This window comes from Megascapheus bottae, unplaced genomic scaffold (assembly GCF_031878675.1).
Source record: "Megascapheus bottae isolate mThoBot1 unplaced genomic scaffold, mThoBot2.hap1 HAP1_SCAFFOLD_43, whole genome shotgun sequence".
NCBI lineage: Eukaryota > Metazoa > Chordata > Mammalia > Rodentia > Geomyidae > Megascapheus > Megascapheus bottae.
The window spans coordinates 1,016,366-1,086,514 of NW_028327392.1; the positions used below are offsets into that span (position 1 = coordinate 1,016,366).

The 70,149-nt window shown below is 40.6% G+C and overlaps 1 long non-coding RNA gene and 2 pseudogenes across 1 annotated transcript; 1 reads left to right on the plus strand and 2 right to left on the minus strand.

Annotated features, from left to right (window-relative positions):
- Positions 1-17,761: 17,761 nt before the first annotated feature.
- On the minus strand, positions 17,762-19,523 carry LOC150039954 (uncharacterized). The gene is made up of 3 exons (XR_016534176.1): positions 19,472-19,523; positions 18,562-18,615; positions 17,762-17,812 (listed from the first exon to the last, which is right to left on the minus strand). It is a non-coding gene; the product is annotated as an uncharacterized LOC150039954 (long non-coding RNA).
- Positions 19,524-36,971: 17,448 nt separating this feature from the next.
- Positions 36,972-37,716, plus strand: LOC150039955 (glucose-induced degradation protein 8 homolog pseudogene; annotated as a pseudogene).
- A 28,817-nt stretch (positions 37,717-66,533) lies between these two features.
- The window catches only part of LOC150039956 (pre-mRNA-splicing factor ATP-dependent RNA helicase DHX16 pseudogene), a 6,064-nt pseudogene continuing 2,448 nt past the window's right edge, over positions 66,534-70,149 (minus strand).

The following is a 70,149-nucleotide window of genomic DNA, read 5'->3' on the forward strand; positions in this document are numbered from 1 at the left end:
TTGATGTCATATTCTAGTGCTGGAAAACTCTCCCTGAACATCAGAAATCTGTCTCCACATTTCTCTACTTATTAGGTATCTTCAGTATCCACACATGCAAAGAAACTGAAGTGAGGCTTTTTGCAGAAATTAAACTTTTACACCTGCAAAAGATGATTTTTATCCAAGGTTTAATAACACTATAAACAAATAAATCTTCCTAACCTGGTGGATAACAGCCTCATCTATTTGCACCCAACTCAATTCAAAGGGACTCAAGAGTTATATCTAATTTCCGCATGCCACTTGCCTTCCACTCCCAGCTGTATTTCCTGCCCCTCAGTTAGGGACAAGGAAGAGCAGTCTAAAATCAGGACTCCCATTCAGTATGAATGTGCTTCTTCCTCTTGTGCCCTTCAGACACCTGGGACTACCTTTAGGTTTCAGAAAGGGATTGCCAGGTCCCTGGGCTTCTGGTGAGTAGCTCATAGGCTCTGAGATAATCTCAGGATTCTGGGTTCTAGTTCTTGACTTCACAGCACTCCGTGAGCCACTGTCTTATGATCTGCTCTATCATTTCTCCTTAGCTTCAAAACATATCATGATTCCATGCGATATGGATAGGTGGTCCGGTGTACTGTGAAAATTCATCATTGTCCAAAATGGTTTATCATTTAGATGACCAAAAACTCAACTCACACTAAATGAAAGGAACTCTAGGATGTGGAAACAAGAGCTTTATCTTGTGTGATTGCTGTTCTTAATGTACTATGTTATTTCTCTTCTCTTTTTTTCCCCTTATGCTTAATCTCATATTGTTACTGTATCTGGCTTTGTAACCTGGCACACAGTATATACGTTTATTTCCTTGTTTGAAATAGAAAAAGGAAGTAGAAAAAACAAGATGATTGGGAGGGGGAAGGCACATGGGCACAATAACATGAGAAGGGGTATCATTGTGTGAGAAGTAATGCATCTACTATCTGGCAGATGTAATTGTTACCCCTCTATGCATTACCCCAACAATCAAAAATAAAATAAAATTTAAAATTAGTCAACTCACCCCCTCTTGATGTCTTCATCTGAATGAACAACAACTTTGGTTAAGCTGCTGTCCTCACTGTGGATATATTGAAACATACAGAAATTAAATCGGACAACGTAGGAAGAAGTGATGCATTTTTCTGACGCTTCTTGTGGCCTTGTGTGTGCTACACAGGTCATCTGTCAAATGTACTATGTCTCTAGCTCTTCTGTCTCTGCCAAACCTTCATCCAGTACTGAAGTCTCAACTCAGAGCCCTGTCCTTGCTACACCTTTAGTCATGGCCTGGTCAGCCTTCATGCCTAGGCTTGCCTGTTTAATGACACTTTCACTTAAGTCTTTCACCAGAACTCGAGATAGATGTGCAAGCCTTTTGTTCACAGATGTGATTCTGTTTTCCAGGGGTGTGGTGGATGTGGGGGGAAGACCACCAGAGGATGGCAAGATGACGCCATCCAGGGTAGAAAATCCTTTTTGTGGTAATCCATCTCCAATGAATCAGCAAAATGGTGTGCTGCACGTGTGTATCAAGAAGCAGAGCCTCAGTGATAAGTAAGAAAGGAAAACATTCCTGGAGCCCTGACTTGAAGGGATATCAGAGTACCGTCCTTCAGCCACATACGTATGGACTCTCTCTAACTCTCTGTCTCGTAGCTCTTTCATTGAAAATGTACATTTATTCATGAACCATGTATTCACAGATGTGAGTTGTAAGGACCTTGTCATAATGTCACCGAGTCATCTGATTATCCAATATAAATGGTACAGAGACAGTATTTATAGTTACACAAAACTTAGAACCACAGTTTTTAGAAGTTGGCATTAAGTGCACAATGAAAGGTATATGTAAAAATTAAGGTCCAGACCTAGGGAAAGGGAATACCCATCAAAGAATCAGACATAGCCAAAAAACTACGGAAAAGATCAAACAAAGTTGTATAGCCACTTTAAACTGACACTTGTATTTCTTCACCTGTGAAGAAATTGTTATGGCAGGAAATAAATACATAGAATTGTATGTCATTGCCGTCAGAAAAAAGGAACATAACCAATTGTAGTAGGTTGTCATACATTGGCAATGTGCAGGGTTTGGGGGGTTTTCCTGCACTGCTCCCTAAAATAGCAAAACACTTTGTGCACCTCCTTTCTCATTTACTCATCAAAATGAAAAGGAGTAATATGACAGACAGAAGGTACACTGAAAGTATTTGGAAACTACCCAGAAATGATCAGTCTGTTTCATAACATATATATTTATGTACGTTTTCTATTGATAGATATCTGACCTTTGCTTGAATTCTTCTGTCCCAAATTCTGTTGAATCATTTTTATCCAAGCTAGAGAATTAAATTATATACAGTCAAATACCATGTACATTCATAGTCTTACTCAAGGTAGCAAGTTACCCAAACACTAGTGAATTTGTAGAATTTAAATTTTTCCATACTTAGCTAAATAAACAGAGGAATTCTACTATTACCCAGAAAGGAAATTAATTTCTGTGGAAACTTACATTTTTATCTCTTCAAAAGAAAGCTTTAGTGCACAAGTAAAGAAATTTCCTTTCTTAGTAAACCTAACAGAATGTTTATTGGTATCATGTATTTTCATTGTACATACAACTCACTACAGAGGAACTCAATCCTTTATGCAATCTGATTTTCAACTTTCCAAGTCTGCTCTACCCCCTCCATACTTACATTAACTTGTTGTTTTCTTAACTGCTTCTCACCAAAAGAGAGTCCAAAAGCTGGACTGTCATCAGAACTGAGAGTCCAAATATCACATTTCTGAAGTATGAAAGAGGCCCACCGGCTCTTTTCACCTCAGAAACACTGAGACTACCTCATTGCTCCTGATTGGGATTCTTACCTCCATTGGCTCAGTGCAAGTGGCATGAAGGCCCTGATAATAGGTAAATAAAGATATGCTTGCTACTTTTCACTTCATAGCAGACCATGACCAAGTATGTGCTAACTGACTCTATCATTTTCTTTTACTTTCAATACAAACAAAATGATTACAGGAGGACACTAAGAAGCTGTCATATAGATTGTGTAATAAATTCACACTACAAATGAATTTACACTCAGATGAGAGATAATACAACTTACCAAATGTTAATGGTTGGGTCACAAACTGCAATTGCAGTTAACGTTGCTTCATCTCTAAAAAATAAAGTAAGACACAAACAATTGATTTGCAACATACAGAGGAAATGAAACTTTTCTACAAGGCTCGATACTAAAACCATGACTCTGTTCATGTAGGATCATGTTTGCCATTTGAGCTCCAGCTCCAGCTCCAGCTCTTCTGTTCCCTCTAGCTCTTTGCTCTGGTACTCCGGTGCGAACTAAGAGACCAGAACCAAATGAAAAGCAGTATTTTCATTTTACCCAGAAATACAGTTGAATCTGTTCAGGAAATTAAATATGGAACAGTTTCATGCAAGGTAGAAGAATTTTTCCCAGTACCCCTACCACAGTACCTCTTGATATCTTGTATGAATTCCAATAAAATACTCTTCAAGGGAACTCAACCTGAGGTCATAGCTAATATTCTGCTTCCTCTGTTCCTTCTATTCCCTCCTTACTTTCAGTAATCCTAGATGTCTTTACTGACTTACTCTCACATTGGACCAATGGGTGGCAGGCCAGAAGCAGAGAACTCTTCACTGCTCAGCAGGACAAGGAGAACTCCCTCTCCATACTGGAGTCTCAATCCTTCACTCAATTTGCAAAAAAAGACGGAATGGCACAGACAAAATTACACTTCCCTGACCTTCTAAATTGTTCCCACAAATACGGTGCTTGTTCTCTGTACAGCTTAGTACACTACTCTGTCTGTACTTGGGTATCTGACCACATATGGCTGTCCTCTGTCAATCTATGTATGTTCTGCTCCTCATTATCAACATGAACCATTAAATTATGCACAGTCAAATACTATGGAAGTTTCTAAAGAGACCTTTTCTTCCCAAATTGCTATAATACCCGGAAAACAAACTCTACATATACTATATATGGAAGGGGGTATTTCCTGTGCTTTCCTGGAAATGAGGCCTCTCTCTCCAATGAAATGATTACCTGTGCTAAATAAAAACTTATGCAAGATTCACAAGGAGTTCTTTTCCTATGACCCTAAAGCACTGTTTACACTGTTTTCGTGGGTTTCCTGATGTTCCGTTTCCCTTGCTATGAAGGAAATTGAGCTGATCAACCATTTACATTTCTGCTTCCTCTCTCCCCTCCTTGCTGGCACTACTGTCCTCTGTCTCTCCAGCCTCTCTAATTCATAAAAGGATTTCTAGTTCATGACTTATTCACCTTAACCTACAGAATATATGTGGAAACAAAAACACAGACATGCTTTGGCTGTTTAGGAATATTTGATTTTCACATATTTCAACCCTAACTTGATGATAAAAAAACTTCTCATTCACTAAATACATCACAAATGGTATGAGGAGGTTTCTTCAGCTGCCACTTCTCCCATGAACAACTGAAATCCTAGGCAAGTCATTCTATATTAGACAGTCTCCTTCCCACAGCAATGAAATAAGACACATCAGGGATGAACATGGGCATGAACAGATTCGCTGGTCTTTTTATCATCATCATCATCTCTTGAGATAGACATCCAGCACATAATTAGGCAAATTTTTGTTTGGGGCAGAAAACGCACCTTAGCAGTAAGGCATTTTAGGAAAATACACATCAAATTAAAAATCCCCTAATAATCAGCCTTTTCTCATTCATGGAGAAAAAGAGACAAGGAGACATACAGAGAGAGAGAGAGAGAGAGAGAGAGAGAGAGAGAGAGAGAGAGAGAGAGAGAGAGAGAGAGAGAGAGAGAGAGAGGGAGGGGGAGACAGAGAGAGAGAGAGAGGGAGAGAGAGAGAGACAGAGAGAAAGAGAGAGAGAGAGGAGACACAGAGAGAGAGACAAGGAGACATACAGAGAGACAGAGAGACAGAGAGACAGAGAGAAAGAGAGAGAGAGAGGAGACACAGAGAGAGAGAGAGAGCTCGCAACTGTAACTTGTTTTATCCTCTATTTATCAGAGAGAAGTTTTTAAATTGCTGAGCCTTACAACAAAACACTAAATTGCCTTTGAACACCACAATAGATTAAGAACAATAACTCTTGACATTTCTTCTTGGAAACACCTAAGATTTTAGAAAGTTATCTACTGATATTACAGCCCAAAAATCTTAGAAAGATATCAAAGGCCCTGCAGTGTCATCAATACCTAAAATAAAGTTCAATAATCCTAATCACTTTCTTTTCAGTGACTATCCTTTTATGTATGATTGTACTTACATACATTTTATTATGCATAGTTGCACATAGATGAGAGTGTATATATATATATATATATATATATATATATATATATATATATTTAGACTTTACCCTTCATTGTTGTTTGTTTCGTCAAGTTTGGTTGTGGTATAGGATGAGGTGTCCCTATAGGATGAAATCAAATGTCACAGTCAGACTCTCTAATGGTTTTTATAGACTTGAACACATATCTATCCTTTCTTTCTTCAATAATCAATTAACCATTCAAAGCGTTTTGTTCCATTTCTATGTATTTCAATATTTTCTGTCTTTTATCGTTTGTCTGTTTCCAATTGAATTCCATCATAGTATGATAGCAAACAGTAACATTGTCTTTTCTTATATGTAATTGTTAAAACTTACTTTATACTCTGCCAAGAAACCTCTTTGAATAATTACTGTAGAGGAATATTAGAGGAAGGGAAAGGGAAAAAGAATAACGCTGCCTCTAGGCTCTAAATATTATTTCCTTTGGAGAAAGCTTGGGGGTTGCTAGGATGATACTTATTCTGGGACTGTTGTGTGGAATATTCTGCAGATATATGCTGCCTTTGGCTCTTGGCCTTCAGTTGAATCTGGTTTCTTGTGGATTCTTTGGAAAGGATCTAACATGGTTGGGATCCATCTACTCATTTATGTTCAGCGATGTCTGTTGTGTCAAATTGGGTGCATTGAGGATTAGTTGCATTTTTTTGTTAATCATTGCAGTGTCTTTAGCAAAATGAAATGACTTTCATGTTGTAATACTTTCAAGTTTCCTTTGCCAGATAGGAGTACATTTACATTTGCTTTCTTTTGGGTGCCATATTGGAATATCTCTTTCCATCCATTCACATCAGGCCTGTGACTGTCTCTGACAGGGAGGTAGACTTCCTTCTTTCTCTTTCTTACTGTGTTTATGTGCAGGTACTATTGGGCTTCCTCTTAGGGCCTGGGTGCTCTCCCTTAGCTTTCTCTGTGAAGAAGGTACTCTACCACTTGAGCCATACTTCTGGCTTTCAGGAAGTTAACTGGATAAGAATTCCAGAGTTTCCCACCGATATTACTAATTAGATCTCCACTGCTTCGTCCAGAAAGGATTGTATCACTTGGTTGATATTCAAGGGGCTTGAACTCTGAGCCTGGGCATTGTCCCTGAGCTCTTCAGCTCAGAGCTACCACTCTACTTCTTGAGCCCCAGCACCGCCTCGGGGTTTTTTTGGTTGTTAATGGGAGGTAGGAATCTCTAGGTCTTTAGTGCCAGGGCTGTGTCTGATCCACGATACACAGTTCTCAGACTCTTCAGTAGCTAGGATAGAGGCTCTATGTATCTTTTATTTTTATAAAGACAAAGCTACAAATATCCCAAAGACTTTAGGGATTTTGATAAGACATGAAAGTAAATTGATAAGTACTTGATCAATCAGAGGTCTGATAAACCAAGAAAGAAAGTAAAAATTACGTCAAGCAAATAGAAAAATAAATGATTCTATTGCAAAACACACTAATTTTTATGTGGTAGCTCAAGTTGATATTTCAGATGTGTAAGACAGAAGTGTAGTCAACAGTGGGGATTTGGTAGTGTGTGTCCAAGGATTGTGAAATGCCCTTTAGATTGTGCTAGTGTTTTTGCAGTATCTCAATCACAGCAGGGACATGAAACATATCTTTTATATATTTCTGTTTTTCCAAACAAAGTTAGAAAGATTCCCAGGCACACAATATCGAGATGATATAGAAACTTAGTTAATGTCATTTCCCTGAACATCAGAAATCTGTCTCCACATTTCCCTAGAAAGGAAATTAATTTCTTTGGGAATTTACACTCTTATCTCTTCAAAGGAAAGTTTCTATGCACAAGTAAAGAAATTTTCTTTCTTAAAATTAACAAAATGTTTATTGGTATCATGTAGTTTAATTGTACATGCAACTCACTACAGAGAAACTCAATCCTTTATGCAATCTGATTTTCAGCTGTCTAAGTCTGCTCTACTCCCTTCTTATTTTCACTAACTTAGCTCTTTTCTTAACTGCTTATCAACAAAATACAAGGAACAACAGCCGAGAAATTGTACTCTCATCAGAACTGACAGTGGGCCTGTCTAAGAAACAGATTTCTGGAGAAGGAAAGAGGCCCAACAACTCTTTTCACCTCAGAACCACTGAGACAACCTAATTGTTCCTGACTGGGATTCATATCTCTATTAGCTCAGTGCAAGTTGCACGTAGGCACTGGTAATAGGTCAATAAGGATATGATTGCTAATTTCACTTCATGGCAGACCATGACCAAGTATGTACTAATTGACTCTATCAATTTCTACTTAGTTTCAGTACAAAAATAACTATTACATGAGGATACTGATAAGCTGTCACATAGATTGTACACTAAACTCACACTACAAATGAATTTACACTCAGATGACAGATAACACAACTTACCAAATGTTAATTCTTGAGTCACAAACTGCAATTGCAGTTAACGTTGTGTCATCTCTAAACAATAAAATAAAATAAGACACAGAAAACTCATTTGGAACATACTGCAGAAATCAAACTTTTCTACGAGGCTGGGAACTTAAACCATGTCTGTGTTCATGCTAGGATCATGTTTGCCACTTGAGCTGCAGCTCCATCTCCAGCTCTTTTGTTCCATCTAGCACTGTGCTCAAGTACTCTGGTGTGAACTAAGAGACCAGAACCAAATGAAAAGCAGTATTTTCATTTTACCACAGAAATGCAGTTGAATCTCTTCAGGAAATTAAATATGGACCGTTTTAATCCAAGGTAGAAGAATTTTTCCCAGTAGCCTAACACTGGACCTAATGCTATCTTGTATGACTTTCAATATGATGTTGTTCAAGGGAACTCAACCCTGAGGTCATACCTAATATTCTGCTTCCTCTATTCCTTCTATTCCCTCCTTACTTTCAGGAATCCTGGATGTCTTTACTGACTTACTCTCACATTGCACCAATGGGTGGCAGGCCAGAAGCAGAGAACTCTTCACTGCTCATCAGGACAGTGATAACTCCCTCTCCTTACTGGAGTCTCAGTCCTTCACCCAATTTGCAAAATGATGGAATGGCACAGACAAAATTGCACTTCCCTGACCTCCAAATGGTTCCCACTAACATGTTCCTTCATCTCAGTACAGCTTTCTACACAAGTGTGACTGTATTTGGGTATCTGAGCTCTTATGGCTGTCCTCTGTAGATCTCTGAGTGTTCTGCTCTTCATTACCAACATGAACCATTAAGTTGTGCGCAGTCAAATACTATGGAAATTCCTAAAACTACTTTTTCTCTCCAAACAGCTATAACTAGCTGAATACTAACTCTAAATACTCTTTATATGCTAGGGGTTATTTCCTGTGTTTTCCTAGAAATGAGGCCTCTCTCTCCAATGAAATGTGATTCACAAAGATTTATGCAAGGAGTTTTTTTCACATGACCCTAAACCACTTTTTGCAGTGATTTTGTGGGTTTCCTTATGTTCCATATCCCTTGCTATGAAGAAAATGGAGCTGATCAACCATCTACATTTCTGCTTCCTCTCTCTCCTCCTTGCTAGCACTACTGTCCTCTGTCTGTCCAGCCTCTCTGATTCATAAAAGGATTTGTAGTTCATGAGTTATTTACCTTAATCTACAGAATATATGTGCAAACAAACGTACAGACATGCTTTGGGTATTACCTTTCACATAAAATTCCAACCATCACTTGATGGTAAAAGACTTCTCATCCACTAAAAATATCACAAATGGTATGAGGGAGCTGTCTTCAGCTGTCTGTTTTCCCCAGAACATGTGAAATCCTAGGCAAGTCATTCTATTTTAGCCAGCCTCCTTCCCACAGCAATGAAATGAGACATATCAGGGATGATCATGGGCATGAAAAGATTCTCTGGTCTTTTCATCATCATCTCTTGAGATAGACATCCAGCACATAATTAGGCAAATTTTTGTTTGGGGCTGAAAACACACCTTAACAGTAAGGCATTTCTGGAACATACACATCAAATTTAAAAACCCCTAATGACCAACCTTTTCTCAGTCATTGAGACATAGAGAGAGACAGGGCGAGACACACAGAGACACAGAGAATAGACAGAGAGAGAGAAACAGAGACAGTCAGTCAGACAGACAAGACAGAACCCCTGTAACTTGTTTTATCCTCTAGCTAGACAAAATGGAGTCACCAGAGAGAAATTTCTTAACCTGCTGAGTCTTACAGCATAACACTGAATTGGTTTTGGCCACTACAATAGATTAGGAACAAGAAGAATTCATGGTATTTCTTCTTGGAAATACCTAAGATTTTAGAAAGGTCTCTACTGATACTAGAGCCCAAGGATCTTAGAAAAATATCAAAGGCTCTGCAGTGTCATCAATACTTAAAATTAAATTCTCTAATCTCTATCACTTTCTTTTCTGTAACTATCCATTCACGTGTGTCTGGACTTACCAACATGCAAATATGCATAGATACACATAGGTGAGAGTGTATGTATATTTAGACCCTACCCTTCATTTTTGTTTCTTTCAGGAAGTTCAGTTGTAGTATCAGATGACAGTTCTTCATTTTGGGGCAAAATCTCTTACCTCTCATACATTTCCCATAGAGTTTCCTTCACTGCTTAGGTTTGACAGCAGACTATAGTATTCCTACCTATGTCTCACAGCTGGGATCTCATGCCTATACCATATTGCTCAGCTACTTCTTGTTTAAAATGTTGACATCTGTTTGTGTATGCACATATTTCTTGCCCTCATTCTGACATTAGGAATACACATAGATATGTATATATGTAAATACCATCAGATCATTGAGAGCCTTCAAGGATATTAACTCACATTTCCATCCTAGATCACACATTATGTCCTACAGCCAATTTTCAGGATAGAAGTGTATTGGAATACATAGGCAGGCATGACACATAACTTTAGCATACATGTTCAGTCAAAGAACAATCTACTTTATACAAATGATCAATTTTCACTACTCATAGCAAATTGCTACCTCATAGGATACCATATATATTGATAGATAAAATCAGAAGATAGATGAAATTAGGTCATCATTTTGATTATAATAAAAATGATATATTAACATTTACTGATTGTATAACTATCCTTCACTTAACAATAGATTGTTAATATTACCACAGACCCCACAAAAGCATTTATTTCAAGCTGAAATAAATATGTACTTTGATGATAATCAAGTATTTTACTCATATCTTTACTGACACTAAGTCAACTTACTGCCAGTCATACAGGGTACAATTTTAGGCTAATACACAAAGAAGAAGAGAATCAATCCTTCTCTGGGTTGGCAGCCACCAAATAACAAAGAAGCAATGAAAAAAGGATATATGACAGAAATAAATGAGAATGGGAGCAATATGTCTCTTCTGATCAATCAGAAACTTAGGGGAATATGCATTATTGTATCCAATGAAAGTGCCAATGGTAGTAGAGTAAGTTTGAAAACCCCTGCCCCAATGATATGCTTGCTGCTGAATACCCATTTTTAAGAGTGAGGATGGAAAGGAAGAGTGTATGTCTAGAAAAAATCAAATGAAAGTAATAACAAGCAGTTCTTGATATGTAAAAAAAACCCAGACTACAGCAATCACTGGAAAAAGATGTCAAGAAGAGCAGGAAATTATGGCAAATACATCAAATAAACAACCAGGAATAGTTATTGTAAAAATAGAGGTATATAGTGCAGGAAAATGCTTTTCTATAAAACCAACATCATGAGACCTACAAGGAGACATATACTTGAAGAGTATATTACATGCATTCATATACATTGCTAGAAAGGAAGGATCATTCAGACAAAAATGTCAATCACAAAACATCAAAGTTTACCACATTTCAAATTTGTCTAGAAGACACTTCAAAACATTTCATTTTCTAACTGAAGAATATACATTCTACCAGAAAATCACATGTTAAGCTAATAACCAGGTTAGAAGAAACTGAAACAAAAATTGGATATACCAATGTATCTTATTTTTACAAAGCAATAGAGATACAAAAAGAGAGAGGACAAAACAACGCATGAAAGTTAACTGATAGACACTTGAATGATCGGGGGACTGATAAACCAAGAAAGAAATTTAAAGTGTCTTGAAGCAAATGAAAACAAAGTGATGATATTGAAAAACATACTAACTTTAATGTGACAGCTCAACATGATAGTCAAGAAGTGTGAGGTAGAATAGTAGTCACAGGGTGGGGAGTTTTGGAGGTGGGTACAGAGTCAGTGGTGTATTAGCACAGAAGGAGTCACACCTAATGTTTTACAGAGCCCAGTAGGAGCTTGTTGGAAAGTCACTGAATGCTTTCCCTTTTTGTCACACTGGAGTGTGATGACAGGGCATTCTGTTTGCCTGCTAGGCAAACACTCGACCACCTGAGTAATGGTCTAAGTCATTTGGTGCTGTAGATGTCTTTCCAGGAAGGTCTTCCTTCTGTCTAGGTCTGGAAGTGGTCTCAGATCATCACCTGGTTATCTGTGCTCCTGGGAGAAGGGAATACAGCTGTGAGCTCCTAGGACAGGCTCACTGCTTGAGATAAGGGTCTCAATAACTTGTTTTCCATGCTGGCTTCTACATAGGATCACCTCCAATTTCCACACACCACACAGTCAGTGTGACAGGCAGACCCTTCCTGATGCATATTTCTTTCATTTTCCTAGCAGCACTGGTGATCCAACACAGAATCTTTCACTTTCTGAATTGCACTGCATCACACATGTCACCGCCCCTTTCATGCTGTTTGTATTTCTTCAAATAAAAGGGCTCAGCTCCAGCCTTATGAATGTGGATACTTATGTGTCCATGTGTCTGTACATACATTCATATAAAATATGTGCATAAACTTCTACATATACATTTGTCTAGCACTCTATTATACGGCTTGGATTATAGCTTACCTTTCAGTCACACTGTCATCATCGTGTGCTGAACAAAATTCAAATGCAGATGTGCTATAGGAACAAAAAATACATATAGTCAGATATCACATGAATAATTAAACTTCATATTCTGGGTCAAATTATTTTGCAAGTCACAAAACAGTGGACTATGCTTCTTCCCTATAACTGAGATATTCTTCTCACACTTGATTTCAAATCAGCACAACATTACAGTTTAAGATTATCAAAGAAATATACTTGGTGATAAAATATTAACAATAAGCGTTCTGAAGTAATTGTGTATCTAGCTCACTGGGTCAGAAAAGAAGACAGGTGCAAGGTCATCTCCAAAGGTAAAGAGAACACATTACTCATTGAGTCACCAAGACACTAGGCCACAACTTCCTAAGGAGAAGGCAGGGTAGTCATCTATCCATGATCTTCACATGTAATCAAAACCTCCAGTTTTCCCAAGTAACTGAAGGCAGAGGAGAGAAAGTAACCATGGAGTCATTACTTGCTCTGAACGATACTGCAATATCCTCCATTCACATGTTGGGATAATCTTCAGAGTATGTGGTGCCAAGATTGAATATTATTACCATATCAATCCAGTCACTTTGAGACTTGGCAACAACCTTTCCATATAAAGAAGAGAGAGTAGTTTGGGAAGGGACATATTTGGTCTGGGACAATTCCATACAAGAAAGCCATATCCATACAACAAAACTTTTATGCTCATTGTAAGTGTCTTTTCAGTTTGTTAGAGATTAGGATCAGAACAAGCTGGCAGAGGGGCACAGCTAGACCCAGGGGCATTGTAAACACTAGCTTCAAATAATGACAGGGCTGTATATTATAAGGGATACTTACATGACCTTGATCTTTCATACAAATAGTTCTGCTGCTCACTAGCCTCTATGTCTGTTTCTTTCTGCAATCTACTGCAGACCTGTGGGGACTTGTAGCTAGTGGTTTAGGAGCCATGCTGCTTGCCACCTGTGCTTCAGCATGTACACTCTCAGTGATGCAAGCAGTCCAGAATCAGAGAGTGCCTGGTCCCTCCCACCTGGAAGGATACTCCAGGCAAGTGGGGCCTGTCTCAGGACACCATTGGCTGATGGTCGCATTCAGGGAGGTCCCTATTTGATGACATGACAACCACCGCTTGATCTGTATTTAGCCATCGCGTTTTCTAAAATAAACTTAGATCTGCACTGAGAGTCTGGTGTCCAGACTCTGTGTTCCTGGGATTATTCGTGGGCTCTGTCACCATCTTACCCCTCCTAGAAGTCTGCGAAAGACCCCAAAAACTGGTGCCCAGACGTGGGGCACAACTAGTAGGTAAGTGGACCTCTATAAGCAATTATGTGGAAAGGGATCTTGGAGAGCAGGCACCTTCACTTTTCTGATAGACAGCTTGAGCAAGTTTATGAAATTGTTCTGTCTCTCTCCCTGTGAGGGATTGGAGGTAGGATATGGGATGAATCCATGTGGAAAAGGGTAGTCCGGCAGGTCAGAAAGGGGAGCACATTGGTGATTTGCCTCATTTCTTCCCCATCGTGGTCGCTATTCTGAGTTGCCTCCGGGGTTCAGTCACCTTAGCTCCGGCGCCAGTCGGGAGACCAGCACATCCCTGGAAGAAGGCTGCCAGCCACAGCCAGCTGACCTGAGTTCTGCCTCCACCTTTGCGACCTCACCAGTATGACCTAGGACACCGACCTATCCAGAAAAACCACCCTGGATGACTGCTCTGCTGGCTGTGGATGCCACAGACTCTGCCTCCACACTCTCCTCAAAGCTACCTCATCCTATGTCTACCCTGGCATGGGACCGTGATATGATTATGAACAATACAATCAGAGGAACTGCAACCCTATTGTCTTCCCTCAAAGCATGCTGGGGAGTACATGGGGGCTGTGACTCCCGTTAACGCCAGTCCCATCTTAAACCCACCTAGCCCTAGTTCTCTCTGGCCCACCACACTCATTTCCACAGCAGCAGGACCCATGTTTGCTTTAGATAAGTTGGTTGAGTTTATCCAGGCTTGCCTGGATGCCATCTAGCTAATATCTTTGCACAAGGTTTGGGCCCCATCCTACATTCCGTTATGAGTGTCCACAAATAAAGAAAAAGGGGAAACTGCGGGGACTCCTAGCTAGTGATTTAGGAGCCCCGCTGCTTGCCACCTGTGCTTCAGCATGTACACACTCAGTGACCCAAGCAGTCCAGAGCCAGAGGGCACCTGGCCCCTCCCACCAGAAATAGGAGTTCCCGGGTACTCCTAGCAAGTGGTGCGTGTCTCAGGACATCATTGGCTGACGGTCATACACAGGGAGGTCCCCATTTGCTGATGTGGCAGCCACCACTCGATCTGTATTGAGCAAACTGCACCAAGAGTCTGGAGCCTGGTCTCCAGAGACTGTGTTCCCGGGATTATTTGTGGGCTCCGTCGCCATCTTACCCCCCTCCTAGATGTCCAAGAAGGACTCCAACACTTCCTCTGCCTTTCTTCTCAGATGCAAAAAGGATACAGCATTTGGTGATGGTTTCTGTTACCTCCCGATTCAGTTTGTTCTCCTAGTATACATGTCTTGTATACTATTTAAGTTCTTCATCCCAGTGTCTGTCACTAACACCGAAAGTTCACCATCATAAGAGACTTCATGCTGTAACCCAAGGGTCATAAACTAGAGACCTGCAACTGGGCCTCTGAACAATGTACACTGGGATTGAGGTGTCTGCTATCAATATGGACAAAAGTACATAGATACTGTTATTAAATATAACTTTGGAAAAGCCAATCACTGCATTTCTTTGATGAGTCTGGTAATAACTGACCTTGAATGTTCATCTATATCGTCCTAATTCATATCTAACATCTTTAACTAGAAATGAGTTTTCCTGTGATAGTGACCTGAACATTAGACTTCTGCAAAGGAAAAGCTGATGGATTCATATTGAAGGACCTATCATCTTAATACCAATGCCTAGTCCCCTTTTTTAAGTACAATTACACTCTAGAGGGACACATCTTCATTGCAACCAAGAAATTCCTGATTAAGTCCCTAGACTAACTTCTTACATCCATCCATATCCACCAGAATAAACATGAAACACGTATAAATGTGAGGCAGGTTCCATCAACAGTGATGATGAGTGGGTACTTGTAGAACCAGCTTCACCTGCTGTTGAAGGTTCCTCTACGCCCTGCCAACTGCAGCCTGTTCCTGGCTCTTTCCAAATTCTTTGTTTCTTGCTCTTTCAGGATTCTTTTGTCCTTCACCCAATCTGAAAAATCTCATACCAAAGCATTTTGAATGAAATGTTCTTTTAGATTGTGTGGGTGTTTTTACAGTGTCTTAAACACAACAGGGCATACATGAAACATTGCTTTCCTGACATGTTCCTCTTTTATCCAAATAAGTTTCTATTTTACCCAAAGAAACAAAGTTAGAAAGATTCCTATACACACTGTATTCAAATCAGATAGAAACTAGGTTAATGGTGTTCTCTAGTGCTGGAAACTTCCATGAACATCACAATTCTCAGTCTGCACATTTGTCTACTTGGATAGGTATGTTCAGTATCCATACATGCTAGGAAACTCAATTGGAGGCGTCTTAGAGAAATTAAACTCTTCTACTTGCAAAAGGTAAGACTTTTCCCTAAAAGTTAAGAATACTGTGGCCCAATAAATCTACCTGATCTGATGGAGAATAACCTCTTCTGGTTTCAGTTCAACTGATTTCAATGGAAATCAAGACTTAGATATCATCTAAATATCAGCATTCTAGGTGTCCTCTATTCCCTGGTGACTTTCCTGCCTCTAAGATAGGGACAAGGAACAGAAGTCTAGAAGCAGGGCTACCATTGATTGTGGTTGCGGGCATCTATAGAAGGAAGGATATAGTCTTCCTTTATGGGCCATATAGACCGCTGGGATTACTTTTTTGTTTCAGAAAGGGATTCCCAGCTGCCTGGGCTCATGTGACTAGCTGACAGGCACTGTGGTGATCTAAGGATTTGAGATGCTAGTACTTGACTTCATAGCACCCCATGAGCCAGTGTATTTTGATCTACTCTATCATTTTCTAATAAGTTTCAAACCAGATCATGATTACCTGCAGATATGGACAGGCAGTCCTGTGTAGTCTGAAGACACATTATCCTCCAAAATGATATATTACTAAAAAAATCAACTCACCAATTACTGTTGTCTTCATTAGAATGAAAAACAACCGTTGTTAAGTCGTTGTCTTCACTGTGGACATATTAAACATATACAAAAATCAGGTTGCACCATGTTGGAAAAAAATCACACATTTTTTTCTGACACTACTAGGTATAGAAATTATGACCTTGAGTATGCCACCCAAGTATCTGCCAATGGAGCTGTATCTCTAGCTTTTCTGTCCCTAACACCCCTTATCTCCAGTACTCAGGTCTCAACTCAGAGCACTATCTGTGATACTCTCTGTTCATGGTATGTGAATCTTTGTGCCTAGGCTTGCTTGATCAATGATCTTTCCACTTGGGCTTTCACCAGAATCTATGATGGATGTGCATGCTTTTGGTTCATATGTATAATTGTATCTACACAGGTGACAAAGATCAGAGTACAGCAATATGAAAACATCCAGGGTAGAAATTTATTTTTGTAATTGTCCATCTCCAAGGATCCAGTAAAATGTTGCACTGTATGTGTGGTTCCAGAAGCAGAGCCTCAGGTATAAGCAAGAAAGCAAAATATTCCTGAAGCCCTGACTAGAAGCCATAGTATCAGAGTACCCCCATCCCACATGCTGGTGGACCCAATCTGTCTCCAAACTCTTTTATTTGAAATGTGAATTTTTCATGATCCCTGTATTCACGTGTGAGCAGTAAGAAGTAAAATAAAATCATAATGCCATGGATTCATTTCTTTCACCAGTATAAATGTTGTCTATAAAGTGTTCATAGCTTCACCAACCTTAGAACCACAGTGTTTAAAATGTGGCATAAAGTGGACAATGAAAATATTATGCATAAATTAAGTTTTGGATCTAGAGAAAGAGCACACACATGAGAGAACTGGGCAAAAATATGGGAAAGAGTTGTATAAGAGGTTATTTACCCCTTTCACAATGAAACAAACTTGTAGTCTCTTTGGTATGACATTTTATTTCTTCACCTTGAAAAAATTCATTTGGTCAGAACAAATGCATGGAATTGTGTGTCACTGCTGTAACACCAAAGGAACAAATTTAATTCTAGTAGGATCTAATATATCAGCAAGGTGTGGATTGTCTAGGAATTTTGCTTCACTGCTTACTAAAATAGCAAAACACTTTTGTGAGACTCGTTTCTCATTTATTCAACAACCATGGAAAAGGAGTAATTTTACAGAAAAAGCTGCACTGAGAACATTTTGAAAATAATACCCAGAAACACTCTGATTAACAACCATGTATATTTACATATGTTTATCTACATATACATATCTGACCTTTTTGTCAATTCTTCGGTCCCAACTTCTGTTGGATCTTTTCCATCCGTGCTAGAGGATTAAACGATAGAGTCAAATGCCATGTGAACTCATAGTCTTAGTTTTTTATTCAAATTGGCTACAGTTTACCTAACACAAATAAATTCATAGGAATAGAAATAATACATAACTTAGCAAAAGGAACAAAGGTATTTCCATTTTTCCCTGGAAAGGAAAATTAATTTCTTTTGTAAAAGAAAACTTTTATGCATGATTAAAGTCATTTTCTTTCCTAGTAAACTTAGCACAATGCTATTGATATTATGCAGTTTAATGCTAGTTGGAACTCACTTCAGAGGAACTCAGTGCTTTAGAACTTCTAATTTTCTGCATTCTAAGTCTGCTCTACTCCCTCTGTCCTTTCATTTATTTGGTTGTTTTTTTAACTGCCTCTCACAAACGTACAAGGAACGGTAGCCTAAGAAGAAGGATTCTCATCAGTTCTGATAGTGGGTATCAGAATTCTGGAGAATGAAAAATATCTGTTGTTCGTTTCATTGAGAAACCACTAAGACCATTCTCACTGTTTCTAACTGTTGGCTCTGTGAAAGTTGCATGCAGGCACTGATATGTAAATAAGGATTTGGTTGCTAGGTTTCACTTCAAAGCAGACCATGATCAAGTGTGTGTTCATTTATGCTATCATTCTCTATTTCAATACACATAAGGATTACATGAGAACTCTCTGATAAGCTGCCATATTGATTGGGCATTGTACTTACATTGAAATCAGTTTAACTATCAAATGATAGACAACTCACCAAATGTCAATGTTTGAGTCACAAACCGCAGTGGCTGGAAACGTCGTGACATCACTAGAAATGAAATAAAATTAGAAACAGATAATTGAGTTGGACCATGTAGAGGAACTCAAACATGTTTTATACAAGCTGGATATCGAAATCATGGCCTTGCTCATGCTAGGAAAATGTTCTGCCACTTGAGCTACATCTACATCTTGTGTTCCCTCGAGTGATTTTCTCTGGTACTGCAGTACAAAACTGAGAGGCATGTTATTAAATGAAAAGCAGTATTCCATTTTGCCATACAAATGGAATTGTATCTCTTGGGGATATTAAATATGGACCTCAGAAAATTAAAGGTTTCATCCAAGATGGAAGAATTTTTCTCAGTACATCTACCACAATGCCTAATTCCATCTTGTGTAACTTTCTATGCAAGTCAAAGGAACTCAACCCTGAATTCCCTAATTTTCTGCTTCCTTCATTCCTTCAATAATCTGGGATATCTTTACTGATTTCAACTCTCAGATAGGAACAATGGACAGTAGGCCAGAAGCAGGAATTCCATCAATATAATGGTGGGCTTTTCAGTATCACCATTCTGGAGAATGCAGGGTCAATCCACACTCAATAAGAACTTTAATACTAGGCTCTACACACCATTTCACCACAGGGTTACTTCTGAGTAGGACTGTCAACTCCGTTGGCTAATAGAAAGCAACATACAAGCACTGACATTATGAAAAATTTGGTTGCTTCCTAGACTACAGAGCAGCCAATCCACCAGTGTTTTTTGACCAACTCAATCATCCTCTATTTGTGTCAATATTCAAAATGACTTCATAAAGATATTCCTAGGTTGTCTGTATAATCTGTATTGTCCTCAGACTCCAAAACGGTTGTACACTGAGATGTCAAATCAACTCACCAAACATTTGCGCTCGGTTCAGATATGAGGACCTCTAATGTGTGGTGCTCACTATAACAAAATACAAAACATAGAGACAATTAAGTGGGACACTGGGAGAAGAAACAATGCATTCCCCTAAAAGGTTGGGGGTTTAAACTATGGTTTTCGCTAGATATGCATTTGAGTTGTGTATCTAACTGTTCTATAGCTTCAATTCCTGTCTCTGAAACTGCAGCTTAAAGTTTGGGCCCAGTGCTGAATGAAGCTTCTGAGGACAGAAGATTGCTTTTGTCAATCATCCTTTGCTGGCTGTGCTCTCAGGATGATCTGGCATGGGTAGATGAACCACTGTCAGACCTCTGTGATCTACTGGATCATGTACTGAGAGAACTGAAGACAGATGACAAAAACAAAGTCACTAAGGAAAAGAATGTGTCTGAAAGGCTAATTAGGTTCAGCAGCAAAATGCTGATGAGGGAATGTACAGATCAAGAGTGGAAGCAACACCCTGGCACAAGAACAAAAGGAGCACAAGGCCAAATACCACAGCAACTGCACAGGAACACACACACACACACACACACACACACACACACAATTGGTAATTTCCTTGATGAAGAATGTGATCTTGTGAGAAAACCCAGCAACTGTTCATTTCAACAATTACAATCATGTCTTGATGCCAAGACTTTAAGGCTTTACCCAAATAAATGACGTCTGTGCACTATTCATGGAGTCAGAAACCTTCGATTCACATTTATGAAAAAGGTTGCATTAACTGTACAGAAGAGCGTGGCATCTGCCAAATAGGATAGAAATCTAAAGGAGGAGTGGATGGACCAAACAATTGTCCAAGCCAAAAGGGAGACTTTGTGGAGACATTCCCTTCTACTGTCTCAAACAAGAGACAAATGTTCACAGCCACTTTCAGACCTATAATCCCCAGTCGTGGGAGGTAAATTGTTAGTGCACAAGTTCTTCCTTTGTGATCCTTTGTTACTGCAGTCCTAGAAAATGTGCACAAACCCTTCGATCTGTGTCTCATGCCCAGGTGGTCTGATCAGAGTTTTCTAAGAGTTCCCTTCACGGCTCACAAGGACCGGGAGAATTCACTTTCTTCTACAGTCTGAGTCCTTCACCCAATTTTCAGAAGGATGGAATGGCACAGACAAAATCGCACTGCGTGACACTCCAATAGTTCTCCACATTCTATGTGCTCAGTCTCTGAATATCATTGTACACATGTATATCCATATTCTGGTATCTGTCCTTTTATGCTATCCTCTCTAGATATACGTGTGATCTGCTTTGAATCATTAAATTATACACAGTAAAACACTGTGGAAATTCCTAAAACTATTTTTCACCCAAATTTGGTACAATTCATCAAAAACAATCACAAAATATACTATTTTTGGAAGGGGGAATTTCCTAGAAATGAGGTTCTTGGTCCAAAGAAATGTTGACCTCTGATAAAGAAATCTTTTATAAAATGATTGACAAAAAATTCTTCCCTTATGGACATATATTGTGGATTTGTGTCTTTCCTTATTTTCCATTTCACTTGCTATGCAGAAAATCAAGCTGATATACCATCTACACTGCTGCTTCCATGACTCCCTCAGTTCCCACTTGCTGGTGCTACTGTTGGCTGTCTTTCTAGCCTCCTTGATTGATAGAAAGATCTGTAGGCTCCCATCCAATGTGATAGTATGCCTTTCAAGGTAACAGAGGAGTGGAGTATGAAGAAGTGATTCAGGTTCCATTAGTGGTTTTTTTTATGTGAAATCTGTTTCCAATACATTCAATTGGTGTGAGTTTTATACATGAACTGTGACCATCTTCATTTCCCTTTATAGATCCTACTACTTGACTTTCAAAGAAAACAGGAACAATTGTCTTTTGACCTTTTCTATTCTTATTTATGTCAAAACTTAAAACAAGGATGTACTGATACTGATCGACTGTCATATATATTGTCTACGGTTACAACACTTTACATTGTTTATCACTCAGTTGACAAGTACATGGACTCACCATATGTTGAGGGCCGACCAGGACCGGGATACATTTCCCCTCTGGGTGTCAGATTCCACACTGTGAAGAAATTAAACACATACACAAAAATTGAGCCAGAACAGTACAGAAAAATATCTACATTGCTGGGTATTGAAACCATGGCCTTCTCCAGCCAAGCATGGGATCTGATATTAGAGCTCCACCTCCACCTCTGCTATCCCTGCCAGGCCTCTCTGCATTACTGAGGTTTGACTTCAGAACCTTGGGTTAGATGAAGCTGCATAGGAGTGATTCGAGTTTTGGCAATTCTGCCTCATCATTTGAACCTCTGTTTTCTCTTAGCATGGCCAGGAATGGACTGGTGAACCACTGGCTCAACTCAATAATAACATTTCCTAGAAGATCTGATGATAGCAAGTAGAAGGCACTCAGAGTAGAAATGGCTTTGAATGGCTATTTCCAATCCTGCAGCAAAACATTGGACTACAAATATGAAATTTGAGTGATAATGCATTATATTAGAGCACAAGAGCAGAGGGGCATGTCATAATACCAGTGCATAATCATATGAATACACACACACACACACACACACACACACACACACACACACACACACAAACACATAGGTTACACAGTCCATAATTTCTTTGGTTGAGTATGTGATTTCTTTGGAACACCCAGTCACTCTTCACTTCAGCAATTAAAATCATGTCTTGATCCCAAGACTTTAATGATTCGCCCAAGATAAATGATGTCTATACTCTATGCATCAACTCATAAACCCTGGATTCATATTTGTCAAAAAATTAGCATTGGGATGGGAGTTTGGCCTAGTGGTGGAGTGCTTGCCTAGAATGCATGAAGATCTGGCTTCAATTCCTCAGTACCACACACATAGAAAAAAAAGCCAGAAATGGTGCTGAGGCTCAAGTGGTAGAGCTCTAGACTTGAGAAAATCCAAGGACAGGATTCAGGCCCTGACCTCAAGCCCAGGACTGGACAAAAAAATGTTAGTATCTACTGTACAGAAAGAATGGCATGTGCCAAGTAGGTCAGAAAACTAGAGGATGAATCCATGGGCAAGAAAACTATCACAACAAAATGGGACTTTGTGCTTCAATTATTTTCTTCATCCTTGAGTCAGAGCCAAGTGTTCATAGGCCCTTGGAGAACTGAATCCCCTCAGTGCTCTCAAATACATTGTTAGTGCAGAAGCTACTTCATTGTGATTTGTCACTGAGCTCTAGAAAACATACACAATCCATTGGAATAAAGTCTCATGGAGGTGATCTGATTATAGATTTTTCTAAGAGTTCTCTTTATGGCTCACTAGAACAACAGGAACTCCATTCTCCTCATTCATCTTAGTCATTCACCCAACTCATGAAAGGATGGAATGGCACAGATAAAAGTGCACTACTGTGACATTCAAAATACTGCCCACAAACTTGATGCATACTCTCTGTACAACTTTATACACATACCTATCTATATTCCAGTAACTGACCCTCATGGCTGACTTCTCTAGACATACATTTCCTTCCCCTTATGATCACTACTTTATCTTTAAATTATACACAGTCAAATACTATGTTAATTCTCACACCTACTATTTTCCCAAAGTATCTATAATTCATCAAAAACTATCTATATATTGTATATGCAAGAGAGTACTTCCTGAATTTTCCTGGAAAATAATGCTTCTTACTGTAATAAATGTTCACCTCTGCCAAACAAAGTTTTTATGCAACATTGGCCAAGAGATCTTGCCTTATGAATCTACACAGTGTTGACTGTGGCTTTGTGGCTTCCCTTATTTTCCATTTCACTTGCTATGTAGGAAATCAAGATGACATATCCTCTCCATTTCTGCTTCCGTAGCTCCTCTGTTCCCTACTTGGTTGCAGTATTAGTGGCTGTCTGTCCTACCTCTCTGATTGATAAAAGGGTCTGCAGGACCTCTATCTGATGTGATGCTGAGTCTTTCAAAGTAACATAAGTGTGGGGTATAAAGAACTGATTCAGGCTCCATTAGCTACTTTGTATGTGAAATCTGATTCCACTCCATTCAATTAGTGTGAGTTTCATATATTCACTGTGACCATCTTCATTTATCTTCGTAGATCCGGCAACTTGACTTCCAAAGAGAATAGGAACAGTTGTTTATTGGTGTGTTCCATTGTGGCCTGTTTATTTTCAAAACTGAAAACAAGGTTGTACTGACACTGTGTGCCTGCCATGGGTATTGTCTATGGTTACAACACTGCATATTGGTTAGCACTGTGATGAGAAGTACACGGGGGACTCGCCAGATGTTCAGGGTCGGCCAGGACTGTGACAACTTTCCCCTCTGGGTGTAAGTGTCCACACTGTGAAGAAAGTAAACACATACGCAAAAATTGAGTCTAAACAGTAAAGAAAACTATCATTTTCTATCTACAATGCTGGGTATTGAAACCATGGACTTCTCCATGCCAAGCATGGGATCTGCTACAGGAGCCACCCCTCCACCTCTGCTATCCCTACCAGGCCTCTTTGCAGTACTGAGATTTGACTTCCGAAGCCTGTACTAGATGAAGCTGCAGGGGATGAGACTAGCATTTGGCAACGCAGTCTCATCACATGAACCACTGTTGTGCCCTCAGCATGGCCAGGAATGGATTGGTGAACCACTGCTCAACTCAATAATGACATTTACTGAGAGGACTGATGATGTTAAATGGAAGGAAATCAGAGTAGAAATGGCTTTGAAAGGACATTTCCAATTCAAAATACTGGCAACAAAATATTGGACTGGAAAGGAAAAGATGAAAATAAAATATCAGACTTAAGCACAAGAGCAGAGGGGCAGATGTCATAACACCAGAGTACCAGCACACAAACACACATATAAACACACTCTCTCTCTCTCTCTCTCTCTCTCTCTCTCTCTCTCTCTCTCTCTCTCTCTCTCTCTCTCTCTCTCTCTCTCTCTCTCTCTCACACACACACACACACACTCCCTAATTTCTTTGAGAATATGATTTCTTTGGAACACCCAGTCACTGTTCATTTCCACAATTAAAATCATTCTTGATGCCTAGACTTCAATGCTTTACCCAAGGTTATTGATATCTACACACTAATCATTGAGTCATAAACCTTGGATTTAGATTTTGAAAAAGTATTCACTGTACCGAAAGAATGTGGTATTTGTACACAATGGAATTCTATGCTGCTGTCAGAAGGAATGACATTGCCCCATTTGTTAGGAAATGGAAAGACTTAGAAAAAATCATATTAACTAAAGTAAGCCAGACTCAAAGGACCTTAGGCTCAGTGGTTTCCCTCATTTGTCATAATCAGTGGAAACCTTGGGCTGTCCTAGCAGAGATTTGCAATAGGGCAAAACCTTGATACAAAAGGCCATATAGTAGGACGCTAAATGAAAGGATCTCTAGGATATAGAAACATAAGCCATATAATGAATGATTGTTGTTCTTAAGGTGCTATGTTATCTCTTATCTCTTTTGCTGTCCCTTGGTTATCTCACATTGTTACAGTATCTCACTTTGTTACCTGATATATCGGATATATTTGTTTTTGGTTATTTGAAATTGGATAGGGAAGGGGGGAAACAAATGAGGGGTGGGGGTGAGGGGGAGGGAAATGGGGACCAAGACATATGAAAGGTTATCAATGTATATGAAGTGATGCACCATCTATCTGGCAAATATCGTGTAATCCTTCTATTAATTACAATAAAAAATATATGAAAAAATAAGAATGGCATGTGCCAAGTAGGGCAGCAATCTAGAGGAGGAATCATGGACCTGACAATTGTCCACAACCAGGAAAACAGGGAAAAGGGATCTACAAGGAACTTCCTTTTCCTCAGCCCTGAGTAGGGGCCAAGTAGCTGTGGGCCCTTTGATTTGAGCCCTATATCCCCCAGTGTTGTGATGTAAATTGTTACTGCGGAAGCTACTTTTTCTGTGATCATTTGTCATTGCAGTCTACAAAATGTGTACAGCCCCTCAGAATAGGGTCTTATAAACAAGCTATCCTATCAGAGTTTTCTAAAAGTTCTCTTTACTGTTCACTGCAATATCAAGAACCCCATCTCCTCACTGGTGTCTCAATCATTCACCCAATTTTAAAAGGACAGTATGGCGCAGATAGAGCTGCACAGCTGTGACATTCAAAATAGTTTCCATAATGCAGGGGTCAAGTGACTAAAGTCCTAGCTACTCAGGAGGTTGAAATCTGAGGATCATATTTCAAAGCCAGCCTTGCCACTGTAATTTCCAATGAGACTGGAATCTCCAGTTAGCCACCAGAAACTCAGAAGTAGTGCTATGGCTCAAGTGGTATAGCCCCTGCCTTGTGCTGAAGAGCTCAGGGTCAATAGCACACAGGCCCAGAGTTCAAGTCCCCATCCTACAAAATAAAATCAAAGAAAATAATTGGTCCTACATACTTATTTAGTCTCTGTATATCTTCATACATATGCCTATCTATGTTCATTATTTGACCTATCATAGCTGACCTCTCTAGGTAGAGATGGGATCTGCTTTGAATCATTAAATTAAGCACAGTCAAATACTATGTAAAATCCTATATATACTTTTTAATTTTTGCTAATTCTGGAGCCTGAACTCAGGGCCTGGGCACTGTCCTTGAGCTTTCTCAAGGCTAGCGCTATATCACTTGAAACACAGCAACATTTCCAACTTTTCCTGTGTATGTGTTACCAAGAAATAGAACCGAGGGCTTCCTGCATGCTAAGCAAACACTCTACCACTAGGCCATACACCTGGCCCTTCCTATATGTACTTTTTCACACAAATTAGCTGCAATTCATTGAAGACTAACTATACATTATATATATATAAACATATATATATTCAAGAGGGTATTTCTTGTGTTTTCCTAAAAAAGAGACTTTGGGATCTAACTAAATGTTCATCTCTAAAAAACAAAGCTTTTAGACAAGACTGATGAAGAATTCTTTCTTTGTGAACCTACACCAATGTTTTCTGTGGTTTTGTTGTTTCCTAGATTTTCTTTCCCTTGCTATGTAGAAGCTGAATCTGATATATCACTCAGATTCTGCTTCCAGGTCTCCTCTTTTCCCTTTCGCTCGTTATGTAGAAACTCCAGCTGATATGGCTTTTAAATTTTGTATCCGTGTTCACTGTTTTCCACTTCACGCATTATAAAAAAAATTCCAGCTGATATATCATCTAAATGTTTGATTCTGTTTCCCCTTTACTCCTTGCTTCCACCAATACTAGCTTTCTTTCCTGCCTGTCTTATGGAGAAAAAGATCTGCACAGCGGAAGCAAGATTCCTATCCATCATAATGGTGGATATTTCAGGTGAAATAGTCCTGGCTTTTGACACATTTATCCTGATTCCTTTAGCTACTTCATATCTGAATTCCTCCTCACTTCAAACTAGTCATTGTGACTTGAGTGCCTGACCTGTGATACTCTTTTAGCTCCTCATACTTAACTTTAGAACAGCCTATGAGAAAGTTTCTTTTGACATCTTTCCTTTGGTATTTATTTTCAAAACAGATAATAGTTACATGATATGGTTGGGCAGTAATATCAACTTTGTCTTGGTACCATACTTCAAAATGATTTTACTTTCAGATGACAGGTAAATCCACTCACCAATTGCTCATGCTGGATCAACAGCTGCTGCCAGAGCCCAGATTACATGGACTCAGGCATGCCTATCACAGCATCCTCCTCACATTATCCAACAAGCCCTCCCTCAAAAAACTCATTCTTTTTACTTTAATCCCTATGGAAAGGATGGGAAGAAAGTCCAATGGCATAGAGAGCAAACCCTATGATAGACAGACTGCCCTTGCTCAGACCCTTACCTTGTAGAGCAAACTCTACTCATATAGTTGCTCCTATGGCAACCCCAAACAGAATGCACTGGTCATCTTAACATCACTGCAGAATGAGGAATGGAATGTTCGAGAATTAAAGGCATACCAGTTCTCCTTAAAGACAGTGGACTGAAATTGGAAAGGACATAAGACCAAAGTCGAACACTACAGTAAAATAGTTTCAACACATAAAATACCTCACCTTTTCTTTTGCCTCTGTATTTAATGTGGAGAATTTTTCTGTTAACCCAAACTTGAAAAATGATTTCTGAAATAAGAGTCTGGGAGTTTGGCCTAGTGGTACAGCATTTGCCTAGCATGCATGAAGACCTGGATTTGATTACTTGGTTCATACTAGAAAAAATCCAGAATTGGGGTGTTACAAAACCATTTATTAGCTCAAAATTCAGCCAAAAATTAGATATGTTTTTAATTTGGCAAAACTAGTGGAGCTTGTTCCCATGGAATACGCTGGCATACCAGAATGCATAAAACAAGTTGATCAAGAACTAAATGGAAAACAAGATGAACTGAAGAGTGAACAGTAAGTTTGGCCTCTCGTCCAGACAGAAGTGAAGAATGTGCTGATGAAGCAGTGCCCTTTTTACTTTTATTTTTATGTAAAATGTTACAAAATTGACTTTTTCTTAATGGACTTCTGTATTAGGAACTGTTCACTGCTGTATTGGTTTGCAGATATTTACCAAAATGCTTCCATATCACTTAGTTGAACTAAGGACTTTGAGCTAGTCACATAAGGTGTGCTATAAAGTTTTTGTGGAATTCTGTTTGGCAATACTGTAAATTACATTATGTTTCCAAGTCATAGAACACCATTACATTGTTGTTTGGGATGACACATTTAATAGAAACATGAAAAATTTGTTTTGCATTGAAATAAATTTTATTTTTGCCTCCAAACCCAGTTTAATTACATAGAATAATCCTATTATGAGTAGCATACTATATGTCATATACTACACATAGATTTATTTAGTAAACTTAATATCCAATATATTTGAAGGCCATACTTCAGAGCCCTTCATATGAGGTCTTTTTTCAAAAGTGGCCTAGATTAGTAAAATTAAACCAGAAGTGAGCTAAGCTTTTAAGATTCATTCTCTCTCCTGTACTGAACACATTATATCTATGGTTCTTTGTTTTTTAGAATTTTTTTGTATAAACTTTCTTTTACAAAGGGAGTCTTTTTTAAAAAATTTATTCCTGCTAAGTCAAATCCAGTTATAAGAGATATTGAAGCATTCCAGGGGTTCCCCAGTAGCCTCTTATCTTTGATCCAAGATGTCCATTCTGTATTAATGTCACTACAGTGAGTTAAACCAAAGACTTTTACTTAGGCATTCCTTCTGAGTTCAACACATCAGAATTATGGATAAAAAAATCATGTTGGGTTTCATTGTAATTGCATACGGTATATGGAGGACATCTCAAACTGTCACTCATCTATATGTCTTCATCATCTTAAAATGGACTGAGCTTTTGGGAGGTGGTTTTCTACTACATTTAGGACTTGGCTCTTCAAAGAGTTTCAAAAATACAAAAAATAATTTCAAAAAAAAAGAAAAAGCCAGGAGTGGTACTGTGGTTTAAGTGGTAGAGCTCTAGCCTTTAGAAAGTCCAAAGACAGTGCTCAAGCCCTGAGCTCAATCCCAGGACTGGCAAAAAAGAGATTTCTAAAATAAAAAGCTTTACTAAACTCTTACAAACTCTAATTAAAAATAAGTGTTAATACTAGTTCCAATTCCCTACTGAGAATAGGTAAAAGGAAAATTGCCCACCTAGTGAAGAGAACCAGGGTATTTCATTAATACAAAGAATATCTGGAAAGAATACTAAAATATTATACTGCATCAAATGAAAAGGAAAGCACAACACAAAGGGAGGAAAGTCTTGAGCTGATAGAAATTTGCTCTTCCTTGATTGGTTCTTAAGGAGAAGTACAAAGTTCTTGCTTGGTGACTAACCTTAAGAATACAGGGACTCAGTTGAAGCATTGTCCCCTTTTCTCTAGTTTAATGTTGTTGATGTACTCTGTTTTTCTCTTTCCTCCTCCATCCTACAGTCAGTAACAAGTTGAGAAGTCTCAGAATCCTCTTATCACCTATTATGTATTCTGATAAATATATTACATTGATCTGTGTCTTCCACTGTCGGTTGGATAGAATGACTAGAAGGCTGGATATTTTCTGACCCATATTCAATTGGGGTCCACTAGGCAAGAGCGATAGTGAGGACTTGGGGAGGAATAGTTGAATCGCTCACGCTCTCATTTCAGAGAATTGAGAATTTATATGGCTGGGTATGGTGGCTGTAGTTTGCCATCTTATCTATTGAGAAGCAGAGACTGGAGACTGTGGTTCAAGGTCAGCCAAGGAATACTAGTTCTTGAAAGCACATCTGAACTAACTGTTGTTATCCTAGCTCCAAGGGAGACACAATGGCTGGGATCCGTGTTGCATGCCTATCCTACCCAGCAAGGTGAGTGCACAAAGCTCATCTGGACCAGACACAAAGCAAGAGCTGCCTCCCTCAAAAAGAAATGAAAAGAAATAAATCACTGCAAATTAACATTTTTTACACTATACATCATAGTTATGGCTGAATACAGTAACAGAGGAAAATTAAATGAAATAAAGCTAAAATGCCCTGGATATGACTCCTTGGAGAATTCTATGAAAAACAATTACCACAAAGGCGGACTCAGTAACCCAACAAATGGGCAAACACACGGAAGAGACATATCTTGAAAGAATACAATCAGGAAGAAGTCTTCAAAAATTCCTTGCCCTTAGAGAAATACAAACCAAACGTGAGAACTTCTCCAACATCAGTCAGAATTGGCAATCACTCACAACACAAACAACAACAAATGGTAAGGAAACAGAAATCAGTATAAGCACTATGGAAACTGATATGGAGGTTCCTCACAAACCTGAAAATACATTTACCACACATTACAGTGATAACATTTTGGGTCATGTATCTGAAAGAATGTAAATCAGGATATGATAGAAGCACAAGCAAACACACAATCTTTGTAGCACTGTTTAAAATAGCCAACATATGGAAACAGTTGACCCAAAACTGTCAAATGAATTGATAAATGGGGTATAGCTACATAATATGTATTATTCATCCATAAAGATGAAGTTATATTGTTTTCAGGTCAGTTTCACAAGGGAAAAATCACATGTTTCCTCTCATATGTGCAAAAACATATGTAAAAGGATTCATGGGATCATATACAAAAATACAGGAGTATCTTCATTATTATGGGAATGTTTTATTAGATTAGAAGGAGGAAAAGAGAATGATAGATGTTGAAAACTACTGCAATAGAATGTATCTGTGAATGGAGACAGTATCACAATCTTACTAATGAAAATGCTGCTGAATAATACCAGATATAGGGAGAGTAAGAAAACGTGGGTCCATCTAATTCAAGAATACTAGGTGCAGGTTTGAAACACCCTGGTGAAGGATGTAGGTTCTACAAATAGATTTAGCTTGGGACCCTGCCATAATGCTATTGGGGATATATCTCAAGGAATCTAATGAATATACAAGAAAACCCATGCATACCCATGTTTATTTCAATTCGATTACCACAAGCATATGATGGATTCAGCTAAAGTGCCTAGGAACTAAAGATTAAATAAAGAATTGTAGTACATATATACGATGGAATATGACTCAGTTATTTTTTCTCTCATATATTTTTATTGTAATTAATAGAAGAGTTACATTATATTCACCAGATAGAAGGTACATTACTTCATATATATTTATACACTTTTTCATGTCATGGTCCCCATTCCACTCCCCCCTCCCACTGCACAACTTGATTTCACCTCTTCCCTCTCCTATTCCAAATAAGCAATGAAGCATATATAAAATACATCAGACAACAAGGTGAAATATTGTAATAATATGAGATAACCAAGGGACAGTAAAAGAGATGAGAGATAACATGGTACGTTAAGGACAGCAATCACTCATTATATGGCTTTTGTTTCTTTATCCTGGACGTCCTTACATTTAGCATCATACTATATGGCCTTATGAATCTAGATTTGGTTCTATTGTGAATCTCTGCTAGGAGAGCCCAAGGTTTCTACTGATTATGACAAATGAGGGAAATCATTGAGCCTGTGTTCCTTTGAGTCTGGCTTACTTCACTTAATATGGTTTCTTCCAAAGTTTTCCATTTCCTTACAAATGGGCAGTGTCATTCTTTCTGAAAGCAGCATAGAATTCCATTGTGTACAAATACCACATCTTGTTGATCCACTCATCAACTGAGGGACATCTGGATTGGTTCCATATCTTTGTTATGGTAAATAGTGCTGCAATGAACATTGTTGTGCTGGTGGATTTGGTATGTACTTTTTTCTGCATGACTGGGTAAATGGCAAGTAGTGGAATTGCTGGGTCATAGGGGAGTTCTATATTTAGTCTTTTGAGGGACTGCCTTGCTTTCCATAGTGGTTGAACGAGTTTGTACTCCCACCAATAGTGTAGTAATGATCCCTCCTTGTCCATATCCCCTCCAGCACCTGCTGGTAATAGATTTTTTGATCCTGGCCATTCTAACTGGAGTGAGGTGGAATCTTAGAGTTGTTTAGATCTGCATTTCTTTTATGACTAGAGATGTCGAGCATTTCTTCATGTGTCTATAGGCCATTCTTATTTCTTCTTCAGAGAAGTCTCTCTTTAAGTCTTTGGCCCATCTTTTAATGGGATGGTTTTTTCTTTGGAGATTACTTTTGGAGTGATTCAATTTTTTGAGCAGTTCGTATATTTTAGATATGAGGCCTTTGTCTATTCTATGGTTAGTGACGATCTTCTCCCACTCTGTAGGCTTTCTAGTTAATTTGCTAGCTATGTCCTTTGCCATACAGAAGTTCTGCAGTTTAATGCGGTCCCAATTATCCAGTGTTTCTTGGTCCTTATTAAGAAAGTTTCAACCTGTGCCAAGGAGAACTAGAGTATCTCCAATTCCTTCTTGTAAAGTTTTCAGTGTATCAGCTTTTACTTTGAGGTCTTTGGTCCATTTGGAATTAATCCTAGTGCAGGTGCTGAACCAGTTCTGCCAGCAACATTTGTTGAAGAGGCTTTCTTTCTTCCATTTTATTTTTTTGGCTCCCTTATCAAAGATTAGGTGACCATAGGTCTGTGGGTTAATGTCTGGGTCCTCAATTCCATGCCGTCTTCCGTAAATCCTCAGTTATTTGTTTTCCTTAATGTACTATGTTGTCTCTCATCTCCTTTGATGTCCCTTGGTTATCTCATGTTGGTATAGTATCTCACTTTGTTATCTGATATATTGAACTTATTTGTATTTGGATATTTGAAATTTGATAGGGAAGGGGGGAAAACCAAGACGGGTGGGGGGTGTGGGGGGGAGGGAAACGGGTACCAAGACATGTGAAAGGGTATCAATGTATGTGAATTAATGCATCTTCTATCTGGCAAATATCATGTAACCCTTTTACTAATTACAATAGAAAAATAATAAAATTAAAAAAACCCTAACATCCTGTGATTTACAGTAAAGTGGACAGTCCTGGAGATGATCATGTGATTGAGATGAACCAAGCTCAAAAAGAAAATATCACATTTTCAATTATTGCTGGAATCCAAACTTTAAAGGCATACCAGTACATGTATATTATATATATATATATGTCTGTACACACACATATACACAGAAACACCAACATGGAGGCTAAACATAATCAAACTATAGTAAATAAAAAGGCTGTTAATGAACAGAGGAATGGGAGATGGAAAGAGAAATAGGATGAGATTCTTCCTATTAAAATGCAGTGTATACACATGGCAAATTCTATGGATACACTGCTTTATGTAGTAAATATACACTAAAAATTAAGCTCTTCAATTAATACCAGCCTTTATTAAAACAATACCTAGCAGGAGCCCTAAATAATAACTAGAGGGGCATACTCTATCAATCCTTCAAAAAATGGATAAAGGCATTAAAACATGGAAAACTGAATTGTCAGAATTTATATTAATAGTACTTCATCATTATAATTAAGGGATAGTTACAGTAAAGCCTTAACATGTATCATTATTTCATGTTAATTATTTACTAATATCAGTTTTAAACCTTTCTGAAAGTAATCTTCACATCTCTGGAAAATTTCACCCAAACTTCACAGTGATTTTTTTTCCTGAAATCATCAGAGCAATAAATCATTAAATTCATAGGGAAACATAAAATATCCCAAGTAGTAAAAATAATCCTGGGTAAAAAGATCAAAACACTAAAGGTTTTATACTACCAGACTTTAAAAGATTGTAAAGCTACATGGATAAAAACAACATGGTCCTTAGAAAACTAAGAAAACAAAATAGAAAACTCAAAATTAAATGCACACAGCCATCCTCATACAATTATTGGAAAAAGGAATCAAAAGTATGGTTTAACAATTTTGAACAACTGCTTATCTACATGTAGAAGAGTGAACCTACAATCATAGTCTCTCTATACAGTTCAAAAATCAACTCAAAATGGATCAAAGCTATTTATATTAAGATTTGAAACTTTGACATCACTACAGAACAACACAGGGTAGCAGTGAACAAGAGAGACAGGAAATTATCTCCTGGATAGGACTCAAGAAAATAAGAACGAGAATTAGTTGACAAATAGGATTCCAATCAATTAAAAAGTCTCTGCACATCAAATGACACCATAAATTCATGCAACAATTTACACAATAGGAGAAAATCTTGGTCCTCTATAAAACACATAAGTGTTAATATGAAGAATACACAATTCTACAAACAAAAACCAATTAATAAATTAGCAAATGACTTTTTCAGGTTGCAGAAGTACAAACGGTTTCCACCTCATTTGCAAAGTGACCCTGAGACTGCAATCTCACCACAGTGAGAATAGCAATTATTATAAAAGGAAACAACAAATGCTGATGATGAGGTTGTGAGAGTAGACATGGGGAAAATATCCTTTATACAATACACTACAGTGGGTGGGCATGTAATTTCGTGTGTCCACTGTGGAAATCACATACATATAGGATGCTATAAATATATACATACCTGTATGTAAATATATATACAAATATATATACACAAACTCACATATAAGTGTGTATGTATATATGTGTATGTATCAGTATATATGTGTGTATATACATAAATGTATTTATACATATATATTTATTTATTTATGTTGGCTAGTTCCATTAACCCTAGCTAATCAGTAGAGTGAAACCTGATAGATGACAGTTCCCCCCCGGCCCTGGAGGAAAGACCATGGTACTTCATCTTCCAAAGTGACCAGCAACAAGCCACGCTGGAGTATGGTTTAAGTGGCTGAGTACCAGCAAGCAACTCTAGGGCTTGACCTAAAATTCTCCTACTTAGGGGCACTTGGGATAGGCTAAAATAGAGCAACCTTATAATCCTGCTGTGTGACCTTTGCATAAAGAGTCAAAGGATTGATTAGACATAAAACTCAGATGCTGCTATATGACCTTTGGACATACATCCGGAGAAGTGTAAGTTGTTAAAACAGTTAAACATTTATAATACCCATTTTTATTGTAGTGCTCTTCCCAACAGTTAGGCTGTGCCTCAGCCAAGGTAAACAACAACCAATGAATGCGTAAAGAAAATGTAACACTCGGGCCCAGAGGATTGCCTAGGGGTAGTGTGCCTGCCTAGTATGCACGAAGCCCAGTGTTACATTCCTTGGTACTACCTACACAAAAGCCCGAAAAAGCCAGAAGTGGTAGTACCCTAGCCCTGAGAAATCCCAAGGATAGTGCTCAGGCCTTGAGTTCAAGTGCTAGGATTGGCAAAAGGAAAAAATGTAATACTTACAAGCAATGGAGTTTGATTCACATGAAGAAGAGTCAAATATCATTGTCTCTAGGCAAATGAATGCAACTGGGATCATCATGTTGACTGACATAAACCAAGCTCAAGATGTCAAATAGCGCAGGTTTCCATTCATGTGGAAACTAGATCTAAAGTAATGATAATAAACAATATTAAAAATGGGATATGTGTAATAAAAAAAACAAAACAAAGTGAAACAAAAACACAACAAAGGGAAACCTGCTGATTAAATAAGTCAGAGAGGGAGATGGAAACCAGGTATCAGGAAGATGTTTCATACAGACACTCACCTATATATGGAGAGAGTCTGCAGAAACCTATTAAATGCTTTATGAACAAATGGGTTAAAAAGGAATAGGACAGGAGAAACTCATTCAAAGTTCAATGTACATATGTATAGGAATATCATAATTAAACCCCATGGTACTATTCATAAATGCTAATCAATTAATCATTACAAAATGATAAGTATGCAAACAAAATTAGTAATTCTCATTATACCAAAATGCTGAAACCAATGTCAATACCAAGGAAAATTGAAACAGTTAAGTCAATACGATCTATCCACTTCAGAATTTGCCCTAGTTATAGAAAGTAATGTGTAGGAAGAGGAGACATAAACATGACTTCTTATTTTTATAAAGACTGTTGATGCGCTCAATATTAATGTCTGTATAGCTGCAATATTACACAGCCATACAAACTAAAAATGCAACAAAATGGGAGGCAATTTGAGAACATCTCATAGAACCCAACAAACTAACTTCACAAAAATTAGGTCTTCATTCATATGCGGAATCAAAAACTAAAAGGAATATATATATTCATGTTTAGGCCTATATGGATAAATATACAGCATGAATTTGACTAAAGGACTACTTAAGTATAAATGGAGAAGGGTGGGTAAAATAAAGGTAGTGGGTAAATATTGAAATAGCTAGTTTGATTGCAAAAATTCTGACAGAGCAAGGAAACCTGTTGAAAAAATTTGGGGAAAGTAATAAAGGAAGATTGATTATAATATATTGTATACATGTATGAAAAAAAGGCAATCCAATTCTCCACCTTAAAATTAATATAAGCTAATACAAGATTATTTGTAACTTATGTGTCCATATGCACAGGAATGGTGAGAAAGGAATCTCTCAACATACTGAAAAGAGTTTTTCAGAATACTTCAGATTTTCTATGCAATACTATTGAGGGGAAATAGAACTGAATGAATTTTTCCTCACAATGAAAACATTTGAAATACAGCTGGCTGTACCGAAAAACACAGACAATACCGAAGGCTGAGAAGAGACATGGGGAAGAATCGGGAACAAGACTACAAGGTGATGCAACTGCTTTGGAAAATGCATGTAATGAGGCAGATCTTCACAGTGACCACAGGACTCAATACTCCTAATGTAAGCTGTGTACATACACAAGAGAAATGAAAGCACTTATCCACAAATGTTCACTGCTGTATCACTCAAACCACCCAAAAAGTAGTAACAACCCAAATGAATGCTTGAAATATGCATGTCTATGCGATGGGGTATTGACCTTCCAAAAGAGTGCAGAGTAGATATATAGATACATACTACAACCAGGAGGAACTTCCAAAGCATACTAAGAAAAACAATCCATGAGGCTGCCGCCTGCCCCGACCCGGGAGCCGCTGCCTCGGCTGTGTCCTGAGGGAGGCGGGATTCGCACGAAATAAATCAGAATGAGTTATGCAGAAAAACCCGATGAAATAACGAAAGATGAATGGATGGAAAAGCTCAATAACTTGCATGTTCAACGAGCAGACATGAATCGTCTCATCATGAACTACCTAGTCACAGAGGGTTTCAAGGAAGCAGCAGAGAAGTTTCGAATGGAATCTGGGATTGAACCAAGTGTGGATTTGGAAACCCTTGATGAACGAGTAATTAAGATTCGGGAGATGATTCTGAAGGGTCAGATTCAGGAAGCCATCGCCCTGATCAACAGCCTCCACCCACAGCTCTTGGACTCAAACCAGTATCTTTATTTTCATCTGCAGCAACAGCATTTGATGGAGCTGATCCGCCATTGTGAGACTGAGGCAGCCCTGGAGTTCGCCCAGACACAGCTGGCCGAGCAGGGTGAGGAAAGCAGAGAGTGCCTCACAGAGATGGAGCGCATGCCGGCCCTGGTGGCCTTCGACAGCCCTGAAGAGTCTCCCTTTGGAGACCTCCTTCACATGATGCAGAGGCAAAAGGGGTGGAGTGAAGTTAACCAAGCTGCTCTAGATTATGAAAATCCTGAGTCCACACCTAAGCTGGCAAAATTACTGAAACTGCTACTTTGGGCTCAGAATGAGTTGGACCAGAAGAAAGTAAAATATCCCAAAATGACAGACCTCAGCAAAGGTGTGATTGAGGAGCCCAAGCAGAGCCTGTGCCTGGACCCCCCGCAGTCACCGGCATAGGACTCGCCTCTCTCGGGCCACGACTGACAGAGCCTCACTGCAGTAAAGAACCTTTCTCCCCTTGTACTTCATGTTGTTTTTGAGCCAGCATCTTTTGAAATGGGGAAAGCCACCCTTTTAAAATGCTGGCAAACCCACAGCGAAAGACCCCGGCTCTTGGAGTCTGATGCCGTGTGTGCACTGTGACGCGACCTGAGGATTGGACGGGCCGACCTTCCTTGTTGTGGGCTCCTGGTGTTTCTGGCTGCCCATGAGCTCCTTGGCCAGGAAGGCTGCGTTGGAAGTTTGCATTGGTGGCGGTTATCAGTCAGCCATAAAGCCTCCCACCCAAAACATTGGAAAAGCACTGATCATTCTTTGGCTTTCTGTTAGCTTGTAGACAGACTATGTTTTCTTAAATTTTTCTTAAGACTTGTCAAGCCTTCATCTTCAAGTTTTTCCTTATCATCTTGTTTTTGTTTTGTGTGTGTGTTTTTTCCCATAGGAAAGAATATAAATTTGTAAATCCTAATTCAAAGACAACTTGTGTGTGCAGGTATTGAGTTTGGTTTGTTCATGCCTTTTGGTTTCGATTGTATGGCTTTGGGGGTGATGTGTGAGTGAGGGGCAGGCTGTGTGGTTTTGTTTTTTTAAATATATATTTTGGTTCTGTATGTGATGAGAGACTGTTCATAGCAGACCAGTGGGCTATCTCTTACAGGTAATTTTGTTGAAAATAAAGGTTTCTCTTTGATTCTAAGAAAGTCCCATGAGAAGTCCTCATCATCTCAAGCAGCCCTTGTTTTTGGTGTACTTTCCTATGCTGATACAGTGGTGACAGCTGCAGAGTGACTTCGACCAGTTTGTGTGTGTGACAGCAAGACAGCCCTGGGTGCTGGTGGGGACCAGGACCGAAGCTGTCACACAAGGCCTGTCAGCCTTTCTCGTCTGCTCCTGAGCTTGGCAGAGTAGTTCTCAACTCCAGTTGTCAGCAACGCTGCAGATGTCCTGCTTTTTTCAGTTATTTGCTCCTCACTTGGTGGGAGGTGTGGCCATGAGGTGTAGCATGGCACTAGTCTCTGCTGGGCGATGGTGTGTACATATGTAGATCAGGGCAGAGATGTGTGTGGAGACCTTGCTGGAGCAGGGACCCCCTTCAGTAAGCCTGGTGGGAATGTAAGCAGTGCAGATGCCATCTTTCCCCCCTCCCCCGCCTGGCCTCAGCCTCCCAGACACTGGAACTAGGGGACTGCTTGCCTTGTTGGGCAGCTTGAGGCATACCAACGAGCTAGGTTAGAGCGGGCTATGATTGCTCATTGGCTAATACCTAACTGCTTAGTTGACAGCTGATTGGCCTCTTAGCACACTCCTTTGTATGTGCTGGCTTTCTGTTTCTAGGCAGTGCTGGGGTCAGAACTCAGGGCCTTGTGCTAGCTAACTAGGCAAGTGCTCTACTACTTGATCCATGGCTATAGCCCTTCATGCTTGTTTTGTGTGCCAGTACTAAGGCTTGAACTCAGGACCTGGATGCTGTTCCTTAGCTTTATTGTTGAAGACTCTACCACTTGAGCCACAGATCCACTTGTGGCTTTATGATGGCTAATTGGAGATCACATGCTTTCCTGCTTGGATTGGTGCTGCATGGCAATCCTCAGATCTCAGATTCCTGAGTAGCTAGGATTACAGGTGTGAGCCACAGGCATTCAGCTATCCTTTTAGGTTTTGTCATTTTTTTAAATAGTATTTCCTGTTTATGCCAGGCTGGGCTCAGTCCTCCTGTGTACCCTTTCCATATAGCTAGGGTGACAGGCACCTGTCACACTCAGCTTTTCTTGGTTAAGAGGGAGTCTCACTAGCTTTGCCTGGTCTGGTCTCAAACCATGGCCTCCCAGTCTGCTCTCCAGCGACTAGGGTCCCGGTGGAACCACTGTACCCAATGTGCCCTGCCTTCTTGAGCATGTTCCTTGAGTATCTTGTCAGCCGTTCTCCCAGAGGACTTATTTCCCACCTCCTTGGAACTGAGTGAGGTATCCTCGGCTCTTGGCTTCAGGAGGTAGGCGGTTCGGCCGTACTCATGCTTAGCTAGAGTGAATATAAAAGATGTGGAGCTGCAGCTGTTATGGCATTCTATAACCAACCCAGTCCCCAGAGGGACCCTTTGCTGCCCTGCAGGCCACAGGATGGTGTTGGTAGTCTACCCTTGGCTCCAGGCAGGGTAGGTCTCAGCAGCCATCTCTAGCTGTGATCTTTTTTTAGAGGGATTCTTTCCTTCCTTAGATTTGAGGATAAAATTAAGGTAGTTGATAAGGGAGTTTTAATCTTCAAGTAGTTAGTAGTTTAGATGTAGCAGACATTGGGGAGAGATAAAGTACCAGATAACTGACATTATCTTATTAGTGTATATAAGATTGTTTACATAGGTACTAACTATATAATCAGTTTGACTTGTTCTCACACTCAGAGGTGTGGGAGACAGAGTAACAGGATTATCCACAGACAGTGGGGTCATGAATGGGGCTCTCATGAAGTATTGGTGAGTGGTTATACGACAAAGTGTTGCTATTTTATTTACAATTCAGTCAGTGCTGAGATCCGCCAAAGTCAGAATGCCTGGACGGTTTCAGACACTGGGGTCTCTTCCCAGGATCGCCAGTGGACTGGGCGTAATTCCCTGCCGGGGGCTGCTCCGCCTGCCCTTCCTGGGCTGTAGTCTTCGACTGCAGCAAGCAAACCGTCAGTTTCAGTTTGGCTTCCTTCTTTGCCTCCTTGGGATCTCACTCTGGTGACTATTGAAACATGGTTGTATTGTACAGATTAGCTTTTTCTTTTCATTTTTATGCCTTCTGATGGAAAGTGCCTTGAAATAAATGAAACTTGAGAATTTTTTGTACTTTATTTCATATCATGACGTTGTATGTGGAATAAATCCCAGTTTGGAACATTCTGAAGCCTAGAGATTATGTGGGGAACTAATCTGTTTGCCACTTGAATTAATTGTAGGTTCTGGAAAAGGCAGGAGTTGGCTGGGACTAAGGTTTGAGACCAAAGTCTGTGTTGGTACATAGCTGAGAGCTGTTGACCTTGTGTGTGCAGAATCAACAAGCGGGTCCCCGTTGCTGTCGGGGAATGAAGACAGCCTTTGTCAAGCAGTGTGATGTCCTTATTGTCTTCTTCCTGTGTGCAGCTGGTTTGGAGAGTGGAGGCAGCAGTGCTGAGAGGAACCTTGACTAACTTGCTGATGCTGGCACTGGCATCCGGAACATAAAGGGGCAGGCATCCCTTTTGGGACTGTGCCGCTCTCATGTGAACAAAAGACGCAGTAAGAGCACCTGTGGTGGTGTGCAGGTGTGCCTCTGCCGCTGAGGCTCGGGGTGAGGATGGCGGTGGGCACCAGCCTTCACTCCTGCCACCTGGGTGGCCCCACCGTGCACATGTGGCTTACCACGGGGATATTTGTTTCAGAAACATGTATTTCTTTCTCAGATGTATAAGTTGTATTGTTAGCAGTAGTCATGTAAACTCCTGTATAAATTCACAGCCTGCTGGAGTATTGTCATGCACATTTGACTCTGTAATTCTTTACTCCGGGGCGAGATCTGTGCTTCCTGGCCTCTCATCTATCTTTTGAGAAACGCAGAATAGGTTGCCTTTGCCGCCTGTTCTTAATTTGATAGTAAACGTTTTCACATTTCCCCCCCCCCCAAAAAAAAGAAAAACAATCCATGAAAAGTCTGAAAAAGCAAATACACAGATACATTGGTAGTTGTTTATAGCTCTGATGGAGAGTCAGGAAAAGAACAGGAAATATGACTGCTATTAGGTATGGGGTTTCACTCTGGGTGATATGGAGTGATAGTTTCCTCACTCTGACAATGTAAAGAAAGTACATTAACCTGCATATATAAACGTAACTACATAGACATAAAAATCTATGATGGGCAATATACTCTATAGACATAATGTTTTATTATGTAGATTAATATTATCTATGCCATACAAAGACTCAGCTTAATTTTATTTATATTCTAAAATCTATGAGCCAGTGACAGTATATTGAGTTCCCTTTGTTAAACATGACATTTGAAATAGGATGTAAAAATCAATGTTAAAAAAAGTGAAACGCAGGGTAGATGAATTAGCTTGCAGCGAACATGAAGAAAAATCCACTTTCCCTGTCGATTCTAAGGGTGGTAACTAGTTCCCATCTGATGGTGCAAGTGATGCATGCTAGGCTCTCCATGAATGCACAGTTTACTAATACCTGAGGTTGTGAAGACTGAATGCTCTGCTTCAACACACAGACCACTCCTGGACAACTATGATGGCCTCCAGAAATCCTGTTCCTGTCCCTCATGCGTTCCCTTGTCCTTGAACCTGGCCTCCATCACCCCTTCTGCTTGCTTAATTCAGGACTCAATATTAGCATCTGCATGGCCAGGGTCAAATCTTCTGGAAGCCAGTCCAGGCAGACCACAGTCTGAATACAGGTGCTACAGGGAGACAATCTGGCATACTTGCTCTTCCTCTGGGGAAGAAGAGGAGCTGGCATCCATCCCTTCACTCACAGTCCTTCCTGCCCCTTCCCCATGTTTCCAGAACCCTGGGGCTTTGGAGCTGCAGCAATTTAGGCCAGGCCATGGAATAACTTCGGCAGGTCCGCCAGGCAAATCACCCAGTCTGGCACTGCCTAGATGCCTCTTCTCTCACTGCAGGCGGCCCACTGGGTCAGGCAGGCACCAACTCCTAGGCCTGGAGAACAGCAAGTCTGGGCCTTTGGCCCCACCACTCGGCCAGCCCGGCAGCCCCTGTAGGATGGAGGTTCCACGAGCAGCGGTCACCTCTTGTGCAGCCTGGGCTCTGACAGCCCAAGTGGACCAGCGGGCCGGGCCCCCCACGCAGGCCGCTGCCAGGTGCTCGTGGGCTCCAGGCCGCTTCAAAACTGCCGGCAGGACAGGTGACCCGGGCTGCCGGGAACCCCGAGGGTGAAAAGGAGTCCTGCCACTCCTTCCCCAGGAAGGCCATGGGGACAGAACTTAGTCCCCTAGGTGCAGCTGGAGGAAATGGCCGTCAAGAGCCGGAAGTGAATGTTCCCAGTGTCCCAGCATCCAGCTGAGGCTGCATCGGTGACATCCTGGTTGAGGCTCTGCCCCTGCCCAACCCCACGTCCAGTCGAGGTCCTGTCTTCAGGTAGACCCGCCCCAGAGCAAGTCCACGTCCAGTCCAGGTCCTGTCTTCAGGTAGACCCGCCCCAGAACAAGTCCACGTCCAGTCCAGGTCCTGTCTTCAGGAAGACCCGCCCCAGAGCAAGTCCACGTCCAGTCCAGGTCCTGTCTTCAGGTAGACCCGCCCCCAGAGCAAGTCCACGTCCAGTCCAGGTCCTGTCTTCAGGTAGACCCGCCCCAGAGCAAGTCCAGGTCCCGTACAGGTCCTGTCTTCAGGTAGACCCGCCCCCAGAGCAAGTTCACATCCAGTCCAGGTCCCGTCTTCAGGTAGACCCGCCTCCAGAGCAAGTCCACGTCCAGTACAGGTCCTGTCTTCAGGTAGACCCGCCCCAGAGCAAGTCCACGTCCAGTCCATGTCCTGTCTTCAGGTAGACCCGCCCCAGAGCAAGTCCACATCCAGTACAGGTCCTGTCTTCCTGTAGCCCCCATCCCCCCAGAACAAGTCCATGTCCAATCCAGGTCCTATCTCTCGGTAGCTCCCCTCTAGGCCCCAGCAGAAGCCCATGCCCACTTATGGGTCTTGCCTTTCTCATAGACCCCGGGCCCCCAGCGTGTGAGCAGCAAGGTCTGGTGATCCACAGGACAACTGAAGGCCCAGGAGGGTAACTTTCTTTCCTAAGTCCTGGCTGGTGTAACTCTCCTCCTGACAAGAGCCTGAGCGGCTCAGGAGCATCGCTTCATCCCATGCCTGGTCCCTTATTGGTGCATCTTCTGGACTGCTGGCCAGATGGCTTTGACTGGCTACCTCGAGGGTTCCTCACTGGTGACACCTGGGACCCCAGGAATGACTGGCAGCTTCCTGTGGTGAGTTTTGGCCACAGGTGATTTTTCTGTCACTGCATAGGGAATTTGCAGCCCTAGATGATCCTGGTTCCTCCCTGGGTGCTGAAGAGCTTGCCACCAGCCCTCCCCAGGACACGCAGCCAATGGTGGGAGTGGCAGGTTTCAAGGTGGAGCAGCACCTCCTCCCCCCAGACATGTCTCCCTCAGATGGTCTTGTGACCCACTTCCCCCATCCTCCCCTCTGCCTATCAGTGTTTCCCTCTCCATTTGGATTTGAGTCTCCTGAAATACTCATCCTTTTCTGAACACATCTGGGTTTTACTAGCACCACAAGTAAGCAAGGCTCTTGTGTTCAACAGGGTGCAGCCCTGGAGTCATCCCTACCGATGGCTCTGATTCCCATGGGAATAGTATTTGTAAATTCACTCTAGGGTGTGTTGCTGGGTGGACTCAGATGCTCAGAGAAATTCAATTCTAGGTAAAGTTGTTCTGTTATCTACTATTTCTCTCCCTTTTTTCTTTTTTCAATTTCTTTATCTCTTCTTTCCACCCCCTGCTTCTGCTCCTCCCCTCCCCCCTTCTGTCCTGCTCCTCCCCCTAGCTCTCTTACCCCCTCCTATACACCAGAACTTGTACTTTTTCTTTCTCTTTCTTTTTCTCTTATCTGGTGATCTACCTCTAGAATCACAGCTCATCTTGTAAATTTCAGTGCTTATTTCCAGAGAAGTATTTCTAATATCATTCCTCCAGCTCGCTTCAAAGCATGATCCTCATATCTCAGCCTCCTGAATATTTAGGATTACAGGTGTAAAACTCTGGTGCCAGACTCTACTCTCTTCTTGCAACATTTAATCATCACCTGTTGCATATACAAAGACAAGAGCAAAACTGCCTTGGATACTTCATTCCCTTTCCATCTTCTACTTTATTTCCCTTTTTTATTTACTATGTGGAAGAACAGAATATTAAAGCTAAATTAAACTAGTGGATAAAATGCAGAAATCAGGGAAGGAAAGAAGAAAGGAAGGAAGGAAGAGAGGGATGGAAGGAGGAAGGAAAGGGAAACAATGAGTGGTTCTTACTTTTCTTTGTCACAGTCTTCTTTACACACATTGGAATTGAACATTTAGGAACTACCAAAATTTTCTTTACCTCTGTTATGGTGCTTAATACATGTTGTAAATTTAAAGATGCCTTAATGCTAACAATAAATTATTTACAACCAATATTAGTAACATTTAATCACAATATGAATTAATAATTTAATAATAACAACTAACAGTGTACTAAGTTCCATTTCCCTTCCATTCCTTAGTATTTGTTGCCACTCATATTCTTGAATTTGTCCAATCTTACTGGAGTGAAATGCAATGTTAGTGTTGGATTGATTGTCATTTCCTTTATGACTGGAGATGTTTAGCATTTACTCGTGTGTTTATTGGCCAGTGTTAATATGTGTATCACATTTGCCCATTTCTTGAGTTGGTTTGAAGGGGGTTTAGATTCTTGAGCTCATTGTGTAATCTGTGGGCTGTCTTTTGATTAACCATGTTTGTAGTCTTGCTCAGTGTATCCAGGCCCTGCTGAGGAAAGGAAGTGTGAGCACGAGGTGTGAAGAGGGGTCAGACTAGTCATGCTGGCCCATGCTGGGCAGCTCACTCTCACTTACCTGACTCCTCTGTCTGCAGGGGGAGGACATGGGGAGATGGAGTCCCAGGCAGATGCTTCCTGGAAACAACTGCACTGCAGAGGGTTTATGGTAGCTCTGGAAAGTGCCCGACAGTGTATGAGTCAGGTTGTCCACTTTACTAAGATGAGATCAATCATGCTTTTCCTTCCCCAAATCAGGCTTCAAGGCTATGTTTATTTCCCCAAAGAAGAGTTTTCTTCACTAACTGCCCTGCTTGGGAACTCCCAGGATCTTCCTGTTGTTGCCCCAAGGCATCCCCTCCTCTGTGACCTTGATGGCCCTGTCCATTGATGAAGAATCAGTCCATCAATCAGGTAACTAGCTATGATCACAGTCTGTTCATCTTCCACACTACATAGCTTTGATGCCCACCCAGGCTCCCCAGCAGTATATGGCCTCCCCAACCCTGTTGTTCTTTTTCTTCTGTTCTTGATGGTTAGGGCTCACATACAGTTCTTCAGGTTCCTTCCTTTGGTTACTAGTTGGCTACAGGCTGCTCCTGTGAGTCCCAGCTTATGCCTCTAAACCACTTGTATTCCTAATTTTTAACCCTCCACCCTTTGGCATGGTAGACAAGGATTCTAATAGGAAGTCACACAACAGCCCTCCCACCTGCCTCACCCCTGCCTCACGTTTACATCTGTAAACCCATAGTTCAGTGGTTGCTAGTGACTCACAGCTGTAACTCTAGTTACTCAGGAAGCTGAAATTTAGGATCATTGTATGAAGCCCATCCTGGAAAGAGGATTACAAGACTGTTATTTCCAATTAATTATCTCCCCTGCTCACCCCCCAAAGAAACAATCCTTGAGCTGTAGCTAAAGTTGCAGAGTACTAGACCAAAAAAATACTCAGGGGGCGTGCCTAGGCTGTGAGTTCAACCCCTCCAACACAAGTACATGCACACACAAACACACACACACAAACACACACACACACACACACACACACACACACACACACACACACACAAAGAGTTTTCTGAGTCCTTGTGCAGGCTGGAAGGAGCGTGCACAATAGTTCATGGGCTGGACTAGGAATTTGGCCTAGTGGTAGAGTGCTTGCCTAGCATGCACGAAGACCTGGATTCAATTCCTTGGTACCACATACATAGTAAAAAGCTGGACGTGGTGCCAAGGCTCAAGTGGTAGAGCTCTAGCCTTGAGAAAGTCTAAGAACAAGGGCTTGGGCCCTGAGCTCAAGGCCAGGACTGGCAAAAAAAAAATAGTTCATGGGCACATCACCATTTGGTGGCTATGTAAGGTAATTTCAGGGGAGCCTGAAATGTTTTAGCAATTATGGCCTACTGTGGCTACTGAGGGATTTACTGGGACCCATGACCGAGTACTTTATTATTTTTGTTCTTTTTGAAAGTCCTGTAGTTTGAACTCAAGATCCAGGCACCGTCCTTGGACACTTTTTGCTCATGTCTACTGCTCTGCCATTGAGCTACAGTACCACTTCTGGCTTTTTTACGTGTATGTGGTACAGAGGGACTGAATATGGCCTATCTGTATTTTAGGCAAATACTCTACCACTAGGCCACACTACCAACCCCAGAGTATTTTCTTAAGCAATAATAACATTTTAGCCATGACTAAATGATGCATTTCTTTCTTTTTACACTTCCCCACACCACCTCCTCAGTGTCGACTATTTACTACGTACTTGCAGGCTATTTGGTTTCCCATTTCAACTCAGCTACCCAATTGTGATGATTTTTAGGCAAAATTTCCTTCTATGAGAGTCCAACAGACTGGGCAGAGCTACCCAAACCATTACATCTACTAAAGAATCATGAGGTAGAGACAGAGAAAGGACATACAGCCATTTGGCATGATCTCATTGAGAAAATGAGATAAAATGACCCCAAATAAATCTTCCAGAAGCTGACATGAACTACTTATGATTTCTACAAAAGGAAGGTAAAGTACTAGGATATATGTATTTGAGAAAACATAAACCCTGATCAGGCCAATGGGCTGTCTGATCATTAACTCAGTTGTGGCTCTCTGGATGTTTGGAGACATTCTCAATACCACCACCAACTTAAGAAGGCAATCTAGTCCCCCAAACTTAACTTGAGTAACAGAACTTCTAGGGAGGGCCAGGTGCACTTTTGCTAGGAGAGAGAACTAAGGGGAAGGAGTCTTGGTGCAGTTTGTCAAGGAGAGAAGAATCAGGGAAGGGGCCATTTTCCCAGGCCAACCTATCATCCCAGCCTTTTGATCATTATAAAGGAGCACAGACTCCCTCTGGCTACTTCCTACTAACAAGGGGCATCCACCTCAGGGGTAGAAGGCAGAAATGTTATCCCATCCAGGAAAAGACAGTAGTAACAGTTCCTCTGTGGTGAATGCACCTACTTGTCTCTGGATGAAATCGAAAGGACTTAAAAGGCAGAAGCTGTACAGATAAAAACAAAAGACCAAACATAGAGCACCCATAAATGGCAGAAGAAAGGAGAGCCATCTGTTCAGGCTAGAAAAGAAAGTATTGAATGATGTGGCTGGTACCTGTCTCCTATGTTGTAGGTGGTTCTGCATTGGTAGGTATGTCCCTAACTACTCCTGACTGACATGTGGCCACTGGCTAGAGGATAGCATGGTGGACTTGTTAAGAATAATCAGTCAGAATCTATGACTGGATTAGAATGGTAAGGGCCCGGTGGGAGGCCTTGGTCATTTTCTGGAGTAAAGAATATGGATGGTAGACTCAGTATAAATAGAACTAATAGGTAGTAGATATGTGTTCCTTCCCAGTTAAAAGACAGATAGGAATGAGTATTAGATAGGCATGCTTATGAAGTCTGTACTTTTGATATCTGGGCTCTGGTTAATTTTGAAAGGGGAAACACTAACTGACTCTGTATGGAATCCAACATCCCCTCTTACCTGACCAGTTCTCCCCAGCTTCCTTTGGGGGAAACTTGTGGCAGCAGTAGTTCTGTGGAGGGGTGTGTGGGAACCCCCTTTTTCCTCTTCTTGCATACCATCTTCACTAACTTTACTAATAAGCTCTACCTTCTCAAACCAAGACATACTCATACCAGCTGCTCCTTACTCAATCCAGCAATAGTCTTAATTTCCTCCTTTCTTCACCTGGAAACAACCATTTAAGATAATTCTTACTTCCCAAATCCTTTCTTCCTTGCTTCCTTTCCCAAGGCATCCTTTATTAACTTCCCTCCATTTCTTTACATTACTACTCTCCTTCCTGTTTTCTTTACAATGACTTTTGAACACCTTGGTTGGTGGAGAAGGAGAAAGATGGGAAGAAGAATGTTGGTCACAAGGATACCCACCACATGACCTTTCTCTTTTCCTAGGTGGGTAGCAGTCTCCAGGACCTGCAAGGAGAATTGGGGAAAGTGCCCTGAACAGATTTTTAAGGAAAGGAGGTAGCCCTTCTCTTACATTCTATTAGATTACATTTTATTTCTTTTCCTGCAGCATGAAGGTACACAGAGCTGAAAGACTGAATGTTTGGTGCTAGAGGAATATCAATACCAAACTTCAGACTCCATTACAGAGCTATACTAATCAAAACAACATGGTATTGGTACCAGAACCAGCCAGAGGACCAATGGAATAGGACTGAAGACCCACAAATTAACACACATACCCATGGCCACCTAATCTGTGATAAGGGAGCAAAAATATGAATGGAAGAAAGATAGCCTGGTCAACAAATGGTGCTGGCAGAATTGATTAAGCATCTGTACAAAGCTAAAATTGGATCCTTATATATCACCCTGCACCAGAATTAATTCCAAATGGATCAAAGACCTTGAGGTAAAGGCCGACACCCTGGAAACTTTACAGGAATAAATAAGAGACACACGAGGGCTCCTTAGCACAGGTTAATAAAGGCACAGAAACATAACATAATAAAGTTTGGACAAATGGGATTGCAATAATTGGGCAGGTTCTGTATGCAAAGCATATAGCTAGCAAGTTAAATAGAAAGCCCAGAGAGTGGGAAAACTTCACTAGCCATACAATAGACAAGGACCTCATATCAAAAATAAACTAATGGCTCAAAATATTGACTCTCTTAAAAACAAATCCTCAAAAAAAAACCACAACGATCCCATTTAAAGGTGGGCTAAAAACTTAAAGAGAAACTTCTCTGAGGAGGAAATAAGAATGGCCAGTAGAGGAGATTGAGCGCATTCAGGGTGGTATGGCAGTAGACATTGTCATAATCATTTGTCATAATCAGTAAAAACCTTGGGCTCTCCTAGCAGAGATTTACAATAGAATAAAATCCAGAGACATTAGGTCAAATAGTATGACACTAAATGTAAGGACCTCCAGAATAAGGAAGCCAAAGCCATATAATGAGTGACTGTTGTCCTTAATGTAGGGCTCAGGAGATTGGCCTACTGGTAGAGTGCCTGCCTAGCATGCATGAAGATCTTGGTTTGATTCCTTGGTACCACATACATAGAAAAAAAAAGCCGGAAGTGGTGCTGAGGCTCAAGTAGTAGAGCGCTAGACTTGAGAGAGTCCAAAGGACAGTTCTTTTCCCTGAGCTCAAGCCCAGGAGTAGGAAAAAAAAAGGAAATGTAAATTCAAACAACTTTGAGATTCCACCTCACTCCTGTTAGAATGGCCAGTATCAAGAAATTGAATAGCAACAGTTTCCAGTATGGATGTGGCCAGAAGTGATGTCTACTGCATTGTGAGTGGGAGTGTAAACTTGTTCAACCACTCTGGAAAACAGTGTGGCAATTCCTCAAAAGACTTAATGTACAGTTCCATTATCACCTAGCAATCCCACTCCTGGGCATTTTCCCAAATGTCCATAAAAAAGGACATATTAAACCTAGTACCACCACCATATTCATTGCAGCATTACTTACCATACCTAAGATATGGAACCAATCTAGATGTCCCTCAGTTGAAGATTGGATCAAGATATTGTGGTATATATACACAATGGAATTCTATGCTGCCATCAGAAAGAATGACATCACCCCATTTTTTAAGGCAATGGAAAGACTTGGAAAAAATCATATTAAGTGAAGTAAGCCAAACCCAAAGAAACCTATGCTCTAAGGTTTCCTTTATTTGTAATCATTAGTATATGTCTAGGATTTTCCTAGCAGAGAATCACATTAGCTCAAAAGTAATGAACCTACGGCCATATAGGGGGAGGCTAAGGGAAATGAGTGTGGTGAGGATGTACATGGAATCCAGTAAGGACACAGAAAGAGTCTAAAAGGACATATGGTTCTTGAGGTCAAAGAGGGAACAAGGAAGTGGATGGAAGGCATCCCAGTGTGCCCCAGCTCTCTCCAGCTGACTGTCAAGTTCCGATTCCTACATCTTCGGAAGGGGAAGAGACTAGCCAGAAGGTCTACAGTTTCCCTTGGGTGTGGCACCACGTCAAAAACAGAGACAGATGAACAGAGGGCTCATAGGAGTTACACACCAGCAAGATAAACAGGAGATGATGTGGTGCATGCATGGACAACATGGGAAAGGCTAGAGTCCTGAGGTATTGCTGTGTGTGCACATGTGTCTGTATTCTTCCACTATAACTTCTGGCCTAGGGCATTGCAGATATCCTACCTTCTACCTCATGGCTGAAGCACTAAATCAGGCACCATGCTTCCAGGCACCATTTTGCTGAAGAATAGGATTTGTATCCTGACACATGTCTACCCTGAGTTTCCTTCAAAATTGTTTCCCCTGGCCTCAGGCATAAGAGTAGAAACTATTTTACATGTCAGACAGCAGGATGCTCAAGATCAAAAGTATGGAGAAAGCACAAAGGTATCATTGAAGAAACAAGCACATGTGAAATAGTGACTCTATCTTGAGAGCTTTGTCTATTACAGGCCCCTGAATTGCCATCTCAGTACCCAACAAAAACAGTGGTGGGGAGGAGGAGCTACAGATGGATCTCAAGTGACAGTGCACATACCAAACACGCTCAAGGCCATGGGTACACTACTGTGGACAATACACTATGGACTGACATACAATTTCTTCCATAATTACTTCCAGATTCTTTTTTCATGTATGTGTTGAATTTGTTAATGGTGAAAACAGCTTGTTTGCAGCCACTGTCACTTCCTCAACTAGACATGATCATTGTTGAGTTAACTTGTCATTTGTGTTTAATCATTTTGGAATATGATAAGAATATACCGGATGCATAACAGCCCATAAATATCTGCATGAAATTTTTTCAGATGTCAAAATGAAATAAGGAGACTGGGTCTCCACACCATCACCTTGTTCTCACAGCCATCCTGGCACCAAGCTGGGTGATAAGGGTTTTTCATCCAGCTACAAAACCTTCAAAGTGAAACAAGCCATTTTTAGGAGAGCTTGTCTTCAGAGAATATGGAGATGCCATGCTGTTTGGCTTTAGGGAAGATTGGCTCCAGAGAATGACTGCTCCATACCCAAATCATGTGGTTTTTGTCTTTAAAAGCTTTGTGCAAGCTCTATGCTAGACTGCAGGTCTTTGAACAGAAGTCTCTCTGCAGTCTCTGGCTCTCCAATAAAGACTCCCAGTTCTGCCTCTCAAAATCTGCCTTCTCTGTTTTTTCACTGACTGAGTTCTCATACAACAAAAATAAACGGAAAACAATTGAAAAGGACAAAAGATAATTGCTATGGTCTGTTGTGAAATCAACTACTAGCAAACACAATGCTTAGTAAGATTGCCACAATGGATATATGGAAGTCACAAGCCACTGAAGTGAGAAGGCCCTAAGAAAGAAAGGAGCAAACAAACATAGGATCAACACTTAATACCAAAGAATTCTCCTACTCTGATTGCCCTATTTGATGAGGGTCCTGCTTCTATCCTTCAGTTCCTTTTCCCTATCAGATAGGCAGGTCAGACAGGAAGCATTAGCATATCAAGGAGTGAGAAAAGGGAACATGGAAGCAGAATTTTAGATGTGGAGTAAGGGCATAAGTTCCTACAAAGTATGTTAGCTTTAAAATTGCTTAAACAAGAGGACATTTAACATTGGGTTGGTAAACCAGGAAAGAAATTTTCATCAATGTAGCATAAAACTTTGCTTTTGTAGAGTCTTATGTCTATGAAAAAAACAGGAAATATCCTTCTTCATACGCACCATTTAAAATGGTGCTTAGATAAACTGAAGTCAAAGTGTGTGAAAAAAGTAAGTCGAATGAATTTACATGGTATTTGACTATAATTTCATTGTTTAGCATGGATAATGAGGACGATTATGTGAACAACAACTATGTCAAGAAAAATCATTGATTATAGTTTTGTGAATGGGTATTCTAGTGAAATCACATTCTCAAAGAAATTATAATGGGTGTGTGTTGTGCGCGTGTGTGTGCATGCATGCACATTGCTTTTATGGCATTATGCCCCATGACTCTGTATTCCTTGCTAATGCTTGAAGTCTTGAACTGTGCTTTTCCCGTCCAGCATTATGCTGGTGAGTTGGAAATGGCTATCAATAACAGTAAAGCCTTATATTCAATCTTGAAAATAAGCAACAGTAGACTATATGGAAAGACAATTGCTCCTGTTCTCTTTGGAAGTCAAGTAGGAGGAGCTACAAGGTCAAATGCAGATGGCCACAGTACATGTATGCAGCTCAAACTTATTGGAGGGAATGGAAACAAACTTCACATACAGAGTAGCTAATGGAGCCTGAATCAGTTTTCTGTACCCCACAACTCTGTTATATTGAAAGGCCCACCACCAGATTGGATGGGAGTTCTGCAGATCCTTTATCAATCAGATAGGCTGGACAGAGAGCCAACAGTGGTGCCAGCAGGGAGGAACAGAAGCGCCATGGAAGCAGAGATGCAGATGATAAATGAGCTTTGTATCCCACATAGCAAGTGAACTAGAAAATAAGCCACAAAACCACAGGAAACATTAGTGTATTGTCATAAGGAATGAACTGTTCATCAACCTTTCTTCTAGTTTTTTAGCTATATTATGCTTTTTGACTGTTGCAAATTAAGGTAGTGATCTAATTGTATCATTGGCATTTCTATGTGACCTTAGCCACATGTCACTGATTGCTGCTAAGGAAAGATTCAGAATTACTCCGACTTTTTGTTTCAAAATTATCTGATTAGTTCAAATAAGTTGCCTTACTTCTACATCATTATTTTGTGGAAGCTGCTTTAAAACATTAAGGGCTATTGCATCTGACCAACCTCATCTCGATAGCATTAACTAACCCCCACTCCACTCCTGTCTCTCAGGCATACTGCCCATACTCCCATGTCTTGTACCTCTTGGAAAACAACTTGTAACTTCCATATTGAAGTGAGTGTGCTGCTCAGTATTATGTTCTTCATTAACTTGAAGAAAGTTCAAATTTCCCTGTTGATTTCTAAACATCATGTTCCCTAGCCGGATCTCATGAATTATATATCAAAACATGCTTTGGGCACCAGTGTGGAAATGAGCTGAGTAGGAAGACATGGTTGAATCTCATTTTTAACACAGGCCTGTGTGACTTCTCTGTATGTCCAAACATCTAGAGAATCCCATCAGAGTTCTGAGCCAAGGCTCACTGATGGAAATGGCTACTTTAACAACTGGGACAGATAACATATTTCTCTATGTGTTCCAATAAATATTTTGCTTCTGTAATTTTTAATCTTGGTGTAGAACTATTCAAGCACTGGATAAACAGCAAAACCGTCATCAGTGTACTCTCACACACCCAGCAGTGGCTGGCATGTGTCACAGTCTGCGCATTTCCAGGTGTGCATACACGGAAACTTACCGGGTTTGTATCATAAGGTGGGATGAAATGGTTACATGACGTCTATAGATGAGAGAAGAACAGTAAGCGCAGAATCCAAATAGGAGAAACACATTGATAACTTACACTCGCCATACCTTGCCAGAGGCAGCCGGCCAAGGGTCCTCGAAGAGTAGGGCTGAGAGGTTGAAAGGAAAATAAGACAGAGACAGAGGGTTTTGGGAGGGCCAGAGCAATTGCTGCATCTGACAACTTTATTAAACAGCTTGTCTATTTTATACCGTAGTACAAGAGAACAGAAAGCAATTGCTTATGTTGGCAATCAAGCTACAGTTCCATACTTGAATAATAACAAGAATTCTCAGAAGACTTATTGTTTGTATAAAGAATCATCCAGTCTCAACTATCAAGTTATTCTCAGCAAATCTATCTCCTGGAGGGAGAGGGTAACCAAACAAGTCTGGGAATACTATCAAAGCACACTGTCATGACCCGTGAGAATTTAGGCAAAAAGGTTACTCCACCCTTGCATGAAGGCAGGCAGATTGTACTCTTCACCCTTTGTCCTCAATATAGGCCTTTCGTGTATAACTCTGTTAGACCCCAAACTCATATTGGTTTCCCACAATACCCAACATAGAAGTTATTAATATTCACTTATCCAGCAGGCATTCTAGTGATGGCAAGACAGTGAGAATTTAAAGACAAAGGTATAGAGCTCACAAGTGTGGCACAGGAAGTTTGACCTGTAGCATAGTAAAATCCAATTATTTGCTTAGAACTTAAGTGAAATCTACCATCACACCCAAAAGACTTACAGCAATAAATGTTATTTAAAAAAATTAATGTGAAAGTGTTGTCAAGAAAATTACAATTTAGAGATTTTGTGTTTGTACCTAGGATTCTCCTGGTAGAGGACTACAATCGCACAAAACCTAGATACATAAGGCCATATAGGATGAGGCTAAATGAAAGGATCTCAGAATATGGAAACAAGAGCTTTATCTTGTGTGATTATTGTTCTTAATGTACTATGTTATTTCTCTTCTCTTTTGTTGCCCTTTGGTTAATCTCATATTGTTACAATATCTGACTTTGTTGCCAGGCATAAGGTACATATGTTTATTTGTTTATTTGAAATAAGAAATGGAAGGGGATAAAACGAGATGATCAGGTGGGGAAGGGGAATGAGGACAAAAACATGAGGAGTATCAGTGTGTGAGAAGTAATGCGCCTACTATCTGGCAAATATAACTGTAAACCCACTATATATTACAATAACAAAACCACATAGAAAAAAGTTTTGTGTTTGAACAAAGGACGCAATTTTATTCATGAAACAGAGTTCATTTTTAAAGTTTACAGGTCCATAAAATTATATGAGCTCAAGCATGGAGGGTAAGCTTGAGATGGTGCAGGACAATCAGGTTTTGTGAGGTGAAATCACACAGGTGGTGAGCATGGCCAGTGATGTGTCTAGACAGCAGTGTTCATTTCCAAACCAGTTCAGATGCCGCTTCCACAGAAACTTAAAATATGCTAATTTCCATATCCTTATGGAGTCAAGTTACAGAAAACATATCTTTTCTCATCGTACTTTTGTGCCTATTTTAGTACTATTCAAAAGAGTTGAAGCTGGACACCAGTGGCTCTCGCCTGCAATCCTCACTAGTCAGGAGACGAGATCTGAGGATCACAGTTCAAAGTAGCATAGGCAGGAAATATATGGCACAGTACTCTCCAATTAATCACCAGAAAAACGGAAGTGGCATTGAAGCTCAAAGTGTTAGAGCCCTAGCCTTGAGCTGAAGCGCTCAGGGAAAGAGCCGAGGCCCAGAGTTCAGGTCTCACAACAACAACAACAAAAATGTTGAAACACAGGAATCAAAACTATTGCCTACTCATCAATGAGTATATACAAAACTGCTATATGTGGACAAAATGAGGAATGAGTCTGCTCTAAAAATGGAGTGAAATCATTATGAGGACAATGGACAGGAGAACTCATCATGCTAAGCCAAATACATCACACTGAGAGCCAAATGTCACATCTTCTCTCCATTTTGTAAATCTAGATTTTAAAGATGAATAATAGGAATGTACAAGAGGACCTTTTGCGGTAAGGGCAGCAGTGGGGAGTGAGGACATGACAAGAGAAGGTATGGGACATGTATAAAATGCTCTTCAGTATACTATCTGATAAACATTAATAAAGTCAGAGCAACTGTTGAAATTATCCCACGAATGGAGAACACAAGTATGGAGGATACTGGAAGCCCCACTGTGAACAAAAAAGACATAACAATAACAAACAAAAACAGCTGGCCATGCACCATGGCTCCTGCCTGTAATCTTAGCTACTCAGGAAGTTGAGATCTGAGGATCACGGTTCAAATCCAGCTCAGGCTCTAAAGTCAATGAGATTCTTATCTCAAATTAACAACTACAAAATAGGAAGTGGCGCTGGGGCTCCAGGGTAGGGCAAGAGCTTTAGCTTTGAGCTGAAAGGGCTCAGGGACAACACCCAGTCCCATGACCAAAAAAAAAAACAAAAACCTGTGGCAATTCAGAATGAGACCTAGAGTTTTTAAAAATGCCAAGATCTATGTTTAGCCTTTTGAGGCACTGCCACACTGCTTTCCATAGTGGTTGAATGAGTTTGCACTCCCACCAACAGTGTAGTAGTGATCCCTCCTGGCCACATCCCCTCCAGCATCTGTTATTGTTTTCCTGATCCTGGCCATTCTAACTGGAGAGAGGTGGAATCTTAGAGTTGTTTTGATTTGCATTTCTTTTATGAGCAGAGATGTTGAGCATTTCTTCATGTGTCTGTAGGCCATTTTTGTTTCATCTTCAGAGAAGACTCTCTTTAAGTCTTTGGCCCATTTTTTAATGGGATAGTTGTTACTTTGGAGATTAATTTTGGAGTGATTCAATTTTTTGAGTTGTTGATATATTTTAGATTGTACATTAGCTTTAAATACTATGTTTGAACCAGGAGTTTGACCTATTGGTAAGAGTGCTTGCCTATCCCATATCACGTATCATGTTTGATTCCTCGGTATCACATACATAGAAAAAGGTGGAAGTGGTGCTGTGGCTCAAGGGCTAGAACACTATCCTTGAGAACATAAGGACAGTATTCAGGCCCTGAGTTCAAGTCATACGCCTGGCAAAAAACAAAAAGGAAGAAAAGAGAAAGGAAGAAAGAAAGAAAGAAAGAAAGAAAGAAAGAAAGAAAGAAAGAAAGAAAGAAAGGAAGGAAGGAAGGAAGGAAGGAAGGAAGGAAGGAAGGAACTACAGCCAAGAACAGTGTCTCATGCCTGTAATCTTAGCTATTCAGGAGTCTGAGATCTGAGAATCTCTATTCAAAGCCAGATCAGGCACTAAAGACCCTGAAGACTGTGAGACTCTTATCTCCAATTAACCACTAGGAAATGGGAAATGGCACTGTGGCCAAGGGGTAGGGTGGTAGCCTTAAACTGAAATGCTAAGGGACAGCACCCAAGCCCAGAATCCAAGCCCAACAGCCAAAAACAGAAGAAAATACCATTTACAGCTTTCCTCTGTGAATAAAAAAAGTATAATAAGCTTTAAAAAAAAGGCAAAAGGACAGTTGCTTGCTTTCTCCCTTTATCTTTCTTTCTTTGGATTTCAGATTTAGCTGGTTTCAGCCTTTAAACTGAGGGCCTCTCTTACCCTTTCTCGCCTTTCTATACCACACTTGGCCTTTACCTCATGAGGTACACTGTCTGCCTCCTTTTTTTTTTTTACTACTTATTGTGGATAGGGAGTCTCCCAGACTTTTGTGATGGGTTGGCTTTGAACTTGGACCTACCAATTCCCAGCCTCTTGATTAACAAAAGTATAAGCTGTATATGGTAAGAAGAGTTACTTTTTTTTTTTTTGCTAGTCCTGGGGCATGAACTCAGGGCCTGAGCACTGTCTTTAGGCTTTTTCCTCAAGGTTAGTTCTCTACCACTTGAGGCAAAACACCACTTCGGTGTATGTGGCACCAAGGAATCAAATCCTGGTCTTCATGCATGCTAGGCAAGCACTCTACCACTAGGCCAAACTCCTAGCCCAAGAAGAGCTACTTCTTAAATGTGAGAAATCTCCTTGTCCTCCTGCTGTCATTCCTTTTCTGTTCATTATAACAATGTAGATGCCAGGATAATGGTATCTTTCTAGCTGACACCTGCTCAACCCCTGACTGTCAGGATAAAATGATGAATGTAGGCATGCTCTGCTCTGTCTCCCTGGATGATGATCCTCCTAGAGATTCACTCGTCTGTCAGCTTTCTTTCCATGGAGGATCCATGTCATATTAGGGAACCTGTTGTCTGAGTAGGGAATTTTCTTCCTTCTGGCTTCCATCTCAGGAACAAAGGAAATGTAAATCCTTCTCAACATCTTCACTGGAAGGGGTTCTAGAGCTAAGAATTCTTTGCTGACAGATTCCTTCTCTGTCATGTCAATACAATGCAAACATGCATGGCTTGTTTCCTGATGGTGTCTCCATAGGTAAATATTCAGTTTTGAATACACAACACAATTTTAACATGGCATGAAGCCATGATTTCTAAGTTTCTATTGGATATATGGATTAATGGTTTTCTTCCACTTGGTTATAGTCTATACAGGGTCTTTCATCTGTGTATACTCACAGCAGAAAGTCCAGTGTGAATCTATGCTAAGCTATATTTATATCAGTCTATAAAAATGTGGTTGTATTTTCTGATCCAATTCATTAAAATGAAATATTCTGGGTTTTTTGTAATATTCAGCACCTTTCCCAATCATCTCCTTCAGACACATGTCAGACTCTTCTCTCCCTCCATCCACACATTGAAGGTACGCATACCACATGATATATTTCTGTTCCAGTCTTTGGCATTAATGACTTTAATATGAAATTATGAATTGGGAGCCATTAAAAATTATTTCCCTTTGATAAGAAGCTAAGGGTTAATGACAAAATAGGATTCTTAATTCTGACTAATTAGTCAGTCTTTGATTTGGATTTAAATTTTTATCACATGAGGCATATTTATTATCAGAAGCACAAATCAATCACACATTTTGAGCATAACTCTAAAGATCGTACTTAATATGATGCTGATATTTCTTAAGTGTTTTAGTAAGTACTCATACTTGCAAAAATAATTATAGCAGTTGCTGATTTGACCTATTAATTGTTCAGGGTAGTCTGGGAAGTAAGTTCCTTTGGCTATATTATTGAAAATACAAAACCCACTTATACGAGAAGATAGAATATAAATAATGAACATACCAAAGGCTGGATATGATTCCTCACAACTGTCTTGCTCTTCTGATGCAATATACTGAGTCACATCCTGTAAAGTCAGATAAATCATAGTATTTACAGCAAAAGAAACACTGATCCTTAAGAAATAACAAAAGTATATTTCCTCAAGTGTTCAATGTAATTCTTATTGGAATACTTTTATTTTTCCTTCAGGTATTACTTCAATGACCTAGATCTTCATCATTTAAATATATACTGAGTATCATGTAAGATGAACACACAGAAACATTTTGGTTATTAATTTGACACAAGTAAGCTAGAAAAATAAAAAGAAACAGTAGGGCCGGAATTGGGAGCAGTAGTATTCTAATGGTCTAGTGCTCACATAGCATGTATGAAGCCCTAGGTTCAATTCCTCAGTATCCCATACACCGAAAAAAAGCTGGAAAGGGTGATGTGGCTCAGGTGATATAGTGCTAGCCTTGAGAAAGCCCAAGAACAATGCCCAAGCTGTGAGTTCTAGCCCCAGGACTGGCAAAAGACAGAGACAGAGACAGAGAGACAAAGAGAGAGAAAGACAGAGAGACAGAGAGAGAGAGGCACAAAATACCAAAATGAGGGCTGGGAGTATAGCCTCATGGTAGAGTGCTTGCCTAGCATGCAAGAAGCCCTGGGTTCAATTCCTTGGTACCATGTACATAGAAAAAGCCAGAAGTGGTGCTGTGGCGCAAGTGGTAGAACATTAGCCTTGAGAAAGTTCAAGACAGTGCCCAGGCTCTGAGTTCAAGCACCAGGACTGCCATTAAAAAAATACCAAAATGAGGGGCCGGGAGTTTGGTCTGGTGGTAGAGTGCTTGCCTAGCATGCATGAAGACCCAGGTTCAATTCCTAGTTACCACATAACAGTGCTCAGGCCCTGAGTCCACACCCTGGACTGGCAAAAAAAAAAAAAACACCAAAATGAGCAAATTTAAGGTGCACGTTATTGTGTACTTCACATGAATAACCTATAAACACCTTGTTCCAATTTCTTTCACCTCAACAATAGGTATTTTCCCAAAGTATTTCTTCTATTACTTTGGCAAGTCTTTTCCTCATTAAAGACTTAGTCTACCATTTGTAACCTTCATTAAGGATTCCTTTTCCTCCTAGATGCCCACACTAACATTCTTTGAGGTTAGCTTAATTCTTTATCAAATTTTCACTGTATCTATAACTCTCAGAATGGACAATATTTCCTTAGATGGTTTTCCCTTTCCTGCTGGTAAGGAGTTTTATACTGTCTTATTTTCCCTGACAAGATCAGAAAGGAATGGCCTTGTGAGCATGTAGAATTAAGATTGTATTTTGGTCCAGTGATCAGACTCTTTCCAAATAGCTTTCTCAACATTAAGCGTGACACCTAAGGGAATAATTTATTACATTTCTAGGAAAAAAAGGTTGTTCTTCATTTGCCCATAGCCATTTCTATACACAAACTTTGTTTTCCTGGATCTAGTACATTGTCTCTGAGTGAGCTTCATTATCATTTCCTTCCTCCTGTAAGCCCTATTGAAACTCATTATGGAACCCCATTCTGTGGCATTCATAGAATTTGATGATATAAAATGGTCAATTTACAAGGTAACTTTTGACCTATAAAGAAAAAGGCAAATTCAATATGCTATTGTAATTATTCCTTGGATCTACCTTCTAAGCTTACCTTTATTATCTATCATTTGATTGACCATTTAATGTAACAGTCAATCTGTTAAGTAGAAAATTTTATGTTTTATTTTTATTGCATTTTATCTTCAGGATAATGTATAGAAAGGTTACAGTTACATCCATCAGATAGTGGGTATATTACTTCTTCAACATTGATACCCCTTCTCATGTTTTTGTTCCCCTCTGCCTTCCCCCACCCCCCTCCCAATCATCTTGTTTTCTTCCTTCCCTTCTCTTTTTCAAATACACCAGGTATACAAACATATATGGCTCAATCAGTTAAAAAATTAATCAATCCCAAGCCAGGCACAGTGGATCATGCCTATAATCCTAGCTACTCAGGATGCTGAGATCTGAAGATCAAGGTTCACAATCAGCCCCAGCACAAAAGTACTTGAGATGCTTCTCCAATTAACATCTAGAAAATGGGAAGTGAGGCTTGGCTTAAGACAGTAGCCTTGAGCTGAAGAGCTCAGGGACGGTGCCTGGGCCGAGTTCAAGCCCCATGACTACCTCCCCCCGCCCAAAAATTAATCAATCCCAAACCTTGCCTGGCAAGCACAAGCCTCTGAGTTCAAACTCCACTGTGTATAAAAAAAAACCAAAAGAGAAAACAGGAAAAGAAAAAGAATATCCATAACAGTTACATTCATCACAAACCAAAAATTACAAATAAATCCAATGTTCATGGATAAATAAATATGGGGATAAATAAATATGGGGATAAATGGATGAATAAAATGTGATAATGGATAAACAAAATGGGGCATGTTTATGTAATAGAGTACTATTTCAAAATATAAAAAGAATGCAGAGGGTTTATTAATAATTTATAAGTATCTTGGAAGTTTTATATGAAATCATGCAGTATGCAGAGTTATATTTATAGAAGGTCCTACAAAAGGCAAAAACTAAACTACAGTAGGTAACAATAAGAACAGGTCAGGTATGGTGAAGCTTATCTGTCTTAACAACTCCCAGAGAGCTGAGACAGGATCTAGAATTCAAGTCTAGCTAGGCTATCTGTGTCTCAGACCTTGTCTCAAAAACAGAAAAAAAGAGAAAGGAAGGAAAGAAGGGAGGGAGGGAGGGAAGGAAAGCAGGAGGGAGGGAGGGAAGGAAAGCAGGAGGGAGGGAGGGAAGGAAAGAAGGAGGGAGGGAGAGAGGGAAGCAAAGAGGGCAAGAAGGAGAACTTGGATGTGCTGCACATGCTTTTAATCTCAGCTACTCTGGAGGCAGAAATATCATGAGTTTGTGACCTGTATAGTAATTAGATGTCACACAACTTATGTTTTATGGTGGTCTTTTGGTTGGGAAGGTACTGGTATAGACACAATCTCAGGCCCTAAGTGCTGCCTTGAAGCTTTTATCTCAAGGCTTGTGCTCTACCATCTGAGCCACTCTCCTCCACTTTTCACTTTTTACTGGTTAACTATGGACATTCCTGCTTGGCTTGGCTTCAAATCACCATCCTCAGCTCTTAGACTACTGAATAGCTAGAATTACAGGAATGAGGTGCCCAAGTACACAGCTTAGTTTCAAATGTTAATATTCTGTACCTAAACTGTAACAAAAAACAGTCTTGACTATCTTGAAAACATAATTTTCCATTTTACCCAGAAATTTTAATCTTTTATGATAGAAAAGGTGATGTATAAATTTCAATGGTGACCTCTTCATCAATTTAATTTACAATTGTCAAATCAATCCTCTGGGTAAAATCGTAACAACCTTTTTTTAAAGTTTTCACTTGACTGGGATAGGGAAAATGGCAAAATTATTTATTAAGAATATTTTAAGCCGGTTGTTAGTGGCTCACATCTGTAACCCTAGCTCCTCTGCAGACTGAGACTTCAGGATAATGGTTTGAAGCCAACCCAGTCAGGAAAGTCCATAAGACTTCAATAAACCACCAGAAAGCCATAAGTAGTGTGGTTCAAATGGTATAGCACTAACCGTGAGCCAGAAAACCCAGACCTTTCCCCAACCCAGTTCAGGACCCACTCCCCACAAAATGAATGAACAAATTATTAGTTATAAGTAAACTATATATAAATAAACGTTTAAATTATAAATAAAGTACATATTTTAAGTTAAAGTTAATGTACGAGCAAACTCCAAATGCTCCTTTAGTAGGTCTACCAAGAGCCCTTGTCCCTTGGCCTCAAACAGTGCTTTCCACAGGGATTCCAGGCAAGCAGCTCCCATGGTCCTCTGGGCAGGAGGGGCGTGTCTAAGCGCGGGTGGGTGGGGCCGCGGGGGCGGGGCTTGGATGGACTGCAGTCCACCTGCAGGCTGCCAGCCCAGCTGGTAGGGGCATCCTCACTGAGCTCTGAGGGAAGGTCAGTTGAGCAAGAGCCAGCCGAACTCTGGTAAACCATCTGGAAGAAGATGGGTGAAAACCAGCTGGTTGCCACGAAATAGCTCTTGCAGCTGCAGCACTGATCTCTCAAACTTGGCCAGAATTTCTGTTCTTTTTGGTTCTTTCCATCTTCTTGTTATCTGAAGATAAGAGTTTCATACCCGGGGCCGGGAGTTTGGCCTAGAGGTTAAAGTGCTTGCCTAGCATGCATGAAGTCGCGGATTTGATTCCTCGGTACCACATACATAGAAAAAAGCCGGAAGTGGTGCTGAGGCTCAAGTGGTAGAGCTCTAGCCTTGAGAAAGAGTCCAAGGACAGTGCTCAGGCCCTGAGCTCAAGCCCAGGACTGGCAAAAAAAAAAAAAGAGTTTCATACCCTTTCCAAACCAAGCTCAATTTGCACTGTGATCCTCAGATCTCAGCTTTATGGGCAGCTAGAATTACAGATGTGAGCCATCAATGTCCTGCAAAGCCTCTCCTCTTTAGAAGTTCACTCTCAGGTATTTGTTTCACGAATGGAAACTTGATTTCCAACATCTACCATTGCAAAAGCATGTGTTACCTAATAAAAAAATTTATCAGGCACCGAAAACCTCTCACCTATTCTGTCTAACAAATCTAACTAAAAGTAGTGATTTCCTGTCAGATATTTACATTGTCATCATTCTTGGGCATGTATGCCAGGACTGAGACTTAAACTCAGGGCCTTGCATTGTCCCTGAAGTTTTTGCTCAAGACTAGTACACTAGTGGTTAATTGGAAATAAGAGTCTCATGGAATTTCATGCATAGACTGGCTTTGAACCTTGATCTTCAGATCTCGGTCTCCTGAATAGCTAGGATCACAAACAAGAGCCACCAGTGTCAGGCAATTTGATTTTTCTATTTCAAATAAATGAGAGTAGCTGCTTTCTTGGGGTTAATAATTTTTCAGTAATATTTTACAATCTTTTTGTACAACCCAGGACTACAATTAACTCTCAATGTGAAAACACAACAGTTGTTGATTCCAGTGACTCACAACTATAATCCTTGCTACTCTGGAGGCTGAGGATAGTGGTTCAAAGCCTACCTCAGCAGAAAAGTCCATGAGACTCACATCTCCAATTAACCAGAAGAAAAGCTAGGGGTGAAAATGTAACTCAATTAGTAGTGAACTAATGTTGAGTGAAAAAAGACAAACAAGTGCCTTAGGTCCTCAATTGGTGCCACATTAAGGAAAGAGTAGGAGGAGGGAAAGAATCAGGAGGAGAGAGAAGAAGACGGTGAGAGAGAGGGAAAGGGGGAGAGAGAGAAGGAGAAGGAGAGGGGAGAGATACAATTACTGAAATTCAAAGTCTTCTTTTCAGTTTCTCTTAGTCTGCTGCCAACCTGCACTAGCCATCTGGCTGCTTTACCCGAGTCTCCCTTCGGGAAGAACTATGTGAGAAAGAGAGTAAGAGGCCTGTGAGGTAGCTGAGTCATGCCCAGAGAAGCAGTCCAGCTCATTCTTGTGGACTTTGGACACGATCTTTACATTCGAATTTGACATCTTCCTACCTTAACCCAAAATATCACTCACACTATCTGCCCATATGCGTAAAGTTTCTCACTTGCCATTTACAAAATAACTGGAGCCTACCAGTAAATTTTGATCTTTTCTTTATAAAGACATTACTGTAAGTTGCCAAATGTAAAAGTCTTACATCTATTTAAACCATCAAACTACAGCTGCTAAGGAAATGTACTTAACATGTAAAACACAGGAGGCCTGAGGTGTTATAAGCTGTAAGCATACTATTACACATTCTAAAGCAGCATATGAAGGCAAGGACAGTTTTATTAAAGAATTTCTATATTAGGGGAAGCATTCACTGAAATCTAGCTGTTATTTTTACAGCACATCATTAGCCAAAGATGAGTTAGTGATAACCAAGAATCATTTATGAGAAGTGTGTGTGTGTGTGTGTGTGTGTGTGTGTGTGTGTGTGTGTGTGTGTGTGTGTGTTTCTTCGTGGGAATCAAAGTCCTGGGAATCAAAGTCCTGGCCTTGTCCTTGTTTACCATAGGGCTTCACCTACATTTCTATTCATGACATATTTGGGGGGAGGGGTAGCGGTGCTGGCACTTGAGCTCAAGGCCTTTTTATTCACCTAACATGTCCATTTTTCCGTGATTGCCTGAGTCAAGGATTAAAGCAGTTTTAGAATTTCAGATGTGAATTTTGTTTTTCAACTTGAAAGAGAAGCAGTAAAGGCTGGACTGTGGTTTGGAAAGAAATTGATAAGTCTTCCCCAATCCAATGTAAGTTCTGTAGTTAAGCACCCCCTGAAATTTTCATTTGATTTCAATGGAACTAATTGTACTCTGTCATGCTATCTGTGGCTGGTGGCTATTGTGCAAATTAATACAGATTGTACCACTTTCCCTATCTACCAGGGTAGCCTTCGTTCTCTCTTATGTATTTGCAAAATGTCCTCAACAAATGAATGGATAGAAAGATGGATGATGGATGGAGAAATGGATAATGAATGATTGGCTGTATGGGAGGATGGAAAGCTGAATGGATGGATGGGTGGTTATGTGGTATGAATGGATCAATAGGTCAATGAATGAATGAACAGCCTCAAATGTGCTTAACAAGGTTGCTCGTGCTGAAATTAGTATGCAATTTCTTTTCTTTTCTGATATTTAGTTCAATTTTTGGTAGGGCCTCTGGGTGCTACGCAGTCTTTACCACACAGCTGTGCCCTCAGCCCAAAGCACTGCTTCCTGTCATCAAATTCCTTTGTATAATATCTTGTTGCATGGAGCAATTTGAGCATTCTTGGTGATTGTGGGTGCTGAACAGCAGACATTATTCTTGGCTTGGAAATACCAACCCATTTCTTTCCAAAACCTTTCAGTCCTTACTGATCCTACTTTCAAATGGAAAAGCAAAATTCACATCTATGATCCCCAAACCAACTGAATTCCTGACTGAAGGGAGCAGGAAAAAAAATGGACATATTACATGAGGCAATATGACTTTTTTATTAAAAATAATTTTATTTAACAGGAATTAAGCAATGTACAGAAAGAAAAGGTGCTGGTATCAAGATCTGTTTGTGTTCCTTCCCATTTGTCCTTTTCTCTAGCCCAGTTCTTCACGTGTCTTGCCTATTTTGGGGGGCGTTTTCTTTGTGTGGGAATCTTAGACCTCCTTGGCCTTGTAGAAGTGGGGAGCTACTTCCAAAAGCCAACTGCTCTCAATCTCCAACACCTGTCTCATGAACGCCTTGCTGGTCAAGACAACTTCGTGGTAAAGCAACCAGCGGGGCGGCTGCTCTTTAAAGAGGGAGGAGTTGGGAGGAATGACCACTTCCTGCCTTTTCTTCACTGTTCGGTAGCCAGTAGGTGTCAGCCATGCTATGTGGTAAAAGTAACCAGAAGTGATGGCCTTGCAGACCTGGATGTAGTCCCCCTGGCAGGAGCTCAGCCCAACCTCCACAAGCTCCAAGAGCCCTTCCAGCTGTTCCCGCACATCCCGGGCTCAGCACATGGATCTGACCTGTACAAAGTTCTCATAGCACCACTGGGAGGAGTAGCCACTCTCAGCCCACTGTGTATACACATTTAGCAGAACCAGGTGGTCTCCACCAGGGAGGAAGAAGTTGACACGGGCATTGTCAGCGTGGACAGCCTTGTCCTTAGGCAGGTAGAAGATGGAGTTGTTGACAGAAAGCATGGCAGCCACTGTCAGGATCTCCTCTGAACAGCTGTACTTCTCAGAGGCCAAGATCATTTTAGATAGCATGGGGTCCACAGGCAGCTCTGCCATCTTTCGACCAGTCGTGGTGAGCTCTCCAAGGTGATTGAGGGCTCCTAGAGCGTACAGTTGTTCCAAAGCCAGCAACAGGGTCTCATATGGTGGAGGGTCCAGGAAGTCAAAGTGCACCAGGTCATGGATCCCTAAGCTCTTAAGCAGCAGCACAACATTGCCCAGGTTGGTCCTCTGGATCTCAGGCACTGTGGTCTCTTCCAGCTCATGGTGATAGGCCCAGCTGTGTACAGGCGGAAGCACTTCCCTGCAGCCACTCGACTTGCTCACCCAGCACGCTGATTGGCTGAGGCCTTGATGCAGGGGGTGACAGTGAGCGACTCTATGCCTGTACGGGGATTGTAGCTCTTCTGCTTACAGAACCCGGGATCCACGACATAAATGATGCCCTCGATGGTGAGTGAAGTCTCTGCAATGTTGGTCGCCACAACCACCTTTCGGGCCCCAGGAGGTGTGGGCTGGAAGATTTGGGCCTGCATGTTAGAGGGCAGGTTGGCATACATGGGCAGCACCAGGAGCTCCCGGATTTTGGAGCCCAGTCGGCGGCGGCGAACCTGGCACATCTCACAAGCAGCCTCAATTTCCTCCTGTCCAGTCAGGAACACCAGGATGTCCCCAGGGGACTGTGTCACATGGATCTGCAGCACAGACGAAACACAGGCTTCCAGGTAGTCAGCCACTGGAGCCTTGGTATAGAAGAGGTCAACTGGAAACCTGCGGCCAGGGATTCGAAAGACCGGGGCATCATCAAAGAAGGCAGAAAACCGAGCAGTGTCCAGTGTGGCAGAAGCTACCAGGACCTTGAGCTCAGGCCAGAAGCGAGCCACATCCTTGATCAGCCCAAAGAGAATGTCTGTGTGCAGGGACCGTTCATGAGCCTAGTCCACCATCACCACGCTGTAGCTGGCCAGGTCGGGTTCAGAGAGGAATTCTCGGAGAAGCATCCCGTCTGTCATGTAGTGGAGGACTGTTCGCCTCGACGTGCAGTCCTCAAAGCGGATGCTGTAACCAACCTCATTCCCGAGTTTTACACCCATCTCCCAGGACACTCTGGCGGCCAAGCTCATGGCCGCAGAGCCGCAGCTGAAGCTTGGAGCTTTGGCTCTACAGGCAAGCTGCCTCACAGGTGGGATTTAAACCGTCTCAAGAACCCTCTTCCCTTACCGCCCAAGTCCAGACAGGATTTCAGAGTTCTATTCTGATCCTGGATTAATTCCACCCTAAACTGGGTGGGAGCCTGGGGGTAGACTAAGGATTATGCAAATTGTCAGCGGTTTACTGTTTAGCTTTAGTTTGGTAGAGGATGCAGAGTACCTGGCTTCTTGGTGATTAACGAGTCTCACTAGGCTTTCCTGCCTGGCCTGCCTTTAAGCCACAATCCTCAGATCTCAGCCTCTTAAGTAGATGAGATTAGTGGCATGAGCCATAGGTGCCTGGCTTGGGATTTTTTTTAACATTTTCAAAATTTTTTTTATTAAAGAATTTATTAACGTTTATTTTTACATCTTCTTTTAAATGACAAGTTTAACAAACAAGTGTTCAAGAAGGGAATCTCTATTTACAATCACTGGCACTTAGTATTTAGAACTTAATCAGAATTAGGCTAAGGGTTTGTATGTCATAGAAACATATTAATTTATGAAATAAAACATTATGTCTATAGAGTCATAGGTTTTTATGTCTATATAGTTATGTTTATATTTCCATTACTGAGTCCATAGCTTTGGGTATGCAGTAATTGAGTCCTCGCTCTTGTACTCTTTGGATTTAATAGCCACATATTAAGGATACCATGCGCCTTTTGATCCTTAGGTCTTGACTTGTCTCACTCAACATGATTTGCGCTAGATTCATCTACTTCCCTGTGAATGCCGTTATTTTATCTTGCCTGTTGGCTATGTAGAATTTCATTGTGTATATATACCACATTTTCTGTATCCATTCATCTGCAGTAGGGCATCTGGATTGCTTCCATCGCCTGGCTATTGTGAATAGTGCAGAGATGAACATAGCTGAGCAGGTGTCCTTATCATATCTTGGGTTATGATGTTCAGGGTAGATGCCCAGAAGTGGTATGGCGGGATTGTAGGGAAGGTCTATTTTCAGTTCTTTAAGAAACCTCCACACTGCTTTCCAGAGTGGCTGATCTAGTTTACAATCCCACCAGCAGTGTAGTAGGGTTCCTTCTTCTCCACAACCCCACCAGCAACTGTCATTGTCTGAGTTCAAAATCTTGGCCATTCTTGTTGGGGTAAGGTGGTATCTTAGGGTTGTTTTTATTTGCATTTCCTTTATGACCATAGATGATGAACATTTTCTCATATACTTTTCTGCCATTTTAATCTCTTCTTCTGATAAGTCTCTCTTTAGTTCCCTTGCCCATTTAGTGAATGGTTTATTGGGTTTGGGGGGGGGATTAGTTTCTTGAGTTCTCTGTAGATACTGAATATTAAGCATTTGTCAAATGTATTGTTGGTGAATATCTTTTCCCAGTTGGTTGGCTGTCTCTCTACTTTTGTGACTATGTTTTTATCTGTACAGAAACTTTTTATTTTTAGGTAGTCCCATTTGTCGAGTCTCTCTCCAATCTGTTGTGACCCTGGGATTCTGTTCAGGAATCTTTTGCCTGTGCCTATGAGTTCCAGTGGCTCTCCTATTTTATCATGTAGCAATTTCACCGTTTCTGGTCTGTCCTTGAGGTCTTTGATCCACTTTGAGTTAATGTTTGTGCATGGCGAAAGGCTAGGGTCAATTTTCAGTTTTCTGCATGTGGCTGCCCAGTTTTGCCAGCACCAATAATTGAATAGACTGTGTTTGTTCCACTGTATATCTTTGGCTCCTTTGTCAAATACAAGTTGCCTATAGGTATATGGTTCTATTTCTGGGTCTT